Here is a 72,089-nt window from a genome sequence, read left to right as displayed (position 1 = left end):
AACTATAGGTCTGTGTGAGTCTGGATTTTCTTCATATGCTTCTCCCAGAGCAACATGTTGTAACAAATTAAATGCAGAAGCAGACATAAGAATCCAATTGTCATCTATTAAGCCAGACATCGAAATGATTTGTAAATATATTTTTAAAATGCCAGACGGCTCCCTAATTTTTGGTTGTTTTGGATAATATAGTTACTGTTCATAAAATTGTGATTTATAGTAACGTGTAACAGGTTTGTCATTTTCAAATGAATTAATAAATATATATTTGAAATGTCTGCTTTTTCATTTCCAGGAAGGTAAATATCAATAGGTATGATCCATGTAATTAAAATCTCCTTTGAGTACTAAATTTTTTTTAAGAGTGTAAAGGATTCCTGAAACAAAGGGTGTGAGATCAGTAGTGTGGATTATTAAAAAAAAAAAAAACAAAAAACAAACTATCGGTAAGGTTTTGATTTCTTAATCATACTCTCTTTGGAGGATCTCAACAATCTTGGCCAAATGCCACATGTGAGCATGAAAGGACTAAGTTAATATTGCTGTGTTGCATGTCATGGGGGGATTCCTGTGGGGGGTGGGGGTCATTAATGGACTTCCAGAAGAACCACAGGAAGTGACTCTCCCTTTCAAGCAAGTCCCTCTGGTAAGCTCCTCGGGGCATTTATTCTCTGAAGGCCAAAATACTTCTAGCACTGGAGCATAAGGTACTTTGATTTTGTGATACCCCAGGATGTAAAAAATAATCTCAAGGGATGATTATAAAAAAAAAAAACAACTGTGTCCAATAATTATAATTTGCTTTAATTTTCAAAAGCCTTATAAATATTGAACTTAGGATTGCTTTGTCAAGATATGTGTATGCATGTGTATATATATGTGTCTGTGTGAGTATATGTATGTGTATATATGTATGTGTGTAGTGTGTATATGTACTATACATGGTGTCTAATATTTACTAGCTGAGGGATATGGACACTAAAACATTAAAAGGCATCCTATGGCTATGGGGACAATGTTTCTGATATGAACTAATATAACCATTACTGAAGTTCACCTGTTAAACTTTTCCTTCAACTCTAGCCACTTTATTCTTTTGTTTTTCTTCTTCTTTCCAGCGAGGTTCTAGCTCAGTACCCTCATTGTAATTGACTCCCCCAGGCTCTGTCCATTTTTATTAAGCACCAAAATGTCAGCTAGTTAGCCAAAAGATGTTGCTGAACTCTGCACGGTGCACTGCACACACTCATATTTAAAGGTATACGTGAGCAGGGGAGGCATTCTGCAGAGCCAGGAGCAGGTCACGGGGAGATGGGAAGCCTCCCCTCCTGCCATTCCCTCCATGCCAGAATTTCCTCTTAGAACAAAACCCCTTTAGTTTGAGGCTGAAGACATGGGGGGAAATCCAAATACCTCCATTGCTGTACCTTACTGTGAATGGAGAAATCTAGAATCTGTTCAGTGGGGATCTGGAAGAAGAGGCTAGCGGAGAGCCCTCCTGTGGGAAAGGAAGGCTGAAGCGTGTGGGCGCCAGAGACACCAACATCAGTTTCCCCAGGAGGCCATGTAGTGTAGTGACAAGACCATGAGGGTTGGTGCCAGCTAGACCTGAGTTTGAATCCCTGTTCCCCCAACTCAGTGACCAGCCAGGTGACTTGAGACTATCTATTTAATCTCATGGAGCATCAGCCTCCTCATGTGGTAAATGAGGACAGCCGTATCTACCTTGTAGGGCTGAGCAAAGATTCACTGAGAGCAAGTGTGTGACGTGCTTCGGACACAGTAGGTGTCCAGTAAATGTCTATTTTCTGTTTCTGTTTTAGAAGTTTTCACACACATTTTGATATTTGTTACCTTTTGAATGGACAGACAGACCCATTTTTCGGGGAACAACTATACGTATTTTCACTTCTTCCCCATGTCCTAATGAGTTCACCTGTTTTGAAACTTTCCATAGTATCTCACACAGACCAGTATCAAAAGCTTTCTTCAAAAAAATGCAAAGAATAGGGTGTTCATTCTATTCTCTCAGTCTCCATAGTCAGTGTGTCTTCCAGAAATTCCAAGAAGTTAGTGAGGCCCGACCTTCCTCTTTTTCTTTTTTTCTTTTTGTAAAGCATGCCAGCAATCTTTAATCATGCTGTGATTTTCTAAATGCCACCCAGGTTAGCTCCTGAAATAGTTTCAAAGAAAGATTTAACACACAGACACCAAGTAGCTGATTTGCACTTTCCAGAGAGTACTCAGAAACATCTTTTTTTTTTTTTCGTTGTCTATTTGTCAGTTTTCTCCCTTTATTTTCATATTCATTTCTAGAGAGAAGCATTTAATTCTGTTATAAATTTTAGTAAAAATTCAAGCCCAATTACAGTTTTGTGTGTGTATGTGTGCTTACTTTTCGTTGGGGTGATAAACATGAAAAACACTTTATAGCATTTTTTTCTTTTAAAAAGAAAAGTGGATCTGTAAAGTGGACAAAGTTGCTCTATTAGCTGCTTCCCAGGCCACCTTGTTTTTAAGTGATAAAAACTAATTTGATAGATAGAATTTACTGTTCAAAATGAGAAGCTTTGGAAAGGAAGATTAGTATAGAGAAAATAGGCTAAAAGGGATTTGAACCAAGAATAGCAAGTACTCTATATATTAATAGCATGCTGTCGACCTGTCTTATACAGGCCGGAAATGAGACATCCAATCACTCTGATGGAAGATGATGAGAACAGTTCAGAAGTTAGAGTCTGAGACAAATGCAAAGGGACATAACCAAGACGCAAACATCCAACAACTAACAGCCCGAAAGTCTAGAGGGAAGAATCTCATCAGAGATATGAGTAGATCTCAGAGAAGCAAAACTCGCATCAAAGGCTTTCTTTGCAGCAAACATTCCTCTGCCCTACCTGCTTTGACTTGGCAATGACAACCCCCGAGGTGATCGTGAAGAAATGCAAGAGTACAGTCCAAAGGGACAGTCTTGGAATGAGTAAAATGATAAGCCGAACTTGAAAAAAATGCAGTAATGTCAGAGATGTATAGGAAGCAAAAAATGGCAAAAGCATCATTTAAAGGAGCTACTTTTAAATGGCGTCCTTTTCATTGATGACAAACAAATCGGGATCCTTTTACTTGATGAAGGGTTACTGCCAACAGGAAACTCTTTAGTGTCGACACCCAGGGATAGCCTGTCCGTTTTGTGTTACAGACCCCTCCTGTACTGAGCAATGATCAGATGAAAATGTTGGAGCTACTTTTTGGAGTCAACTGAAGCGTATGATGTGTGATAAGCCAAAACCATCAGTGGCATTCAGTGATGAAGGCATAATCAACCGGACTTGGTGCCTGATGTGGTCTGCCTCCTTGCATTTCCTTCTACCTTACATTTCTGTTTTAGAGATTTGCTTTCATTCTTTGCAGATCTCCAGTGCATGCAGTGGAAATCCTCCTTAAGCATTCCTCTCTCTATTTTGTTTTTTTTCTCCCGATATATTGCATGCTTCCTTCACCCTGTGAGAAATAGGTCTGGCAGCTTTGAGGCGGGTTTCTTAAAGTGTAGTGGGAATGCCTTGTGTTATTTGTTGAACTTCTTACAAGGGTTCTCCTTCATCATGCCCAATGTGCTATTTGCAAAGTACACGGCAAATAACCATTCATCACTTTACATCATCGTAGCACTGTGCCGCTTGATTTCTTCTCCTCTAGGTAAGTGAAAATGATGATTTAACTGAGATCACAATCATTGCTGAACAGTACCTGGCCTCCTGCAAAGGCCCATGCAAGGACACAGGCTTTTTGTGAGACGCCACTGAGCAGATATCAGATCGAGCACCCTCCCCCATCACCTTCTCGCTACTGAAAAACTTAATAACTTGGTATTGTTCAGTGAGTCATTCAAGCGAGGAGAGTGGAATTCTACCTGTTCCTCAAGGTAGAGTATGTGGTAAGCTGTTGCAGAGACTGTTAGGCATTTATAGCTCTTTCTACGTATAAAGAGCTGATGGTTAGGTGAATGCAAACCTTGAGTGAGAACTCTGTAACTTCCTGTGTTTGTCTGAAATCAGGCACAGATTAAGCCAGTGTGCAAAACAGAGCTCAACAAATGTATTCCTCTTTTTTAGTGGCAATTTTTCATGCTATTTTTTTCTCCCCACTGGGGAAGGACGTCGGGGAAACAGATCAGAAACACACACGGAGCTGAAAACTTTAAAGTAAACTTTCATAAATGCCACATGGTTTCAAAAATGATCATGTAAAGGTTTTTTTTTTTTTTTTTTTTTTTTTTGTTAAAACATTGGTTGTAATTTCTACTAGGTGTCACAACTCAGTGAACCATTAAAAGTGAACCGGCTCACTGAACCGAACTGAACTGAACAGATGGAATTCCACCCTTGCTATGCTTGAAAGACTCCATGAACAATACAAAGTCTTCTTTTAAGTCCCCTCCTTGCAGTTGCTTACCTCACTAATGCAAACACGTGGGGAGCTCTCAGGCGAGAACATGGCCCCTCAGCTCTTTGTTCGGTTTTTCAAGCAGAAGGGAAGGCAGTTCAGTTGAAATCCTCAGGCCATCCCCCATATTTTCAAAGTCTCAGTGTTATTTTCCATTTGCTCCCAAATGTATGTTAGTAGTAGGATGTTTGGCTCTCTTTTCATTTTGCCCTGGGTTGTAACTTTCTCTAATCTGTCCAGATATAGATGTACCTTGAAATATTGCTTGAAATATTTTTATTTTCTTGTAAATGAGCCTGAACAACACGGACTTCTGTTATTCTTTTTATCCGACTTTGGTTTATTATTTAACTTTTCTTTCTTTCAGGAAATGCAGATGAACGCCAGACCACAACACAGACAATTTTGGGCCTTTCCTGACTCCTGAAATCCTCATGATGTAGAAAAAGTGAACTGATAAACAGAGTTATAGACATGCATTATTTACTTGTGTATTGAGGTGCTAAAGATAGTCTTAGAGGACCAAGGGATCAAAAGGCTGTTTTTAGTTAATTCATTAAGCATTAGTCAATCAATTCATTAATTTAATATATCTTTATGAGGGCTAACTAGGCCCAGGCATTATACTGAACACCGTGTGAGATCTACAATGAAATGAAATTCAGATCTCTGCTTTCAAAGAGACTCTAATTTAGAAGAGATAAGTTAGACATAAACAACTGTGCATTTGAAACTTCATACCATTCAAGTGGTTCATTGATTTCTCTATTCCCTCCCCTCCTTCCTCTTTTGACTCCTGACTGGTGCAATGCTCTGTTGACATGTGATCCACATGTCCATATCTTCCGTTTGGGGGTTTTGTAGACATGTTTATTTTCAAGGCTCATGTTTTATAAAGCTTCTTTGAAAATCAGACTATTCCTTCAAAGCATATACTAACAGGGTCTGGGAGACAATGGACCAGAGAGAAGGCCAGAGGGCAAGGACTGGGAGTTTGTTTAGGCACAAAAGGTACTGGCAGGTGGACCATTGATTAATTCCAGAGAGGTCAGCTGAGGGAGAGATTAGCAAGGAAGAGAGGACGAGAATCCAGGGAGACCGGCATTAAGGATCAGATATTGAGGTTAGGATTCCGGAACACACAAGGTCAGGGGGTGAAAAAGAAGTTTTTGGCAACATGGGGTCATGAGTCCAGGTCAAAACCCCTCAACAACAAGAGATTAGGAGCTGTTCAAAAGGTCTGAATAAGAGGCATAGGATGTAAACAGAAATCATGAATTGGATGTTGAGTGATCCTGCGGTTCTCAGCACTTGGATGTGGCTCTTGAACTCAGGCCGGAGCTGGTTACAGGGGAAGGCGTGTCCATCTGAGTCCACAAGCAGGCAGTTTTTTGATCAGAAGAAGGACAGGGCAAAGAATTAAGCGTTTTGTGAGAGCATTAAAATAAAATATTTGGAAGCTGTCTGTGAACCTGGATTTCTGAGTTTACATATTCCTTAAGGATTAAATCTGCCATTTAATTTTTAGGCAGTAAAACATAGCACTGAAGTTCAGTCTTTAACATTGTAGATAGGAGTTCAAGTCCATGTCACCCTACTTATTAGCTATATGAACTTGCATAAGGTACTTAACCTCTCAAAGACAGGGTTTCTTCAAGTGTAAAATGAAAATGACACCTATCCAAGAGTGCAAAATATTCTCACCATATAAAAATAATAGATGTAAAACTATTAGTTGTAGACATGATTATTACTATAGCCCTATTATTACAAACCTGGATTTTTTTATTCAGGAATTTTATCCTTTTCCCTTTCAGAATACAAGTATTGTATTCTATAAAATGGAAATTCTCATTGATTTTTTTTAACTCAGTGACTCAATCTTCTTTCTTCTTCAAACAAGTCTTTGTTTATTTTTGTTATTAGTCCTGATAAGCAGCAATAACATAAGCTTATGAGGAAATATAGTTCAACAGCCCCCTCCAAAATGGTTTCCAAGCTTCCATCCAGAGTGCCCATCTAGTAGTATGGACTGAAATACCAGAAGGACTGAAAGCCTGAGAAGAGCAAGTATAAATCCTTCTTTATCTTGTTCTCACAAGGCAAATATTTTACATGGTCACTACCCAAAAACCACACAAAAATGAGTTCCTATGTGATTCTTTGGATTTCCTACATAGAAATCTAGTTAATAAGGCTTTCTGTTGTGTGTGTGGTCAGTACTTAAACGAGTACTTAAGTATCCATTGATAACCTAACTGTGGAGTAGTTCAGAATGTGTTTTAATTTAAATCCTATTTTAACTACTCCCCGTGAATTGCTATGGGAAAAAACAAAACAAAACAACAACAACAAAAACCAGCCATAAGTGGAAGACTCCTCAGGCAGAAACTGATGGATGCCATTACAAAGAAAATAATCTTTTCTTCCCTTCTTCACATTGAGCTTCCATAGCACTTTATTTAAAATATTAAAGTAACATCAAATAAAGGGCAGGATCCTTGCTTTCTAGGCTAGATCTGAGCCTGGATTACCATAGGCTCTTGAGAAATGTTTTTGAATGGAATTTTCTCTTTCGTCATGATGCCTGCTTGCATTCCCATTCTTGCTACTCACTCCCTCCCATCGCCTTATTTTCAATAGCATTATTCACATCCATTTCTGAACCTTAACTTATTTGTGTTGCCTAAATGTTGGTGTCGCATGGAGGGTGGGATCAACCTGGATGCTGGGGACAAGGAGGCCATTGTCCTAAAAGCTACCATCAGTCTGTGGCTGGCTTTACAATCAGACAAAACTCACTCATCCATAGATTAAGGGTATCTCAGAATTTTATGTTTTCCCTTGGGGAACAAACTAGTCATTTGAACTTTTTCTCAGTGTTTGATAAAATGTTGACAATATCTTTGCAGTTGTAGATTCTCCCTACCCCATGAGCTTTGGGCCGGAGGACAGAATAGTGAGACGTCTCATGTCTACACTCAAATTCTGTGAAGTCATGGAAAGGCCTGAGAGACGGTGGGCATCTAGAAAGGAAGGAGCCAACTATCTTATGCTCAAGCCATACTCGGCTACTCAGAGTTCCTTCCCCCATACATCTTGTAGATTTCCAGTGCCCTAGCCCCATGCTCCTGCTCTGGAATGCCTATCTCCAATCCCTCATTTGCTTCCTTCAAGTTCATATGTTGTCTCCTTTGCAACACTTCCTCACACACTCATTTGCTCCAGCCCAAAATAGATGTCACTGCACATTTTTCTGTACTTCCACAGCAGTTATTTATGAATCTTTCTCCTCCATTCATCCGTGACCTTCTTCATAAGAGGTTCTATCTAATCTTACTCATCTTTGGAAGGCAGAGTAAGTTAGTGGTTAAGAATGTGGACTCTGAAGTTAGAAGGTTTGGGTCAAACTATTGTTTCCTCCACTTACTAGCTGTGTGATCTTGGAAAAGATGTTCGACTGCTCTGAGCCTCAGTTTTATCATCTGTAAAATGGCTGTTTGTTGCCCCCAGAGGGTTTGCTTTGATAACTAAAAGAAAAATCCACAGAAAGCACTTGGCATGAAGTAAGCCCTCAACAACTAGGAGCTCTGATTGATCACCTTGTTTAGTCTGCTTAGTGCCTATCACTGTCTGGCTCAGAGTGGGGCCTCGGTCCATACCTGTTTTGTTTCATTTAGCTCATGTCATCATTAAACCCTAAGGTAAAAAAACAAATATGGCTTCAAGAGGCAGCTTATACATTTCTTTCACTACAGGGTAGAAAGGAATCAGGATAGAGCCTTTCCTTGAAAGATGGTAGAGTGGACACAGAAGCTGAACCACTAAAACTTGAGTTCAGATTTAACATTGTGAAGACTACTGCCAAGATAAAAGATTGGGGAGTTACAGATCCCTAGTTCCAACGTTTATATCACTTCTCATTTGCTATGTGAATGTAGAAATATCTTTGGAGATATATATATATATATATATATATATATATATTGGAGCTCAGTTGCAATATTCACAAAACAGTATTGTAGTGCTAACTTGCCTTCTCCAGATGTAAAGAAAACAGAGCACAACAACACTCAACCAATTTTATTACAAGCCCCATCCTGCTCTTACTGCAGGGAAACTGAGATACAAGTCTGGGGACTTGATCAAGGTCGCAGTCAGTGGCAGAACCAAATTAAAATTCATGTTCCCAGAGTCCTTTCCGTGCCATTGCTTCACCTACTGACCCATGGTACTCTACCAAGAAGTACTTCTGATTAAGTGAACATTCAGGTTTCAATAACACAAAACCTTGGCAAGGACTTTAGGTAACAACCTCATATCATATACTCCAGCCACTTTTGGCAAGAACCAGCTGTCTCATATATATGTTGACTTAATTGCCTTGTACAAGCTGACATTGACGAAAGGGGTGCACTTACAATGTTGAACCAAGAGTACAAGAGTTTAATAAAGTCTCTATTTGAAAAATAAAAAGGGCAAATAAAAATGGGGACAGATGCCTTCCTTGTAGATGGTATCGTCCATTAGCAGGGACCATGTCTTTTTTGGTTCACTATTGTGCTTTCAGAGCCAAGCACAGTGCCTACGTATTATGCTTTTTCAATTAATGTTGAATGAATGAATGAACGAGTCCGTGGAGGCCTCGGAGTTTCAGGTGTCATTGAATAGCCCCCACACTTAGGTGCAATGTTTCCCTTGCACCACTCATTAAATTTTAGCATGCTAATACATAACACACATACACATTTCTAAAACATTAGAACTAAAACTCTTCCCTTATCTAATGTTTTAGAAATGTGTATGTGTGTATCTATTAGCATGCTAAAATTTAAGTTTCGAGAAAGATTTCACCATACGATAGATATTGCACACCGAAGTAAGGTGCTGGATCAAAATGCACATATTTTAAAGCAAAAGGTTAAGAGCTGGTTTCACAAATTTGGAGCTTGACACTAGGGGAACACCGACCCAAATGGAGGATGTAAAAATGTTGAGAAAGGAAAGGGGAAAGCATTTGAGGACCATTGCACAGGGAAAGCTGCATCGAGAGCTTCCTTTTTCCCTAAGGGAGGAGGGCTGGAGACACCCCTGCCTTCTGTCAAACAGAAGGAGGGAGAACTTCAACAATTGTTCAGAGAGCTTGTGATTCCTCCTCTGGGTTTGAGCCCAGAGTGAAGGAGTCTGACTTCAGCTCAGGAAATCGAAGAGCAGAGGAGATGTGTTGGGGAGCTGGTTTGCCAGCTACTGGGAGATGAGTCACCGCTGCATCCAGAAAGTAACTCCTCTCTCTTGCCAGTTTCAGAGAAGTAAAACCCCAGGTACGGGAGAGGGATCCAATGTAGGAATGGCCTGAAGCTACTTTCTGTCCCAGCAGAGAAGCTGGCCTAGAAGAAGCAATAGGACTCCAGCAGAGAAAAATCTCCATAGAATGGGCTATCTAAGAGCCAGAGGCTGAAGGGGGAGGTGGGGCAGCGGAAGGACAAGCATGAGCTAGAGGTGTAGTTGGAGGGGACCAGCAAGGGCGTTCCAATTTAGCTACCAAAACCTCCATTATGCACTGAAGAAAAAAAGTCAATTCTCTGCTGATCTGCCAACGTTATTTCATATTTCAGAGCTACCCTCATCTGGGTCAGTATTCACCAGCTGGTGAAAAGCACTTCCTACAACGTGGTTCATCCACATGTTTTATCTCTCAAGATCTCTCAAGGCCATTTCTACTCTTACATCTTTCCCACTGGCCCATCAGACTTAAAAGAGTTGGCCTGGAAATGAGGATATGACTATCTTGGTAGAAGAAAGAAAAAAATGAGAAAGGAGAGCTAATGACTGGTACACTGTTGCCTTGGAAATGAAGGGGGATGAAGGGGGATGAAGGGGGATGAAGGGAGTGGAGGTGATGTTTACTGAGCAACTATCCAATGCCACACACCCTGGGGATGTTTTCTTTTTCTTTCTTTCTTTCTTCCTTTTTTAAAAAGATTATTTATTAAAGAGGGAGAGAGAGACAGAACAAGCAGGGGGAGAGGCAGAGGGAGAGGGAGAAGCAGACTCCCTGCTGAGCTGGGAGCAGGACGTGGGGCTCAATCCCAGGACCTGGAGATCATGACCTGAGCCTAAGGCAGATGCTTAACCATCTGAGCAACCCAAGCGCCCCCCCAGGGGTGCTTTCACATGACTGCTCTGACTTTCCTCCATGAACAAGAGCTCCTTTAAAGTCAGTATTCCTACACCCTTTGTGTAGAAGAGGGAAAGAGAGAAGTGACTTGCCGAGCATCATGAATTCGGGCCAGTCAGGTTCCCAAATCCCTGCTCTTTCTGCAATTCTGTACAGCTTCCTTTGAAACTATGTTTTAAATACATTTTGAAGCTTGCTTGTGACTTCTTTCATTCTTTTTAATCTCCAGAACCTAATCCCATATCAAAGCTGATAGTATTTTTAAATAAGGAAATTGTTTTTGATTTCCATTACTACATTTTTATGAGACTACATTGACTTCTGTTATTAGAATTGAATTTCAGGATAGCAAATGTCATACGTTCTTAGCACTGTATACCTTTCCATTATAGTGCACAACAGTTGATTCCAATCAACTTTTTTTTTTAACTCATTCCACATTTCCAATATTTTTATACTTCTATTACCATTCACAAATATTCTCAGAAGTGTGTTCCAATCTGGTAATATTATAACTTTCCCCTAGGGGTTTATTAGCTTCCATGTTACAGTATTCATTTCACCTACTTTCATTTCCTTGGACTAAGTCCAGAATAGCCCCTGGTCCTGTTGATTGCTCCACAAGCTGTGTAAGGGAACATTTTTGTAATGCACTCAGAGACAAACATCCATCTGACTCCATTGCTGTGATCTATCAGTCATTGTCAGGGGATTGAAATTGCATCATGTTGACTACTTTTATTTCTCTAATGCTTTCACATTTTTTTTTTCTGTTCATTGCTTAGCTTTCTGTTATAGAAAAACATACCTCTTCACATTAATATTTATTTTTATGAATTTGATCCTTTTCAGAAAAGTGGTCTTTCTATGTGGCTTGGCTTTTTTTTTTTTTTTTTTTTAAGCCAAGTAGATAAGGAGTCCCAGTTTGAGCCCATGTTGCATTTACCAAGATTTTGACATGCCCCTGGAGGTAGAGGCTCTAGAAGTCAGGCTATTACCCTCTGGGATCAAGTAACCTCTTCGGAAAGACTCCTCCGAAGGAGGTTCAAGGGCAAAAGGTAAACTTCCAGTTGGAGGGGAGATTCTAAGTATGGCACGGTGCTCGTCAAGTGGAGCGTATGGTAGGCTAATTATAGGACTTAAACTTGAGTCCTTAGGGTGAGGCACCTGAAAAAAGCAGACCAAGTAAAAATAAAATGAGCAATTTCTCTAGCTCTGAGGGATAGTAAGAACACAAGGTGTAAGCGGCATTGGTATCAGGGTCCGGGGGTGGATGGCTTCATTCTGCCCTGGAAGTGGCCGTGCTAGAGATAATAGTCCAGGTGGGGTAGGCAGTGGGGGCGCTGATCATGGTACGTATGTCCACGGGGTGTTTTTGGAGCCCTCAAAAGCGGCTCTTGGAAGCACTGCTGTGTACATTAGGCATCAGGGATGACTTTTTGAGGCTGGTGAAATTCCGTTAAGAAAAACCACTGAATACATTAACGCAAGATTGGAAAAGGAATATTAAACTTATTTTAAAAAGAAATATTGCTTTTAATAACTAAAATATCTTTATTATAAAATAAAACTCCTTCTCTTCCAGAGTTCCCCAGTTCTCTTAGTATTTCAATTATCTTGCATTTATTTGTGCATTTCTTTTACATTTTCTTTCGATGACATTCGCCATCACCTTAGACCAGACCCTCATCACATCATGCCTGGACAATTACAATGGCGTCCCAAGGAGATGCCCTGGCTCTTATCTGTCATTTAATATATTGCATTAGACAAACATTACTAAAAAAGCAACCACTTATAGCCTGTTCAAAACATTTACTGGCTCTAAATATCTAGCAAATAAATCCTGTACTCTTTAGCCTAAAGTACAAGGTTATTCATGTATACATACATTCACATAATACCTTCCCCACATGTTTCCTTATCTGCAAATACGACCCCCCTGCAAACACTTCACTCTCCCCGCACTAGTGGCTCCTTAACCTACTTTCACCTGCTGTAATTATGGCAAATGGCACTAGTTCTCCAAGACCTTGTTCAAATCTTACATCTTTCATAAAATTCCTCACTCTCCTGGCATATATGGTATCTCTATGTGAATTATAAAAAGGCCCGTCCTAGCTTATCTGAAGCAGGCTTTATCTGGGGAGAGGGCTGGAGTGGAAGTGGGGTTGCATTTCAGCTGCCCCACTCCCACCCCCTGCCCCCAGCCCCAGGGCTTTTTGTCCAGAACACATACGTTCTTCTGCCAGTGGCAGCCCTGTCCACCGCCACCCTGGGAAGCACTCACACTGCATCCAATTCCTAGTGCAATGATTGCCTCTATAATTCATTAGGCAATTAATCATGTATTGCTCGGTGACATTCCTTCAATTTGATTTCTTAAATTCTTTTATCGATATTTTTCATTTTTAATGTATTACTGTCTTAACTTCTCAGAATGTTCCCTATTGAGGGCAGGGTTAACATATTATACTTCTTTGTGGTTCTCAGAATGCACAACACAGTGTTTTGCATTGTAGGAACTCAAACAAGATGTTTGTTGATTTTATTTGAATTGTTGTTACCCAAATAAACATAACTAATTACAAGTGAAGCATGAATTTGTTGGAATTAATGATCAACAATTGGCTGTCCATTGTTAGCTGGAAAACATAACATTTCCACCAACACACACAAACACACACACATACATACAGACCCATACACACACGTGCACACACACACCACTATTGTAGTGGGATTATACTTTACCTTAATTATTATTATATATCTTTCAGATTTTGGTATATTGCACTATCTACAACTACAAGTGGGAAGAATTTTCTTGCACTTTGATTTACATTGAATGCTATATAGCTCTTCATTAAAGCTAAGCTTCCAAATGTAATTATTTTGCCAACAACTATTTACAAATACAAAGTACTTCAGGGGAAACAATGAAAACATTTCAGTCTCTGCCGGGAACGAGATTTAATTCTGAGTGGGAGAAGACATTCATTGTATTCATAAATACAATGTTAGCAAGAGAGATGGAAATTCCATAGAAACACTGTAGGACATGTGAATTAGGTGTTCAGAGGAGCCAAGAATCTTGAGCGTTTATATTTGAGTGGGAACTTGCAATAGGGCAGATAGATTCCACAGTCATGTTGATGTGAAAAGAGTATTCCAGGTAGAGGCAAATCCTGGACAAGGGTATATTGAAGAACCAATCTTGAGATCACGAAAGTTTTTTCTTTGGTGCAAAGTATTATTGTCTAGCACCTTCACAATGCTACATCTGCCTACCTCCCAATCACTGCCGATCTAATGTGTGAGGTCCTCCTGGAGTGGATTATCACAGCATCACCTTTTTCAGTCCTCAGCAGTGATACATGTACAGTTAGAAGCATTTCGTGCTAGCATATGTTCTATAATTCTCATTATGTTCTAGAAGGACAATCTCTAGATGGAAAGGGATGGCTGTAGCATTCACACTCAAGTTTCCCGTAAGAGCGTCTTTCCTTTTAGGGTTTTCTCACTTGAAACAAATTTTTCATCACCTTGGTCAGACTTGGGAATATTCTGCAATACTTTTGGGGAAAAAAACCCCCAAAACAATCCTTTTGTATTTTCCATTCACCTTAGCACAGTTAAGAGAGATTGGAATTTTCTAAGGGAATGTTATTTCAGAAGCATGTGAGTGACATTTCTACCTCTGGTTATGACAGACTACTTGTGTTAAAATAACTCTCCTCCTGAGTACAAGGAGGAAAGCTGGAAGAAGCTGTAGGATCCCTGGTTAGAGACCATATGCCTCTGAAATGGAGGATTGGAGTTAATGTTAGCATTAGGGCAAGGTACTAAGACAGTGAATACTCAAGAAGCCATGAATTCAGGGAGAAGGAAGCACATCGACATTATCCCAATATCTTGTGCCACATTTCCCCTCAATGCATATATTAATCCATAGGTGGATAGGCTTGAAAGCCGAGAAACGGAACAGAGTTTTTGGCAGTTTTACAATGTGGAGAGGTGAATATTGGAGTTTAGGGCTACGCGGGCAGCCAAAATTTCAGGTGTCAAAGTCCTATAAATTTGCTAATTTATAAGCATCCACTAAGAGGTAGAAAAGGCAAGAAGAAGCCGTCTTCTAAGAGGATGGGGACGCCCAGTTAATTCTGAATGGTCTTGTGGTCCCGGAGAAACAAATTAAAATTCAGGGTCCATCAAGAAAGCAGGACCTAGGAAATATGCCTGTTTTTCAGTTGAGACCCCTGAAGTCTACACTCGATCAGTAGAGATGGACAAATATCAGCTGTCACAAAAATGGAAATTCAGCTTCAATTCAATTCCATCCAAACTTGGGTTAGTGTAGATGACCCTTATTCCTACTGCTTGCCAGAAGCAAAAATAAATAATCTCTCCAGGAGGACAACATCATTCAGAGCTCCAAGCTCTCATGCACAGTGTCTGGTATTCAACAACAACAAATTACCAGGGAGGAAAATACCAGGAGAAAACACCCAATTGCAGAAAGTCAAAATAACAAGCAAAGTAGAGACTGACAGGTGAGTCAGATAATGGAAACACAGGACATGGACTTTAAAATAACTGTGCTTATAACAATGCGCCAGTGTTAACCACAAAGAATAAAAAGCCGGAGTGGCTCTACTCATATGAGACAAAGTGGACTTTAAGCTAAAAGTCCGAGGGCAACTTCATGCTCAGAGGGTTAATTCATCATGAAGAAATAAGAGTTGCAAATCTGTATGCACCAGATAGCAAAGCCTCAAACTATGCAAAGCCCATTTGACAGAATTAAATGGAGAAACTGACATGTCCATAGTCATAGCGATAGATTCAAACACATTTCTTTTAATAACTGAGAGTAAGCATAAAGAAAACTTAGTGAGGATGTAGAGAGTTTGCATAACATAACACAATAATGCTTTTAACCTGATTGAGTTACATAGAACATTGCTCAAAGCCATCCCAGAATATACATTCTTTTAAGTGCATGTAGGACATATCCCAAAATGAAACATATGTTGGGCCATAAAGCAAACTGCAATTCAGTTGAAAGGTTTGAAAACATACAGAATAAATTCCAGAGTTAACAATTCAGTGTTGTACACAAATATTTGGTAAGAGCGTAGATCTTATGTTAAGTGTCCTACCATAAAAACAAAAAACCAAGGGCAGCAGGAAACTTTTGGAGGTGATGGATATGTTTATAACCTTGACTGTGGTGATGGTGTTACAGGTGGATGCATATATCCAAGAAATTAAATTGTTTACATTAAGTATGACCATTTCTTTTGTATATCAAGTATAACTCAATAAAGTTGCTTCAACAATAACATTTCCAATTGTTTGGAAATTAAGAAAGTCTCTTGTATAATTCATAAGGAAGTGCTTAAAGTGGAAATTAAAAATATTTTTAACTTGATAATAAAAATATGATATTTTAAAACTGTGGATTATAGCTAAAGCTACAGATGAGAGAAATTTTTAGTCTCAAATGCATGTTATAGAAAGAAGAAAAGATTACATATTAATGATCTGAGCACTTATTTCAAGAAGTTTAGAAAAAATTGGCAAATAAAGCACAAAAAATAATACAGAGAGGATAAAGGTGACAGACAGAAAACAAATATACAGAGAAAATCAAAGAAGCAAAAAGTTGGGTGCTTGAAAGATTAATAAATTCATACAACCCTAGGAAGACTAATCAAAAGGAAAAAAAAAAAGGAGGATAAACACAGAATATCACATTGACAATGCAGATATTACTCCAGATCCTTCAGACATTAAAAAGATAATAAAAATATATTAAGAACAATTTAAACCTATGAATTTTAAGATTCAGGTAATATGGGCAAATCCTTTTGAGAAATACAACTCAATACACTTTATATAAGAAGAAATAGAAAAGCCAAAAAGTCCTATACCTATTAAAGCTATAAAAAATACAAAAAACATTTTTTCACACACACACACAAATATAAGGACAAGATGGTTTTATCAGTAAATTCTTCCAAACAATTACAGGAAAAATCTTTAGGACATACCTCTGTGACTTAGCAATTCCACTCCATCAGAAATACATACATATACTCACCAAAAGATGTGTGTGTGTGTATGTACATAAGTATATATGTATGAATGTTCATAGCAGTTTTATTCATAACAGTTCATAACCATTCAAAACCGGTAACAACTCAATTGTTTATCATCAATGGAATGGATACATTCTAGTATCTACACAGAATGGAATTCCTCACAGCAATGAAAATTAATAAACTATTGCTATATGCAATGCCATGAATAAATCTCATAAATAATGAATGAAAGAAGTCAGACACAGGGGCGCCTGGGTGGCTCAGTCGTTAAGCGTCTGCCTTCGGCTCAGGTCATGATCCCAGGGTCCTGGGATCGAGCCCCACATCGGGCTCCCTGCTCAGCGGGAAGCCTGCTTCTGCCTCTCCCACTCCCCCTGCTTGTGTTCCCTCTCTCGCTGTCTCTCTCAAATAAATAAATAAAATCTTTAAAAAAAAAAAAAAAAGAAGTCAGACACAAAAGGTTACATACTATATCATTTCATTTACATAAAGTTAAAAATTAGGCACAACTAATCTATGGTATTACAAGTCAGGAGAATGTTACCTTTGGGGAAGAAGATAGAGATAGGGAGGGCCCATAGGGGGCCTCTGGGTGGTGGTGACATTTATTTCTCTATATGGGTGGTGGTTATATAGGTGTGTTCACTGCATAAAAATTAATTGAACTATACACTTACGATCTGTACACTTTTCTTACATAGGTACTGATAAAAATGTTTATTTGGGAAAAAATGTGTAAGAGGGTGAAGGGGAAATTGATGCAGAAATAAACAAAATATTCTTATTAAAATGCATATTAGCATTTCAAAGATAGAGCTTTCTGACCCTAAGTCTCCTGTACAAAATATTAGAGAATTATATAACAAGTTTTCTCAAATACCCTTATAAAATAAGTTGGCACAAACTGCTAGCTGTCTCCCTAATTGTGTTTTTGTGTTTTTTTTTTTATTATTAGTATAGGACTGGATTAGGCAAACTTTCTCCTTTCCCTCCCTCAAACTTATTCCATGTTGCCCTCAGGGCTGAGCTATAGCTGTTGAAACATAGTCTTGAGGGGTCTCTCTTGTCTTGACCAATATTTTCCTCCTGAAAGAGCTGCTAGTGAAGCAGGGGCCACTGCTCTTGGGGACTCCACACATGAGTGGCCAGGGAAAGTCACTTCCCCATTTTTCAGGAGTACAATTTGGGACCTGTTAGTCACTTCAGAGAGCCTAACAATAGATGATTTCTAATATATGCTGTTTTTGCTGACTGGTTATGTTGATAATTTTTTTTTTAAATCAATGCACATGGATGGGACCTCAACAAAGTACATTTGCTGTGAAATCTGTAAACTGTTCATTGAAAATTGTTTTATATTTGGTTTCCTTCTTCTATACAATAGTTATATTATTTCAACATATGTTTAAGCACAATGTTTCATCTTCACTAAGGGAGCTCATTATTTAAGAGGATCTAATATTTCGAAATTAACGAAGCTTCTAACTGATCTCTATAATACACTCACATTAAATTCCATGCCTTTTCCTAAACTGTTGGACAGCAAAATTCAGAGTCGATAGGGCCCATTGCAGTTATCCATAGACTCAAATTCAGTTTTCAAAACTATTCTATAAACTAAAATATTCTCACTTGAAAATTCTACTTCTGGAATTCATGGCACCTTTCGGAGACACTATAGTTTATTGACAGAAGTAATTCTGGAGAGAAAAATAGAAAGGAGGGCATGGAAGGAGCCTTCACGCTCTGAAAGAGACTTTTGAAAAACTCCTTTTTTAAAAAAATTTTTATTTATTTTATTATTTTTAAGGTTTTATTTATTTATTTATTCATTTGAGAGAGCGAGAATGAGACAGAGAGAGAGAGAAAGCACATGAAAGGGGGGAGGGTCAGAGGGAGAAGCAGACTCCCTGCTGAGCAGGGAGCCCGATGCGGGACTCGATCCCAGGACTCCAGGATCATGACCTGAGCGAAGGCTTAACCAACTGAGCCACCTAGGCAATGACATCCTGCTGTTTTCAACAAGTCCTGGCGGGGTGATTGCTGCCCCGGTGCACATGGCCGAGAAGGACTGTCCCCGAGGATGACATAGTGCTCCCACTGTGCACTGCAGATGCAGATGGGAATGCTGCGGGGGAAACAGGACAGAGACGGATAGACGAATAAAGGGAAACGACAATGCACCCTTTCGGTAAATCCTAGACCTCCTGATGTGTGAACTTTAATTGCTGAAGGACTCAAAAGATATTATTTAAGTATATACTCTGAATCCACGGAAGAACTCGGGAATAAGGGAAATCGGATCAGCTGTGAGGGTCAAGCTGGAGAATCCGTGCCCCGAGCATGAGGCGCATGCAGTAATCTGAATGAGACTGGCTCTCAGGTGCAAAGGAGTGTCCTAGATGCTGCTTGACATGTTCTCTGAGAGCGGATTCTAGATGCTTGTACCCCACCCTTCTCTGCACTGCCACGCAGGTACCTCTTACTCGGTGTTCCTTCATGAGACCGTGGATGCATGAACGACTCTTCAATTTATTGGTGGCGGCTACACCTGCCATCCTTAGCCCATCCTCAGGGGAGGACCGCTGTTTTTTCTCCACCATGTTTGCACAGGCCCTACCCCACTTATGCACAGTATAGCATTTACAGATATCATGCTGTACATTTAACAAGGTTTTACTTACGGTTTGGGGATAAAGTAATGGGTGTGAAATATGGAGAAGTCATAATTTGTTCCTAAACGCAGACTCTCGGGGAAAGTTTAGGTCTGGCCCCTTTTTCTCTCCCAGGCTCCTGCCGGGTGGCCAGGGACGGCTCATGCCCACCTACCCTCACTTTGAGACTTCTCCATGCCCCTGAGGCCACAGGAGCCTGTCTCTGGCTTCAGAGAGAGACTGCTGTTTTCTCCCATTCCTTCTAAGGCCCTCTGCATAAAGAAATGTGTCTGTCTTGGAGGGCCTGGGTGGGTCAGTCAGTTAAGCATCCAACTCTTGATTTCGGCTCGGGTCATGATCTCAGGGTCATGAGATTGAGCCCTGAGTCAGACTCTGTACTGAGCATGGAGCCTGCTTGAGATTCTCTCTGCCCCTCCCCCCAGCATTCACATGTGCGGGCGCTCGCTCTCTCCCTCTCTCTCTCAAATAAATAAATAAATCTTAAAAAAAAAAAAAGAAAAGAAATGTGTCTTGATTCCAGTTGCATCTTTGGCTTAAGACATAGAGGGTTTTCAATAAATATTGTGTGAATTAAAAAAAAAAAGGACACTGAGCCATTGTTTACTGTCCTGTGGAGACTGGACAAGTATGATTGTATCATCCAAATTAGCTAGCATTTCCAGATAACCCATTGTTAAGTTAGCAGGATCCCCGAAGATCTTTGAGGACATACTGTCTAATTGACATAATTTATAGATCAGATGACAGCTATAATTTCTTTGTCTTCTTTTGGATTAGGAATTTAATAACACACATTCTCCAAATTCAGCCTTGAAACTTCTGTCTTCTTAAGTAAGTAAGCTGTTGAGTGAATTTTGATCCCAGGGAGTTTGAAATGCAGAATCTCAGGCTCTACCTACAACTTCCGGAATCAGAACCTACATTCTAATAAGTTCTGCAGGAGACTCATATGCATATTAAAGTTCAAGAAGCATTCCCAGGGGTCACAGTTCTTGCCCCTCTTGTTTTAAGGAAGAGAAAGTTCTCTTGCTTTGGGTTTTCCTCTTATGTTTCTCTTCTATTCAGATCTGAGCGAAGAGACTAGAAGGGGATATAGTGAAACATTTGCTTGCGTGTCTCTATCTTCTGGTAAACTTCTACACGCAAGACATGGTAGGAAGATCATCTGGATATTATGTCTGCAGCACCAGCTAATTCCTCTAAAGAGACTGGAGTTTATCGCCATCAATCCAGCCAGTTTATGCCTACCCTCTGCCAGGCACCAGGGAACCACCACGATATCCATCTCCTCTTGAACCTTTTTGGCCTTTAAGAAAATTCCCGCTTTAGAATCACTTTTCTTTTCTTTTTTTTTAAAGATTTTATTTATTTATTTGAGAGAGAGAATGAGATAGAGCGAGCATGAGAGCGGGGGAGGGTCAGAGGGAGAAGCAGACTCCCTGAGCAGGGAGCCTGATGTGGGACTTGATCCCAGGACTCCAGGATCATGACCTGAGCCGAAGGCAGTCGCTTAACCAACTGAGCCACCCAGGCGCCCTAGAATCACTTTTCTAAGATAAATGTAGTTTTCTGTACCCAAACATTACAACTGTAGCCCATTAAAATCTTATTAAGAAAATGGCAAATGGCTTAGTTTTCGACTGTAGAATAACTTTAAAATTCAGGCCACTTTTTACCCTGCATCCAGACCCTGAGTACAATCCATTTCATTAGGATTGCCACGCCAAGCCTCAGGCAACAAAGGTTAGAGGTTACGTGTTCAGGATAGTGTAAGTTCCTGATCCAGCTTTAACCTCAGGAATGTTACCAATGGGCTTCCTTCTCGCAACAGTCTTTGTGCTCACGTGAACCCTATGTAATGTGGTGAGTGTGAGTGTGAGCGTGAGTGCGCATGTATGTATCATCTCACATCAGCTATATTACTTCGGTGGGTAAATTTCCTTTTTTTTTTTTTGAAGATTTTTATTTATTTATTATTTGACAGAGAGAGACAGCGAGAGAGGGAACACAAGCAGGGGGAGTGGGAGAGGGAGAAGCAGGCTCCCCGCTGAGCAGGGAGCCTGATGCGGGGCTCGATCCCAGGACCCTGGGATCATGACCTGAGCCGAAGGCAGATGCTTAACGACTGAGCCACCCAGGGGCCCCGGTAAATTCCCTTTTTAATCCCCTTTCTCCACCAATACTCAGGGCCATTATTTGGTGTTACATTCTTATGTTTTGGACTTTTGCTCTCTGTGGTTATCTCAGATATTCTAGATTCCTTCTGCTGATTGAGCCCTGACTTCCTCAGTTCCCCTTTTTGTATTAGAATAATTAAAAGAGCCTAGAAGGTTATTTTTGAAGTGGCAGCTGCAACTTTGACTGAAATGTCCCCTGTGGGGTAGCAGTGGCCTTCCCCTGCCTAGTGGGCTCCTCTTTCTATTACCTTCCTTAACAGGTTTCCAGATTCCAGGGCAGGCTTGAGACTATTTCTCCTGCTGCTCTCTGCTAGATGGTAAGTTATCTGGCTTCCAGAGTCTCAAGTTTCCAGAAATTCTTATCTTTAGAGGCAACTTCAAAATGCCCCACGTCTAAATGCCAGGTAATAACCTTGCCTACACCAAGAATTTAGTGTGGAAAAGTCACAGTGGAAAGAGAGATATAAAATTGTTCATATAGTTAAGTGGAGGACTCCATATGGTATAATCTGAATGGAAAATATAAAATTTTACTCATGATTTTCTTGAAAATATATACAATTTGAACATGTTCATGTATGTGGGCAAACGATTTTTGTTTAGATTAGTGGTGTAATTATGGAAAAATATTTTTTCTTGGGTAGCTGCTGTATTTTGAACTCAGTAAAATGTTTCTTAAGGGCGTCAGATGTTAGTCATTATAACTAAATGATTATCATCGGTGTTGAGGATGTAAATGACAAAACGTTTGCTGTCTAAGAGTTTGTATTACCTGGTGGCCTGTTCTGTTTGTGGAGCTGCTGGTCTTGTAGCTTCCCCGTGGTATTCCCCTGGCCAGAGCTCAAATGCCTCTTCTTTTTGTGCTAAAGATTTCCCAGAGAACACTCTCACCTTCTGGAACTTTATGACTTCCACTCTAGGCTGACCAGTCTCCCTACTGGCTGGCTCAGTCAGTGTCCTGATCTCAAACCTACCCTGACATCCAACACTCGGACACTTCCAGCTCTATCGTTTCTTCTGCATTTTTGAGAAACTCCAAGTTTAAAAGACAGGGCTTAAAAACACACCTTTCTTTCTAGATACTTCCTGGAAGGTTGCAGGGTAACATTTTCAATACATTGTAACACTATTTTCACAAATGTGTCTATTTTACTCCTGTCAGTTTCCAGTCATGTTTATTTTATGTTTGCTGCTTTAGTGAGCTTTCATCTCTGTATATTTTTAATTTTCACTTCTATTTTTTATTCATCTGCCAGCTCAGTTTTAGTTTATCTCTTTCTCTTAGTTAGTTTGTTTATTTATTTCTAAAGTAAGCTCAGCGTGGAGCCCAACACTGGGATTGAACTCACGCACGACCCTGAGATCAAGACCTGATCTGAGATCAAGGTTGGACGCTTAACTGAGTTACTCAGGCGCCCCTCTTCCTCTTAGTTTATAATCTCTTACTTGAACACTTACAGCTTTTCTTTGACTCTATTTTTTTCTTTTTTATTAAGAGATATAATACTATCTCTAATTTTATTTAGACTGTGGCATTTTAGCTCTTCCTTCTCCTTGATTGATTTGTTGTTTGAGGTTATTTTTTTTGTGTGTGCCTTTTGCTTATATTCTGTTCCTTCTTTCTTTTTTGCAGTTTCTATGCATATGTTCCATTGTGTCTCCTGTCTGATAATTGGCTTATATTTTAATGGAGCCTAATATTTGCTATACAATATTCAAAAGAGGGCAGAGATTTGGGATGGGATAAAAGTAAGGGGGCAGGGGAGCAAGAGGTGAGATTCACCACTTCTGCCTGAATTTTCTCATACACATAATCGTTCAGGGATTCAGTTATATCCTTTTCCTGGTGGCGGGTCTCTCCTCTGATTTTGAGCATTCAGGACATTGGCTCATCATGTTTTAACTCACCTTATCCTGTGGATGGGGGTCCAGGTTGTAGACAATAAAAATGATGGCTAAGATAATTCTTCCTTCAGTATGGTATTCCTGTTGTTCCATGACACATCTATGGGGTGTACCCTGGTTCTCCTAGATCATAGCTCTCTTTTCAAATAGCATTTGGGGATATGATTATACTAAGTCATTAATTACTTAAATGAAATTGTATTTTGACACAGTATGTGGCAGGGACATTTCATATTTTGGGTTTTGGCACTGTGACTATTTCCTTGTTTCAATGAAGATTAATTTCTCTCTTTGAATTACTTAGTGGTTTTTGGTGGGTGCCTTTTTTCTAACATTTTCCCCCATATCCCCAGGCTATATATATATATATTTTAAGATTTTATTCATTTATTTGACAGAGAGAGACACAGCAAGAGAGGGAACACAAGCAGGGGGAGTGGGAGAGGGAGAAGCAGGCTTCCTGCTGAGCAGGGAGCCCCTGATGCCAGGCTCGATCCCAGGACCCTGGGATCATGACCTGAGCCAAAGGCAGACACTCAACGAGCCAGCCACCCAGGCGCCCCCAGGCTATACTTTTTTTAAAACAAGGCTTCACCAACGTTGTAGAGATAAGTCAAACAGAAGATCAACATGGAGAATAGGCTGTGTCTCCTAAACTTAGACCAACCCTAGTGTCTCGTGGCTGGTTGCCCTGTGCTTCACTCCCATCCTGTCTTCTGGACAGCATGTGCCATTGTGTTAGAAAACCTGTTTTTTCTCCTGATCTTTCTCTTGAGTGTGTAGGGGGAAACCCAGTTCTTCTCCACTGTGTGTTTCTTCCTGTGCATCTCCTTTACTCTCACAGAGAATACTTCACTTCTGGTCACCAAATGCGTAGGGTTTTTGTCCCCCACGAAGCAATTTCCACACCAGCTGGGCATCCTACAATTTAACTCAGTTCTGACACTGTCTACCGGAGATAATGTCAGATCCCAGAGGTTAAGAGCTCAGTCCCATAGTTTTGCTCCCATCTGACTTCAGGTGCTAATCTCAAGTCGTAGGTCCCCAGGTCACACACAACTTCCGTCCTTGACTATACGTCAGAGATTGCCTCCTCGGGTTTGGTTAATTTGCTGGAGCAGCTCACAGAACTCAGGGAAACACTTCTTATATTTACCAACTTATAAGAGGGTATGATAAAGAATATAGATGAAGAGCCAGATGAAGACATACATAGGGCAAGGTTTGGGAGGGTCCCAAGAACAGAAGCTTCTTTCCCAGTGAAGTTAGCGTAGGCCACCCTCCCAGTACGAGGTTGTGCTTACTGACCTGAAAGCTCTCTGGGCCTCATACTATATTGGTATGTTATGAAGGCATGATCAATTATTAGCTCAATTCCAGCATCTCTCCCCTCCCTGGAGGATGGAGGGGGCGCTGATCATGGCTTGGTCTTTCTGGTGACCAGCCGTCATCCAGGAGCCCACCAGAGTCACCTCATTAGAATAAAAGATGCTCCTAGTGTTCTTATCACTTAGGAAATTACAAGGGTTTCAGGAGCTCTATTGGGGGCAGAGACCAATATATATTTTTTCTTGTTGTCTCATAGCCATTCACAGAAAGAAGTTTATTCCATTCCCTCCACCACCCCTAAGAGTTGTTCCAAGCCTTTCCAGGCCTTGTAATCTGGGCCCAAGCAACCCTGCTTTACACAGTTATTCTCTAGCCTCCATTCAAGAGCTCTCCTCCTGAGTGCTCATTTCTATGGTGACATATTGGACTCCTCTTAGGATGAATAAAAAAGAGACATCCATTCCTTTCACGTGGCAACCTTGTTCCGACATATTGGTTTGTGGGTTAGCCTCACCATTCAACAAGACAAATGTAACATAGTGTAATGTTGCTAGACTTCCAAATTTCTTGGTTAGTCATTTGTTTCCAAATTTCTATATTACACAAGGAAGAAATGTGGCAAAGAGAAGTAATGCTTTTCCAGCAACGGAAGGACAGAGAGAGGATAGTTAGAAGGGCGACTTTAATGAGGGCACACCAGGCGAGATGTACTCTTCAGCTAAGTAGTTCTTTTGTCTCTTGATCGAACAGCCAGCTGCAACCCCCTATCAGAACCAATGTTATTAAACATCAGAATCATGTAACTTCCTTATTCTGATTTCAATCTGATCCTTTCATGATTTGATGTTCTAGAAGTTTGTCTCTCGGGAAAATATATGCTTATTTTCTTAAACAGCAGTTAAACATCTTAAACAGCAGTTAAACTTCTCCTTATAAAATAAAAATAAAAATTCTGAATTTACAAGTAAGTCTGTTGTAAGCGTTGATAGCATAGTTTAGCATTCCTAAGTTAGATGGTCTCCAGCACAAATATGAGGTGGAATTCTGGAGTAGGCAAGGCTGGTGGCAGCCCCCGGGCTGTGGTCAACACACCAGTAAATGCGCCTGAAGGGGGTCTTAGAGGCAAAGATACACTTCCCTGGAGAGGCTGCTTTCATTTGAACCTCAGTAGTGTGGACACTGCCTAACTAGAGAAAACATTGATCTGACACCCAAACACTGGTAAAATTAGGCTCATTTAATGAATCCGTTGTCACAGGTCAGCCTTAAAACAACCCCAAGAAGCTTTCAAGTCTACAATAATTTTAACCAATATACCATCCTTTGCAGAAGTCAAAGCTTTAAAAAATTGTATCAGAGTTCACCAAGCAGAAATAATTTCTCATCCTGGGAAGGTAAATAAGTGTTTATATTCAAGATTAGTTTCACTTATTTAGATGAGTGTCAAATATAAGATACTTTGGGATATTTTAAATGTAAGCAAAGCTTGAAATAGTTTCCTGGTTTTTGTAAAAATATTTTTTTTATCCTCACTGAAGTAAGAAGGAAAACCATATATTGAGCATCTTCTATGTGCAAGGCAGTATAATCAGTGATTGCTAGATATTATCCCTTTTAATTCCTATAACTGCCTGACTAGTTATGATATTGTCTCACCTTAAAGATGAAGAAAGTGAGGCATTGAGAATTTGTTTCTTAGCTAAAGTCATACAACTAATGTAGAACTCGAATTATAACCTAGGTCTATGTCCTTACTGGAAAAGGAAAAAAACTTAATTATTGCTGTGCCAATGCTTTCCAGCCAGAGACCGTCAGGAACACACCTGTGGTTGGGTTTTAGGTTTACTCATTGCTGGGAGGGAGAATGCATACCATGTGGAAAGATGTAGCATCTCAGAGGGTGTTAGAAAGAACCTGTTAAAAGATTTGGGGTTTGGTTGAGTGATTAGGGGAGGGACCTAAGGAAGTGGGGGTTTACTCTGGATTGGACAGAAAGCAGGAATAATTTTAACTGGGTATGTCAGTTAATATTATCTACAGGAAAAGTAAACTAGGACAAAGCATAATGGTAAAGAAGTAGCACTCATTCACTTTAGCCTATAGAGGGGGGTGTTTGGTTTTTGGTGGGTGGCAGAGTGACCTTGTTTTTGTCTGTGTTTAGATGAAACTATGAAGTGGCCTTTTTTCATCTAAGTGATTATGTCTGATGTTGGTGCGTGTAACAGAAGAATGTACGTGGCCTAGCTGTGCACACCAGGTCAGCTCCAAACAACACTGAGTCCTAGGCTGTGTCAGACCAGTTCCTGAATATCAGGGGCTGCTTTTTTGTTTCTCAACTAGAACCATGCTATGAGAGCAGAGAAGTAACAGTAGCTGACCTTTGAAATTATGAAACTAAGTATTCTCTTTCTATTGGTTAGAATAGTTTGTAGGATTTGGGCGAGTCTAAGTCATGATATGACAGCAAAGAAGGGTCTAAGTCTGGAGTTGAGGCATACATGATGCGATTTCCATAGAGCTGTTCACAGGACATGGTTTCTGAAAAAGAAATGGCAGGAGAGGGGCGTCTGGGTGGCTCAGTTGGTTAGGCGACTGCTTTCGGCTCAGGTCATGATCCTGGAGTCCCTGGATCGAGTCCCGCATCGGGCTCCCTGCTCGGCAGGGAGTCTGCTTCTCCCTCTGACCCTCCCCCCTCTCATGTGCTCTCTCTCTCTCATTCTCTCTGTCTCAAATAAATAAATAAAATCTTAAAAAAAAAAAAAAAAAAGAAATGGCAGGAGAGAGAGAGAAAGAGTGAGAGAAAGAGAAAGAGAGAGAGAGAGACTGTATTCAAGATAGAAGCTGTAATCTGTCAATAGCTCACCCCATCCCATTTGCCAGATTCTATTCATTAGAAATGTGTCACTAAATCCAACCCACACTTCAAGAGGCAGGGAATTAACCTTCACCTCCAGAAAGGAGATGAGTCAAAGAATTTGGGTACATATTTTCTGAACCACCAAAAGTCTATTTGTTTTAGTCATTATTATCCTACAAAGTTTTTTAAGACTATGTTTTATTAAGAAATATATCATGTTTTAAAAAATTATCATTAATTAAAACAAATTACATTTGCACATTTTAACTTAATGAAGTTTATTTACTTAAATGCAGTTAATATGAGAGAGAGAAAGAATACCTATTTAAATAGTGCAGGGAAGGAAAGCACAGTGCATGCTACTTAATTGGATTCAAGTTGACTCAACTAGCTACGAAAGATATTTTGAAGAATACTACAGGAAATTTGAATGTGGACTGGTCATTAGATGATATTAAGAAGTTACAAATTCTGTTAGGTGATCATGCTATTGGGCCATGAAAGAAAATGTCTTCTTTTGAAAGTGGTACTTATTTAAGTTTTTCAGGTGAGATATACTACGTCTATTTATTTTATTATTTCAATCCTCCCCCCAAAAGGTAAAACAAATATGCCTACATTAACATTTTCACAACTTAGTAAATGTATATGAATGTTCAGTACACAATTCTTTGTACTCCTTCTGTGTTTGAATTTTTTTTATAACAAGTTAAAAAAGAAAAAACAAAACAACCTAGTGCAGGTGAATCTACCTCCACTCAGAGCACAGGCAAAGAATGAGGAGAAGGTGAGAGTGTGGGCCTTCCATAGGGTGAGCTTCATGCCACATCAAGAGAAACTCTATCACAGAATGGTGTTCTATATGGGAATACTTGTTCATTAACTATTACGTGTTTGCATAGACAAAATTGTTTATATTACCCTCCATCGGCTATTTTAGTGTTTTGGGAAAAACGACTTTGACATCATCTGACTTCTGCCTGCTGTGCTGTTGTTAGAACTGAGACGGCTGTGTCTGTTTTAATAGGGTGTTTAGGAATGGCACCTGGAGCTGGTATGTTTTTGTCTATACATTCCAGGCAGTGGCAACCCCGGGTTCCCTCTGGTTCTTGGCCCAAATGGTTCCACCTGGTGCTGTGGGTTAGAGTATGTGAATGAGGGCAAGCTCCAAGTTGTGTGATTATTTATCACGATTCATCTTTCCCAAAATGAGACAGTTTCAAATAGTAGCTTGAGCTTTGCAGTGCTCGTAGCTTAAATCTCCCACGTTGAGGATTTCATGTTGCCTCCTTCCAGCTATGAGAGTCGATGTGCCAGATATCAGTGTTTGACACTGACAGTTTGGGCTGGAGAGGGTGAGAATACTCGTGGAAGAGGCAAGCCTGCCAGATGAGTGTGACAGAGGGAGAGGGGGAGCCTGCAGTGAGGAGACCCGGATGGCAGAGATCAAGGGCTGGACGGGAGCAGAGAAGGAAGGGCGATTGCAGTGGAGAATGGAGCCAGAGACCATTGTTGAATTTAGGGTCAGAAAAATCTGTTGTCTCGATGAAGAATTAAATAGAGCAAAGACAGTTGTTGCTCCAACTCCAGGTTTCACTCATAAAACAACGTGGGGTAGGTCTGCAGTTACCGAGTGGAGGGAACCTTGTGTCTAATCGATCCTTTTGAACATTTACCTGCAATGATGGAATTAAAACATGATCTGCCCGGCACTCCTGCCGGAATGCTTCAAGCATACAGTGCGCGGGGGGCCGGTCGGATCGTGTGCACCCTCCCACTAAGGTGACACTCAAATCTGTCATAACCACCCTCTGAATGCCATCATGGAGGGAGTTCGTCCATCTGTTTGTCACAATGGCCCATTTACAGCCTTGTGGCTGTAAGCCCCTTTTAAAAATGATTTCCCCTCAAAAGCCCTTTCTTTGTGTGTGCTTGTGTGAGATTTCCCATCTCAGATCAAAGTTCACCTGGCCAACATTACAGCTTAGTGACAAAGGCTATTTCAGCATCGGCCCCTCACTCCTGCTGCTGACAAAGTTGGTTCTCATTCGTCTTCCAGAACGCCGTAATATTCACCAGCATCTTGCGGGGTGGCCTGGCCCACTCTGCGGCGTGCGCCTCGTATTTTTATCCGTGTCTGTCAGAGACCCGGGGTTCAGACTACTGGCGGTCCGGATGACATCTGGCTTCCCAGCTCCCCCGGAATACTGGCTGCAGTGCTTATCAGTGCATTATTCATCAAAACTGATGATGCAAGGTACAACATGCTGTCTGCAGTTCAGTGTATGAGTAGAAAGGAGTTGGCAGAAACGCCTGGTGTCCTGTGAGCAGCATGTAATCAATAGTCTGGGTGCTTGTTCACTTCGTGCTGATGACTATTCCCTCTGGTACATTTCTGTATATTTTTGGGTTCACTGTACTACCAGCTGTGCAATTTTTTCTTCCTCCTCCATTCCTCATATCAGCCCTGGTAGAGCAGAAGGAACAACCTTTTTGTGCGGTGGGTATCAAATCAAATACTCTAATGACCAAAAAGAGGGCAGCAGACCTGGGCAAAAAGAGACAGATCTAATGATTTTCAAGTGTACTTGGTAGTAAAATCAAATGAGCTGCGTTTAAATTCAGACTTTCTGCTACTTGACTCCAATTAAACAATACCAATCCTCCCTTTTGCTTCATCTCAAACGACAAACAAATCATTGGCTTCCCCCCTCCCATTTTCTCCTTTAAGTGTGTGTATGTAGAGGCTACTGTTTGTAAATCCATTCCTTCCAAGTAGAGGGAACTTAGTTCCCTCTGTTAAGGACAAATGCTCAACACTGTCACCAACTTGAAGATTGTGAGTAAATACCCCAGCCCCTCCATCACTGATGAAGTTATGAGGAATTTTTTAAGATGTTCTGGAATCAATACTGAAATCCATTCAGTTGAAGAAATCAATGTTCACCTCCAAGTTAAGCAGTTATCCATCTTGCACAGTTTTAAAAATCTGATTATTTATTATTAAGAGAAAGGTAACCTTCCTTTTTAAGACATAGGAAAAATAGATATTCAAGTGGAAAAAAGCTAGTTTTAAATGTTCAAATCAGTCTCAAATTTTAGTCAACTTCTTAGCAATTATCTTAGAAGATCTTTAAGATTTTCATTTTCTCTGCAAGTCAGAGTTTTAAAGAGCTCAGTCAGGGTCCCCGTGGTCTCAGCAGTAAAGTCCATTGTCTGGTAGGTGATTTGAAGGCTGGGAGGTCATGGCCAGTGCATACCTTGGGGTTGCTTCCATGCCCGTGGTTTAATCACTGTGTCCATCAGTTTTGTCAGGGTTGATGGTCATTGCAGGCCCAAGCCACGATCACTACAAGACATTAACTGGTCTCCTGAGTCTCCACACATCTTCAACATTAAAAAAATATGATTCTTTACTTTTACAAACTGAATAAGTTTGGGTAGACTGATTCCTAGTTGGCAGTAGTATTTCTTGGATGCAGGGAAGACATCAAGTAGGAATTCCAAATTCTGAGATGTGTTTGGGATGCAGCACATCCAGCCACTCTGCACACAGACGACATTCATCTCCTGACAAGAATGAATCTCTGGGGGACGCCTGGGTGGCTCAGTCGGTTAAGCGTCTGCCTTCGGCTCAGGTCATGATCCCAGGGTCCTGGGATTGAGCCCCACGTCGGGCTCCCTGCTCCATGGGAAGCCTGCTTCTCCCTCTCCTACTCCCCCTGCTTGTGTTCCCTCTCTTGCTGTGTCTCTCTCTGTCAGATAGATAAATAAAATCTTTAAAAAAAAAAAAAAAAAAGACTGAATCTCTGGCTTGTGGATCCTGCCCGGGAACACAGCTTCAAATGGGTACCTGCACAGGCAATACAGTATGATGTGGCCGGTTGTGGACAAGATTGGAATAAAAGAGGCAATCGTCACGGTGGTTGCTAAAGTCACAGAATTCAAGTTTGGATAGCATTGCAGTTTAGTCGTGGGGTATCTCAATGCCCGGGTTCAAATCTTGCCATTTCCTAGCTCTGAAGCCACCAGTAAAGTTGGTTAATTTCTCTGTTATTCAGTTTTGTCCCATGTTAAATGTGAATAATAACATTACCCAGGTCATAGGGTCATTGTGAGGAATGAATTGAGATATATCATGTAAAGGATTAGCAAGCTCCTGGCACCTGGTAAGTGATCAGTGAAAGCCATTATTATTACTGACGGCTAACAAACTAGGACTTTGTAGCATTATTTCCATTCAATTCTCTTCAACTGCACTAACATCTGAGCATCTAACATGAGCAAAGCACTATCTTATGTGTCGAAGAGTAAAAATAAGATGAAAATATGGCTTTGCCCTGAAGATGCACTTAACAACAATAAGGGTACAGAAATGCCAGGACAGAGGCACAAATCACGTCTACACACCATGAGGCCGAGAGAAGGACAGAGTCTCTGATTCTTGCTTGAGGTGGGAAGGAGGGTGGTGAAGGAAAGCCAGGTGATCCTTTGAGCTAGTCCTGGAAATATAAATCAGAATTTAAAACGTAATTGGGAGTGTGAGAGGATATTCCAAAGGAATATCAGAAGCAGGAATGTGGGGAGTTGTGGGGATTATAGCAAATGGTCTGTTGCACGTTAAGCATCTATCTTGTTTCATCAAGAGCCTACATGACATGAAGAAAAAAATACGAGCTTTAGAGTCAGCTCGACCTGTGATTGAATCTTGGATCTTTATTCTCTGGCTGTGTGACATGAAACCTCACCATATGTGAGCCATATTAACCTCATTTAAATGTGCAACAGTGATGCTAATAATCACATATATCCCATAGTATTGTTGTGGGGATTTACGGGAATAACATATGTAAAGCACCTGCTTTATGATAGCTAGCAGTAAATATTTCCTTTGAGGGGTAGAGAGTGGGAGGTTTGTTCACCATTTTTTTAGGATAGCACAGCAGCCAGCTAGAGCTCCCCTGTGCTTTGAGGTTTAGGGAAAATTAACTCAAGCCCCAAATGCACTTTCTGGGGTGTCTGTGCAATCTCTAGGTCACTCCCGGCTCTAAGCCCCCCAAGCTTCCCCTAACTCTCCTTTGTGCCTTTCCTTCTCTTCCAGAAGCTGCCATTGCCCTTCTCAGAACAGCCACGTGAACATTAGTCCAGACAGAATGGATAGTACATGCAAAGACCCCAAGGTAAAAGTCTGCTTGGCTGAATCAAAGAAGATCAAGGAGGTCCTAGGGCCAGAGCAGAGGGGATAAAGAGACCATGACAGGAGGTGTGGTCAGAGAAATAGTCAGAGGACAGATCATGTAAAGCCCATAGGCCATGGTAAGGACTTTAGATTTTATCCTGAATGAGATGACACGTCTTTGAAGAGTTTTGGTAAAGGGATGAGATGATATCTCTTATGCTTAATAGGAACCACTCTGACAGTAAAAAGCAAAATAGACTTAAGAGACAAAAGTTGCAGGGAGACCACTTAGGTGGCTACTGAAATAATCCAGGTGAGACCTGATGGTGGCCTAGGCTAGGCTTGTAATAGGGGGAGTGGTTAGAAATGCTCTAGGGAGAGGAGAGCCAATCCATTCCTGGATACGATGTCAAGGTGGGAAGAAGAGGAGTTAAGGGTGAGTCCAGAGTTTTTGGCCAGAGCAACCAGAGGGTGGGGTATTTGCCAAGTGGGGGAAGACTGAAGGAAGAGCGTATTTGGGGAGAGAAAACCAAGAGTTCTGCTTGGGACATGTTAAGTCTGAGATGGCTTTTCCTATAAATCATTCATCAAAGGGAAATGTCAAGCAAATAGTTTGAATACATGATTTTGGAATTCAGAGAAGAGGTTAGGGCTCAAGATTAAATTTGGAAATGCAGTATCCTCCAACTGTTAGATGAAAACATCGCCACTCATAGCTCAGAACTATGAAATAACATGGATTTTAGTTTCGACCAGAGAAATGAGTTTTGTTCTGAGTCAGTTTGCCTTAAACACCGTCACGTACCCTGCAGTGCCTAGGAGCAAGGCCAGCTCAGAGCGTTGGCCTGTGTGGGGCCATCCAGTGAGGGCCCTGGCGAGCCAACAACAATGGGTGTTGCACCTGGAAACCCAACCGGGGAAGAGGGAGGCAGACATCCAAACTGTTCCAGAACACACCCAGAGTAAACAAGCAAAACTCATCTTCCTTTATTTTGTGTTTTATATCACTGAGCAATTTGATTAAAACAAATCAGCAGGACAAAAAATGAAGTTGCTTTTCTGTGGGGAGACAAAACCAGTGAAAAGAATCAAGGTTGAGTAAATGTCCTACAGATGCTCCGCGGAGAGGATAAGTTTTCCAGAATAAGAAGGGAGTTCTTCAGAATTAGTTGTTCCCTAAAACACAAAGTCGCTTTCATTTTTAGTGCTTTAAACGGGGTCTGGGGCATGGGGCATATCTAAGGATAAACAGTCCACGACCTGAGAGAGTTCCAAAAGCGTTTCTGATACGTTTTTGACTTGATAAGATGTGGACATTTTTCACAAAAGAATTTCCTTATGAAAGTAACTGGGTAAGTCATTTGGAAAGAGTATTCGTGCAAACGTAACTTGGCAGCACTGATGTAATGACCTGGTTGGCTGTCATAAATTTCAGCCGATGCAGCCACGCTGGAAGGGAATCAGTGCCTACAAGTGGAAAGAAACCATGATGGTGCACCACTCCGCCATCCATTCGAGGGAAAACTTGCTACAAGGAGTGCATGGAGCCAACAGCTTCTGGCTGTAGGTGGCTTGAGGATCTGCCCAGTGGACAACTAAGCAAAGCTGCAGTACAGGGGCCTGTGATTCTGGACAGTGGGAGACTGCTCTGTGGGAGCTCATTATGCACCAGCTCCTCACTGGCTGACGGAGCCTTTCCTTCCTAATTCCTTCCTTCCTTAGTACTTTCACAGTGTCAGCCCTATATCAGAGTCTGAAAGCCTCCCCTAACTGCTCTTCTTCCTTTTCTCTTTTATCTTTCACAGGCATGATCCCCAATTGATATCTTGCATTCCTAGCTCTGTCTAGGCATCTGCTTCTGGGAAGGCTCCATGGACACACTGCATTAACCTTCACTTTGTTGTACTGGGAAGCTCACAGAGAAGACATGGAAAAACAAGAAATAAACCTACTTTTATAACTTTGCCTTTACTCATATTTTCCCCATTTATGCCAATATTTGACATACTCTGAGACATTCCTTGCCTCCAATCCCTGGTTTTCAAGTTTCTGCTCTGGTTAGGCCACATGGACTCTTTCTGTGAGAGAATTTAGCATTTCCTGAAAGAACACTAACATTATGGGAAAATAGACATTAAAAAATGTACATTATTTAAAAGATAAACTTTCCCCTGACAGCCAAGCAATTGTAAACTGTTACCAACTATTTTCCACTCTTCTTTGGAGTTCTCTGACACAGAATTGGTTCCTATCAAATATAAATGCTTATTCTCTAACTATAACAGATTTAGGGAGGAAAGGCTGTGCTGGCAAATGTGAAAACAACTGAAACAAAGTTGGGATGGATTGACCTCAAATGAGCATCCCAGGGTTTTTTGAGTAGAGTGCTTGTTTTCAAGGCATCCTTACCATCCTTAACCCCTTAATGCCTTGTATGATTTCCGTATGGGAAAGCCTGTAAGATCAATTATTTTTCTTTCTTATTTTACTGATGAACAGAACCCTGCCGTGGGTTTTGGATCATGAGCCCAAGACTTCAACAGAGACAGGCCAAGTAAGAAGAACACTGCACTGTGGGGCTAAAGCCTGGTTTCTTACTCTGGTTCAGCCATTACTCCATCTGTGACCTGGGCCAAGTCAACTTTTCGTGTTTTTTAGAGGCTCCCTTTCCATATGCATAGAATTGAGGGGCTGAAACCACAACTCACTTATGACCACTTTCAACTCTTAATGCCTAGAACTAATTAATTTAAAAGGAATAAAATCCACCTACATTCATCCTCCTGCACAATTTCTTCTCTAAAAAGCAAAACACTAAAACATCTTTGTTTTTTTAGACATTTGTTTGCCGTATTCAAACCCCTTCCCCTGCTTTGTGGGATGATCTCAACAAATTTAGAGGGATCGAGAAGACCAATTTCCAAATCATCTGGAGTAATTAATTCCAGTGGTTGGAGTTAATTATGATGAGGCGATTCATAAAGTATACAGTAGAAAAAAAGCTGCAATTGATGAGATTTCATCAGCAGTGGATTTTTTTCAAAGGCATTCTTCTGGCAAATGCATTTCAAAGTTAAACATATGTGCGCTTCAATGGTGGGAAAATAGTTTATGAGGTTATCATTAGGTATGGGCATGAATTATGTGCAAATGGCCCGAGGTATATTTTTGCAGATAAGAAACAGGCCTAATTGGTGTACAACATGGGAGAATTAATGACAGTAACAGAGACCTCAACTCCATCATAGTTTTTATGTATAAACTATAGTATATTTACAAAAAAAAATCCATTAGTAAAATGGCATGATATTATGAAATAATATTAATATCAATATGAAAAATTAACAGGAACATATTGAGTATAAAAATGATAATTTGGGAAGCACTCTCAGATTTGTATTATAAAAATAAAGAATTTGCAATAACGCAATAACAGACTATATTTCTGTTTTATGATTCTGATAATAAAGCACTTAGGTTCCACTTTCATGGTTTATGCTGTTATCAGAACCCCCTGATATAATTAAATGGTCTTATTTTAGATAATTACTCATATTTTCTTATTGCATAGCGAAAATCCCACTGGTAAAAAAACCCTCTAGATCTTAAATCTAAGAGCTATGTTGCTAAAATGAAACATGAGAGCCCTGCAACCAAGTTCATCCACAATAAAGGAGCCAGGATTTTTGTAAGCTGATTGATAATAATATCTCTCCCTTGCATTTTTACATTTTTTTAATAGTTTACAAATTGATTTTACTTTTGTGATCTCTCTCATTCTGTTTTCTTAACACCCTGTGAGGTAGGTGCTATTATTCCCATTTCGTAGATGGAGAAGTTCATGTTAAGGAGTTATGGGCATATTAAATATCAGAGCAGAGATTCAAACAGTTATCGTCCTACTCTAAAATGCCATTCTACTCACAACCTTGGAAATTACAAGAAAAACCATCCAATTAAGAAACATCACGTATATGGTGTGCATTGCAATATTATGTTGAAAAGCCAATTATTAAATTATTATTATATCCATTCCTGACCCTTGGAGCTGGATGCCTGAGCTTTTTTATTTTTATTTTTACTAGTGAAGTATAATCAACATACAATGTTATATTAGTTTCAGGTGTACAACCCAGTGATTCGACAATTGCATATATTTTGCCACGCTCACCATGGTAAGTGTAGTCCACACCAGTCCCCCTACAACATGGATACGGTTACGGTTACTATTGAGTCTATTCCCTATGTGGTACTTGTCATCCCTGTGCCTTATTAATGGAAGTTTGTAGATCTTAATCCCCTTTCCCTCTTTCGCCCATTCCCTCCCTGCTCTGGCAACCAGGAGTTTGTTCTCAGTATTTATGAGTCTGTTTCTGTTTTGTTTGTTTGTTCATGAGGTTTAAACCAGGTTTTGTTGTTAACTGGCTTTGAATCCTTAGCCAAATAGCTTGCCCTCTCTGAAAGGAGGGGGCTGAAGTCTTTTTCTAGATCTAATGCACTTGACTCAAATTTTGTTAAACTAAAATTAATGCATTGCTGATTGATTGACCATGTCATTGTCATTTATGTAACCATATTGTAATGGTTATAGGAGGCAATCAATGGCTCAGAAAGTTTGCTTTTTAAGAACAAGCTAAGATAAGCTTGCATAAGATATTTCCTTTGAAAACTATTATATCTAAAGAGGGTTTTCCCTATCTTATATGAATAAGGCAAAACAGCCTATTTTTTTGCAGTAAGAAAAAAAAAAAGAGAGAAAACGGAGATTAGCCTAAGAATGTCTTAATAACTTTCTTATTCTTTATTTAAGAACCACAGAAATGTTTTATTGTGAGGAGGAAAACAATCTCACCAGTCTTTTGATATTAATATAAGCACGTTTGCTCACATGTGCTAAATTTATAGAATTGCCTAAAAATGGTACATATGTATGTACTTGCCACTGAGAATGTGAATGGAGCTAAAAAATCAAAATAATTGTTAAAGTGCTGGTCACCCCTCATGAATGTATGAATTTGAAATAAATTTCAAACTCTATCATAAATATAAACATTTGAATTTTGCTTTTGATTTTTGTGGCATTTCAGATAAGTTGTCAGTTAAGACATTGCTACTGTAATGATGTATTTCTGCTTAAGTTCCATACGTTTTTTTCTTATATAGTTATACAAGCCCTCCCCAACTTTGCCCTAAAAAAATCCGTGTCTTAGGGATAGCTGTTGTTTATTATGGATCAGGAGTTTATGTGTATTATTTACTTTTGTCTTCTTAAAAACTTGCAACTGAGGTATTGTTACCTCATTTTTGCATATAAGGAAAACAAGCTCAGTAGTAAATCCAAGTATACCTGCTTCTCAAGACAGGTGGGTTTCTTTATCTACAAAGTTTGTAGCCTATTGCTGTAACCTAACCTAGTTCTAGATGTAGAAACATCTATGTGCTAGGAAATGTGAGTACTAGGGTGGTAGAAATTTCTACGTAGTGGTTTTTCTGGAGAATAGGAAAATTCTGGGAGTGTTCATGAGTGATCCTCAGAAAGAATAATTTTCCCCCTAAGAAGACAATTTATTTTATGGTTGGGGACAGACATCCGTTTTCTAAACTGATGTGCCTTTCTGTTCGTTCATGTATTCTGTATCTCTGTCCATTGGCAGACACTTCTGTCCTTCCCTTCACCCCACAGAGCATGATCAATTTTTCATGGGAAGAAGCATGACCTAGGACACTTGCCTATTTTATATATAGAACTATAAAGATAACGATACCTTCCAGCAAATGAGGAAAGCTGTGAGCTGTGAATGCCTGTGTCTCCAACTAATTCACAGAATTCCCTCCAAGGGAGGGACTTATTTTGCATTTGAACTCCAAAACACCTTTCAAGATTGTTAAACTTAACACCAGCCTGAAAATCCCAGTCATGCTGGAGATCAATTAACGGCTTCTAGTGCTCTACTAGCTCCCCTTTAAGATGTTTGCATTTTAGAGTAAGTAATTTGGCCATTACCACATTTGCACCAAATAAAAACACATTATTTTTTGGTATGCTAGGAAGTTCATTTTTAATACTCACATCCACTAGAAGCTTGCTCCTTTACTTTCTAACCTGACCTAATAGTCAGGTATCATATTTTTTCCTCTTTATCAGTTTCAAATCTCAGCTTGTCTTCCTTTCTACACTTGTTTTATTTGATTTCATTCTTTCCATTACACAATCGCTTTCCTCATTCCCACATTGGGATTTAAATGCTCTGATACTCCTCTCTTACATATTTCGAGACAACTTTCTCATATTGCATCAAAATTCATTCCTTGACTACTTGATTACCTGATTATTTGCCATTAACTTTAATATTTTGAAATAATAATCTCTTATGACAACAACTGGTGTTCTTTGTAGAAGATTTATACAATTAGATAAGGGAAAAACAGAAAATAAGAAACACTGCAATATCATCAACCAGAAATAACCACTGTTGTGGTGTGTAGTTTTTCTTTATTTCCATGGATATTCTTATTTACAAATATTACAATAATGAATCATGCTGTATAAACTATTTTGTAACCTTTCCCCACAATATAACATGAATATATTTCTATCATCCTAGATATTATTTTTTAATCTCATTCGTAATGGTTTTATAATTTCCCATTATATGGATATACATAGTCTATTCAACCATTTCCCTCTTGTGGGGCTTGGGGATATTTCCATGTTTTGGGCTATTTTAAACAAGCCTATGATAAACAACCTTTGTAAATAAATCTTTGCCATATCTATGATCATTTTCTTAGGGTGACTTCTTAAAGGAAGGATTATTGGGTCATAGCTTGTACACAGTTTTAAGATTATAAGAATGGGTATATTTTTCCAAAGTTTCGTCCAGCATAGTCATACCAATTTATACTCATTAAGAGTGTTGATGGTTCCTGTATTACTATTGCTTCATCATCCCATAAATTTGCTAAGTAAAAACTCATTGGTTCATTGATTGAATCAACATTTATATCACTAGCTGAAAAAACAGAACTAAAAATTTTTCCTTGTCTATCTTTAGCTGTATGTGTGTGTGTCTGTGTGTGTGTGCATGTGTGTGTGCATGTATTTTATTGCCTGTTCATGTTTTTTGCTCATTTGTTTATTGGAATACATGTTCTTTTTAAAAAAGTAATTTGTAAGAACCCATTATATATTGAAGATAGTAAAAATTTAATGTCTTATATGTTATAAATACTTTTCCAGCCTTTTCTAAAAAAGTCTTTCAATTATTTTGTTTTAAACAGTTCAAAAAATGTGTGGAGTTCATATTGTCTTTTGAAGTGTCTTTGATGTCACAGTTGTCAACACATTTCAACCTTAATATCATATACATTTTCAGCTATTGCACAGTTTCTAGTATTTTTTGATTTTTTTTTTTAAATTTAGATTTGCATTACTTAAAAGAGTGCAGGAACTAACAATAGATTAGGAAGGTAACAGAGGAAGAGACAAAGGAATCCCCCTTACCACCCTCCATCTCATAAGAGGATCAAGGCTGGTAGGTAGGGTTTGATGGTGGAGAGACATGACTTTAGAGAAGGTCAAGGTTAGAGACTCCCCTTGTGGAGTCAGATGGAGAGAAATGTCATCAACACTCAGAGAGGAAGTGCCAAGCTAGGGTGGGGAGAGCACTGCTTTGCCTGTTTCCCTGACTGAGGTTCAGTGCATGTATGTTGTCCATCAGCAACATTCCTTTTAGGATCCTCTCACATGCTCCAGATTTTGCTGAGTTGCATCCAAACTGAGTGTGAAGACTACACTTTTCAAAGGCATTCTTTTCCTCTTGGAAAAGAGGAAGGTGCCTCATACCTAGAGGTGCAGAGTGGTATGGAAAGAAAAACAAGATGTCTCTGTGCCAGGGTAAAATCCACCCTGGACCATTTATTTGCAGTGTGTGTCCTCCTTAAACATCTTCTCAGGCAAGAACCTGATTGTGTCTTCAATGCCTGAAATGTGGTAGGCACTCTGTTTTCAATGAAACATATAAAAAATGGTTGCATGAAGGAATTGTGTTGCTTTAATACCTGTAGCCATGTGTTATTAATTAATCTTTGATGTCTCTTAGATAATCATGATGGAAATCAGTGGCTATTAAAATAGTATGCTATTGGGCGCCTGGGTGGCTCAGTCGTTAAGCGTCTGCCTTCGGCTCAGGTCATGATCCCAGGGTCCTGGGATCGAGCCCCGCATTGGGCTCCCTGCTCGGCGGGAAGCCTGCTTCTCCCTCTCCCACTCCCCCTGCTTGTGTTCCTGTTCTCGCTGTCTCTCTCTGTCATATAAATAAATAAAATCTTAAAAAAAATAGTATGCTATTTACTTATTTTTAAAAAAATAAGTATAACATTATAATTGAGACAGTGATATAATTTCAGTGCATCAGCTCAACCTCATAATGAGCAAAGATGAGCATATTACCTTAAACCAAATGGAAGAGGCCAGAAGAAAATAATAGTAATAAAAATATCAAATAATTATTGGATATTTACTATACCAAATATTATTTTATATGCTTTATGATTAATATGTCATTTTTCTTTACTACTATTATTTTGGTTCACTATTAGAACTACCAGTTTGCAGATGGGGAAATTGGAGTAAAAAAAGTTCAGAGAGGCATTATAAAATAAAAGGGAGTGAATCAGAATTTGTGCTTTATAAAGTAATAGGAGGCCATCCGGACATAGAAATCAAAGTAAGTGGTATAATTCTATTCAATTACACTTTGTACTCAAGTATTTATTATCTGCTATGTGGCTAGAACTGTGCTTTGTAGTGAGCATGAGCCATGATTAGGCCATGATACAGAGGGACTTATGCCATGATTTCAAAGAGAACCACTGTCCTATACCATCATTTGATAATCAAAAGTTAATGCAGGACAAGTGTTTATTCCCATAATCAACAAGAAATTGTATATAGGAGTTTACAATCTATTTGTGGCAAGCATGTAAAACACACACACACACACACACACACAGAGTTTCTTCTTGCAAAGAGTGCCAGTTACTGTTTAGTAAAAATTCAAACAAACAAACTCAAATCAATGGAATGGTACAGGAAAATCAGTAATGTGATAAGCAAAAGGTACTGTACCAACATTAAATGTTCTCGGCCATCAGGCAAAAATGAGGTCAATGTTGGCTTTAATTCGGGGAAATGTTTAAGGGAAGGCTGGGTCTTTAGGGCCCTTGTGGGATTTTAGATATTTGAATAGCAGACAGAAGTTGAATGAAGCCCTCATCATGTTTACTCTTAGGAAGTTGGAGGGAGATTATTGTTCTAAACTGTCATGACTGATTTTAAATGAACAAGTACCCTCTTTCTTTATTTCTGCAAAGATGTCTAAAGTTTGATACTACACTTTAGCTAGAGATTGAATTTTGCTGCATATAATGGGAAAAAACCAGTAAAGAGTGGTTTAAATAAGTTATGGAGTTTATTTTCCCTCAGATAATGAGAATTCCAGAGGTGGCAGTCCAGTGCTGGTGAGGGGGCCCCCACATATCATCAGGGGCCAAAAATACCATCCTCATGGGGTGGCTTTATTTCAATACTTGAAAAAAGGCAGCTGGTTCACAAATGCTTGAGACAGGAAGAAAGGGAAGGATAAAGGGAAAAATCGCAAAGGGAACAATTCAGCTAAGACTGTCCTATTTAAAAAGGCTTACCCAGAATCCCTACCCAGAAAATTCTGTTCAAATATTACTGGCCAAGAGTGTGTAAGGGAACACCTCTCACTACAGGAAAGGCTGGGAATGTGAGTTTTTAGGTGGGCACATGAGCACCCTCCACACAATGAGGGCTGTCTTAGTAAAGGAAGAAGGGGAGACTAGATATTGGATGGGCAAATAACGATCTCTGCTATTAATGGGGAGAAATTTGAGAATCACAATTCAAATAAAATATGAAGATTCTAAATAATAATACGTTGAATAGAATTTTAATTATTTATTTCGTTACTTCATAGGGTTATCATGAGTGTTAAATGAGGGAATGCTCAAGAAATCCTAGCCACGATTGTTATTTATTATGAATACATTTAATTTAAATGAGGTAATGTCTACAAAGTGCTGGACAGAGCAAATGCTCCAGAGATATTAGCCATGATTCTTTGCTCTTATGAAAATGTTTCATTCTGTAATTCTTTACTTCTGCTTCATAAATGATATGAGTACAATGTTATGCAGAGGTTTTTATTTCTTACCTACCTAGTTATCACAGGTTTAATCTTCAGGAAGATGGCACTGCTTTCTAATCACATAGCATAAAACATCATCTATGAAGAATGTTTTGGAAAGTTGTAGCAGGTGATAGTATTTATCTGCCTTACTGGCATGCTCTGTTTTAGAAAAGGTTGATTCATGAAAGTTTGTTGGAGTCCAATTTGCTATAATGAACATCCAAAGTATGTGAGATTATTTGAGAATACTTGGCTAATATTAACTGTCTTACATCGTGAAAGACATCAAAAAAGTAACGAATAAAGAAGAAAGCATACTTTGAAAAAACCAGTGGGATTTAGAATGGTAGAATCATTGAATTTTAGAGCTGGAAGGATTTTAAAGGGGAAACTGAGATTTGGAGTGTATAGAATGAATAAGTGAATAATAGCATTTATTACACCTTGTCTCATGAAGTCATATCAAGTAGTACATAAAAATCCTTTGCAAGAGATAGTGCTATGCTTTATTTTTCTAATGTAATTGGCATTTTAACAGTTTAGCTGCAATCTTGACTATAACAATGAAAAGTATAGATAGTCTTTGTTAGGTAAATTGATAAAAAATAATGATATGATATCAATATAGGATATAAGATTGATTTTGTATTTGTTTCATTTCTGACTTTATGAGATTTTACTCCTTGCTTTTCTTTCAATTAAACCAATAGCAGAGTGTTTACTTTCTTCTATTTCTTGGACCTACCTAGAGGTAAGAATCTGAGAGAAAAGTAAGACGAAGGAATAATTTCATTGTGACTTCATTTGAGAATCAATGGCACTTTGCAAATGGCTATGTGACATTAGCAGGTAATTTAACCCCTCCAAACTTTGGTTTTGCTAACCTTACATGGGGATAAGTGTAGGACCTACCATGTTGTGTTGTTGAAGCTTCCATGAGATAACATGTTTGAAGCATTACAGAATTTACACATGTGCATTCACTATTTAGTAGTATTATGAGTATCATTACTGGCATCTGCCTGACACATACAAGAGATTTTGTTGAGTTGAAAAGCAATAGATTTGCCATGAAAAGTCCTCATGTTCTGTGAAAGTAGCCATTTTATTACTGTCTAATCTTTTAAAAAAAAATCCTCTTGACTTCAAGCACAATTGATCCCTTGAATCTATTTTTATGTGGGGATTCTCAATATGAGTGTTAGTAGAACACACTCTAATGGCATTCGTAAGAGCACAACTTACAAAGGACTACCTTAGCCTGCAGATCACAGATAAAAACAGCTGGAGCTAACATCTGTGCCTTACAAATCTTTCAAAGTCATAACAAAACCAGCCTGATTTCATACCACAGTATGAATTTCAACTCGTATATAGGAAAGATGCCTGGGAAACTCAACAATGCCAAGCACATAAGACGAAGGCCTGGTCGTTTAACTCCACGTTGGGAAGCGCTGATGAAAAGAGCCTAAAAAGAAATAAAGTGTGCACTTGACAATTCCCTAAGTAAGCATGAATTTCACCATTCCGGGTTGATATAATTTGGCAGATTTCTGCCCTTTTAATGATTCTCACCACTTTCAAATTGTTAAACGGGAGTATGTTTGAAATTGATTACTCTGATTTATAGTCCTAAAAGTAACAAGATGAATCAGAAGACCTAAAACAGGGTTCTCTTTCAAAAATGCATTTCGTCTTTAGTTCCTTTGGCCACCCTGTAATTGTTAATGAGTTCTTCTGCCAGTTAAAAGTCCCATGTCTCATGACAGGTTTTCCTATATGATTTTCACTAAATGCTTTGGAATCCTGGGGCTTGAAAGAAATTATGTAAATATAAGTTTTTATTACTGTTTTGTTTTTATTACTTTTCTCCTCTGGTTTTTATTGCCTCATATAATACAGGTAAATATGGTGATCACACATTGAGACGGGGGTTTCTGTTCTAATGTCTTTGCTCTCATGCTTTGTATTCGATCCATGTTAATTTAATTATCATGATTTCTTAGGCAAAGAGAGGAATGTAGACTCCATGCTGTCTGCAACTACTTCAGTCATTCCTTTACTGCCCGTGACACCATGTGAGACCTGCAGATGCTAAACAATCTCTCCCTGCACCAGCTCAAACAAAAAATGTTAACCATATGCAACTCCAACCTGTTTATCCTTAAGCAATGCAAAGCCATGCAGTGCTACAGACGGGCAGTGGGGGAGAGCGCAGAGCTGACACTTCATACAGGGTTGCTTTGTGAAAAGGCAGAGCCCAGAATCACAAGGATTTAGGGCACGGGTAGTTGAGCTGGGCTCACTTCTTCCACCTTTTCTTAACGATAAAAGTAAGGGCTCCTCTGAAATTCTATTCGTATGAGTAGAATTGATGAATTGCTACTTAAATATTAGCCCCTGAATTTCAGATTTGGAGTTGGAGGTACTTTTGCGGACGGTGGATTCTGAATGCCTAAATACTCTGAGACATGATCTATTAGCTCCTGGTAAGGACTGAGACTTTTTCATCAGGAAAAAAAATGGCAAATTTTAATTCATTTTAGCTCATATTTAATTTGAATGTAATTTTCTGTAGAACATTATTTTGGGGTGTAGATCTGAGATTTCTCAGTACTTCCTGGAAAAACCCCAGGAGATTATTAATTACAAGAAATTTAAAGGGCATGGGAAACAGAAATTAGAAAATAGGAAAAAATAGGAAAAAGATTCAAAATGTAAATATTAGAATATAAAGTTATAATCTTAGTCTCTTTTTTCTTCAAAATAGGCTTATTTACTCACCTAATATTTCTCCCCCTTTGAACTGTAAAACAATATGATCATACTAAAGAGTATTTTTGGAAAAAGAAAACAACATTCCATGAATCCAACATGTTATTTCCATTTCAAGACTACTCAAGTCTTGCATATTCTCTTTAAGACTTTGTTCCTCTATGAACCCCTTATCCTTAATATATCCATTACTTGAGGGACCCAAACAGATCTGGTAAGACAACCTTAGGGATGGCTTTCTAAATATCTGGAACAAATAATCCTACAAATGCTAAAGACAGTGAATTAGATATCATAAGTCTGCATTTTAGCGAAATGAATTTGTACATTTTCTAGTTAAATCCAGGGTGTATTTGTGATCTATTTTCAGTCATCCTAAATGCTGTTATTTTTATAGATTATGGTGTATGAGTGCCAAAAAAATCTAAACTGAATAAATTTATACACCTCTGTCCAAAAAAAACCTCTGTCAGTCAGCACTATTTATTCATCTTTATGGCCCAAACCCTAAAAATGACAGACAGATGGAAGCAAAAATATAAAGAGAAGACATAGTTCTTATTTAGAAAAGAGAATCCATACCACAATATATACTCCTAGAATGTGGTGGTTAAAAACTCAGTTAGGGAGTCAGACTGTCTGGTTTAGAAAACCAGCCATCTCCATTCACTAATACTATAACCTTGGACAAGTTACATAACTTCTCTGAGAATCAGGTTTATAATTTGTAGAATTAGGATAATATTAGGATCTAATTCATTGGGTCAGTATAAGGACTAAATGAGCCAATGGATGTAAAAATGTCTAGCACAGAGCCAGACAGGCATGATATTATTGTTGTTATACTTAGTGTTTCACATTAAGTTACCACATTCACAATAGTGGGCAAAATATTTGATCACAGCTAAAATCCAAACTGGCAGCCAGCAACATATAGAGAGGTTTATAGGCTATGGCCAAATGAGGGTTATCCCGGCAATGCAAGGTTGGTTTACCACCTGAAAACCGATCAGTGTAATACATCTTAGTGGTAGAATACAGAACAAAACCTACATGATTATCTCAATAGATGCAGGAAAAGCATTTGACAAAATCCAACACCCTTTCATGATACAAACACTGAACTACCTAACAGTGTAAAGAACCTTCCTTAACCTGATAAAAAGGAACCTAGGAAAACCTAGGAAAAACCCACTGCTATTGTTACACTTCCGGTGACTGATAGTATGCTTTCCCTTAAAATCCAGAACAAGACCACAATATCTACTCTTACCACTTCAACATTGTACCTGGACTTACTAGATAGGGCAATTAGGCAAAAACAAGAATTAAAAGGCACAGAGATTTTTTGTTTTTTGTTTTAAAGAAAGAAGTAAAACTATTTTTGTTCATAGATGACATAATCTCATAGAGAAAGTCCCAAGGAATCCACATCAAAAATATTAGAATAAATGAGTTCAGCAAAGTTGCAGGACAAAAGATCACTCTGCAAAAATCAATTGTATAACTATCTGAAAGCGAAGTTAAGAAAATAATTCCACTTATACTGTATCATAAATAATAAAATACTTAGGAAAAATTTTAAAAAAGAAGTGCAAGACTTGTACCCTGAAAACTGAAAAATATTATTAAGATAAATAAAAGCAGACCTAAATAAATGACAAGACATTCCATATTCATGGATTAGAAGACAATATTGTTAAAATGGCAATACTCCCCAAACTGATCTACATACTCAACAAAATCAAAATCCAAGCTGCCTTTTTTGGCAGCATTTGACAAGTGGATCTTAAAATTCATGTGACAACACAAGGGATTCAAAATAGAAAAAAAAGCAATCTTGAAAATCAAAAACAAAGTTAGAGGACTCACACTTCCTCATTTCAAAAGTTAATACAAAGCTGCAGTAACCAAGACAGTGTGGTACTGGCATAAGGATAGACATATAGGGTGCCTGGGTGGCTCAGTCATTAAGCATCTGCCTTCGGCTCAAGTCATGATCCCAGGGTCCTGGGGTAGAGTCCCACATTGGGCTCCCTGTTTGGTGGGAAGCCTGCTTCTCCCTCTCCCACTCCCCCTGCTTATGTTCCTGCTCTTGCTAGCTCTCTCTCTGTCAAATAAATAAATAAATAAAATCTTCAAAAAACCCCCAAAAAAACAAAAAACGATAGACATATAGATTAATGGAACAGAATCCAAGAAATGCCTGGATTTATAAAAAGGTCCGTGTAGACATTTCTTCAAAAAAGATATACAAATGGCCAATAAGCACATGAAGAGATGCTCAACATAATTATTCATTAGGGAAATGCAAATAAAAATCATAAGATGCCACTTCACACCCACTAGGATAGCTTAAAAACAAGATAATAAAAAGTGTTGGTGAGGATATGGAGAAACTGGAGCCCCAATACACTGATGGTATTGTAAAATGGTGCAGCCATTTCAAAAAACTGTTTGGCATTTTCTCAATAGTTTAAAATTCTGCCTTGCTATTTCACTCTTTGTAGTATACCCCAGAGAAATGAAAACTTATATCTACAAAAATACCTGTACATGAATGTTCATAAAAGCATTTATAATAGCCCACAATAGAAGGAATCCAAATGTTCTTCAACTGATGAATAAAGAAAAAGAGATGTATTTGTTTAATATAGCCATACAGTGGAATATTGCTGGTAACAGAAAGGAATGAGATATTGATCCACACTACAACATGGATAAACCTTGAAAACATACTAAGTGAGAGAAGTCAGACACAAAAGACCAAATATTGTGTGATTCCGTTTATATGAAATGTCCGGAATAGGCAAATCCACAGAGACAGGAAGTAGATTAGTGGTTGCCAGCAGCCATGGGAAGGGAGAAAGGAGAGTGACTGCTATGGGGTATGAGGTTTCTTTTTGAGATGATAAAAATGCCCTAAAATTAGGACTCTGAATATACTAAAAACCCCTAAATTGAATACTTTAATAGGGTCAATTTCATTTTATGTGAATTTTATCTCAATAAAGCTGTTATAAAATTTAAAGAAATGATCATAAGCTTTCCATTTTTTTTGCCTTTGTCCTTCTATTTTATTTTTTCCAAGAGTTTTTGTTCAGCCTGCAGAGTCCTGGGGAAATCTCCAGTGACTACTCCTTAAGAGTAGTGTAACATCCTCCAGTGAATTCATTCCCAAGAGCCAACAGTTTCATTTGGCTTCTGAAATTTATCAAGGCAACCTGTCAGTGTTATTGCTTATTCTGCTTAATCACAGATCTAAGGGCATGCTGAGATTTACCATATTAGTGTTTTTGTTTTTTAAAACAATCTGTGGTCAGAGAAAAAAAATCCAGGAGGAAATCTTTCTTTTGATGGTAAGTTCTTAGCATGGACACTCAGTACGTTGAACTTCAGGAAACATAGGCTAGGCTGACCAAAGCAGGAAATAGGATTCATGGGGGCCCCTATATTATATAATTATATAAATAAAATAAACATTCCTATCAGAATGTTTATTTAACTTACTTTAACATGCCTTTTTAGAACTAAGGAGATTAATACTAATGAGGCTAAAACATTAACTAAAAGCACTACCCCACAAGAAAAAAGCTCTATTATTTTATAGAACGAAGAGGAGAGTTCTTCATATAGACCAGGTAAACTATTTCCCTGATACTACGAATTAGCTCTAATTCAGTAATTGATGGATCAATAACTTATACTGTAATCATTGTTACAGAATACTTTCATTATACTCACTACATGCAAATAAATGTTTATAAGTAACTGCTCCATTATTCATTATTTAATCCAAAAACCAAATCAAAACAGGATATTCTCAGATTTATAATTTGTCAGCAAGAAAGTCTTAGAAAAAAATTTTAGAATGGTTAAAAATAAAAATTACAGGTATAAATCAGAGAAGGTTGTGTGATCCTACCATTTCCTCTCCCTCTAGGTCACTTCTAAAAAGAATAAAAGGATAAAATAGACTTGTTAGAGCAAAGATAAAAGGACAGAAGATAGTAGCAGATGAGGGAGGGATTTTAATATATTTTGGAAAATGACATTTGATGGGGTCATGAGTATGGAGAAAGCTAAAATCTAAAGGTCTTGCAATGGTGAATAGTAACAAAAAGTGAGCTGGTTTGCACCTGTGAACCTCTAATTACTTGGCATTTGGAGTTCTCAGTCTAATGCAGGGCAGGGTTGAAGATAGTACTGAAAATCAGGGATGGTCAGAAATACATTAATACACACACATGAAATACATTAACAATGTCAGATGCCAGGAGTCCCTTCTTACCCAGTAGAGTCAACTTCCTTCATCTTCCCTTTGGCCAGGTGGAAGACTTTGAGCTACTCCTTGAATAAATTGGCAGGAAGCTTCAGGATTCAAAAACTTTGCTTGCCAATCAACAACTTTGTCTAATGACACAGAACGTTCAAACCCACTTTACTAACATGAATCTTAAGTGTAAACAGAAAGTGAGATAAGTGTAACCCTATTTTTGGTGAAAGTCTAAAAGATAAATTTGACAAATAAAACAAAAAAGTAAACTTGAAACAAGCAATAGAGATAATGCTGGGAACAGAAGAAAATACTAAAAATCAACCAACCAACCAATTAAACTCCACCACCACCACCACCCTCACCATCACCACCAAAAAAATTAAAAACAAAACTATCCAATAAATATCCTCAGACATAAAAAGGAGGAGAAGAAGTATCTATAAGACGAGAGGTAACATATTCAGAAGACGAGTTAAAGATAAAATTATCTTCAAAGGTAGGATAAAAAGATCAAGAATGGGGACTGCCTGGGTGGCTCAGTTGGTTAGGCGTCTGACTTTTTATTTCAGCTCAGGTCATGATTTCAGGGTCATAGGATGGAGCCCCATGTTGGGCTCCATGCTCCTCACACAGTCTGCTTGTCCCTCTCGCTCGGCTTCTCCCCCCTGCTTGTGTGTGCTCTCTCTTTCAAATAAATAAATAAATAAATAAATAAATAAATAAAATCTTTAAAAAAAAGAAATCAAGAATGGGAAAATATGAGAAAAACATCTCTCTATATAAAGGATCAATCCAAAAGATCTAACACCCTATGTATAGGACTTCTAAAAAAGATGGCAGACAAAAGAGAATGAAGTAATTGATTAATGAAAAGACAATTTCTCCCTCCTGAAGAGCATGAGATTCGAGATTCAAAGCACTCAGCACAATGAACTGAAATGAAATGACAAAGCACTGGGAATGGCAGACCCCTGCGGGTAGAAAGACTTCAAATTCTTTGCATAGCATCATTTTCAATCAAGAATTCTCTACTTAATCATATCATCAATCCAGAGCTTGAACATGGAATAAAGCTGTTTCTTGTGCATCTCCTGTGTACCTTGTTTAAAAATTAATTAATTAATTAGTTTTAAAGAAACACATATTACTAGAGGATATGCTGTGGCAGAATCAAGAAACGAAGAAAAGGAAGATGAGGGTCTAGGGACACACATAAAAAAAATGTACATTTAATGAAGGCTGGGAAGGGAAATCCCAGGATGCTTTCTTTGTCATAGGCCTAAAGAGAGATCAGTCTTGGCATGAAGAAGAAAAACTGAAGTTTCTAGGAAGAAAATTCCCAGAAAAAAAAGCAGGACAGGTGAAAAAGGGATTGCTAGAGTTTCAGTTATGTTTGAGCATTTGAAAAAAATACATAACTAGTTTTAAGGAGAAGTGAGGGGGGGCAAGTCTTCATTAAACCTCATTTAGTATTATTATTGGATTAAAATTTATAATAATCCCTAAGGATTTGGGGACAATGCAAAAATAAAAGCTCATATAAAGTCTAAAAACAGTCATGAAGAAAAATTTAATTTGCAAGGCTACATAGAATTGTGGTGAAGAAAAGATAACAGATCAGACCCATTTCTTTTCAAGCTGACCATGACCTTTTAATCTGATACATATGTGAGCAGTCTTATTTTCCTGGCCGTACTTAACAGACCCTGGCCACATAAGAAACAGAGGAAAAAGATCCATAATAACCAAAGGATGGCCATAGGGTTTTTTGTTGTTGTTATTGTTGTTGTTTTCAAGCCCTAGTTCTATGACAGTATTTTAAGCCAAGATCATCTCAAAAACTTTCAAGGGCTTCCCTCCCCAGGCTGTCCCTGTTACCTCAGGATCTTATATTCAGCTATAATCCCTCTCCCTTGCTTACTCTGCTCCAGTGACCTCCTTCCTGAGTCTCAAAAGCACCATGCCTGCTACTGCCTCAGGGCCTTTGCACTTGCCATATTTGTCTGTTTTATTTAGTGTTATGTTCCTACTATAGTGTCTGCTACATAATAGGCACTCTGTACATATTTGTTGAATGAATGATGGTGAGTCCCCTCCCCCTTTTTATCAAGAAGAGACAGTAAAGTATCCACCCAAAGTTTGTTTGGCACCTACTCAATTTAATATTAAGAAATTTCTGTTAACTCGTCTGAAGAAATTGAAGGGAAAGATATAGAATGTTGCATGAATCTATCCTTATAAAAGCTACACAAAATGGCTTTAATTAAAAATAAAGTTGACAAGTGATTAGTCTACATTATGTTTTTTGTTTTTGTTTTTGTTTTTTAGTTTACATCACATTTCTTTTTTCAGTTTTGAGAATGACATTACAAACTGGGTAGGACACTTTAGTTCAGTTTTGGCAAATGCTTCTAACAGTAATCATTATACAAATGTGACTCTTCTTTATTGCTGATAATTTTAGATGTATTCTGATATATGTAAACCAATATTTTAAGACACACACAAAATACTGAATGTAACCATAGCACTAACCTTTCTTTTTTTTTTTTTTTTTTTTTTTTTTTAAAGATTTTATTTATTTATTTGAGACAGAGAGAATGAGAGACAGAGAGCATGAGAGGGAGGAGGGTCAGAGGGAGAAGCAGACTCCCTGCCGAGCAGGGAGCCCGATGCGGGACTCGATCCAGGGACTCCAGGATCATGACCTGAGCCGAAGGCAGTCGCTTAACCAACTGAGCCACCCAGGCGCCCCAGCACTAACCTTTCTAATTAAAAAAAAAAATGTCTCCATTAACATTCTTTCAGTGTTTCATTTTTTCTGGTTATGGTTTTAATCTCTGATGTGTAATTTCTTTTACCAGTTAATATATATGATGGTTAAATAAATATTAGACAAAAATAGTGACACCCCTTTTCGCATTAACAACTATTGAATCGAGGATGTTAATATGGTTTTTCTATACTCAATGGGCTACACAGCCTTAAATTCAATAGTTCAATAATGCAACATAACAAAAATAAGAACACTTATGTTCCATATCTGGAAGTCCAAAGATTGAGACAATCTTGATCCAACCTTGGGGTTGGATCAGTGATATCATTAGAACCAAGATTTCTTCCATCTTTCTGCTCTACCATTCTCAGCATAAAATGCTTTTCTCATTAAGATAATAGATTCAAACCTGCAAAGTATCCTAATACCACTTCCTTTCAACTAGTGTAAGAAATTTCTTCTGTCCCATGTAGTTTCCTCCTAATTAGAGTTGTACCTGGACAAGCAGCCCTTCCAAGTACTAGTAAGTGAGCCTCCCCAGAGTGGAATTCACCAGGAGGCAGCTTACAGAGAGGTGGAGAGCATGTGTGGTAGATTTAGGCTGCAGGTGTTCAAATATTGGACCTGGATCTACCTACTCATTAACCATGTTATCTTGAGTAATTAACTTGTCTGTGTCAAAGTTTCCTTATTTGTATAAAGAAAGGTAAGAGGACCTTGTTCAGATACATGGGAAGTGTTTAAAACTGTGTGTCATATGGTAAGTGCTCAATGAATGGGAGCTCTCATTATTATCTCCCAGTTATGATAGATCTCCCAAGTTCAACATCAAATCAAGAATTGGCTGTTATCTAGACAATACAGACAAGAGTTCAGGCCCAAATCATTACTTCTTTGATTATCTGGAGCTTTTAGGAATTAGGTATTTCATTTGTTTAATTTATCTGAGTAAAACAATATACCTTGTCACTGAGTTAGTGAGGAGGTTAAAGTTATGGTATAAGGACTAATAGGTATCTGGTAGACAAATGGATGGGGGTTATGTCTATAACTGGTACCTAATGAAACCATCAGGCAGTAAACACCGTTCAACCCTACTACCAAGCTAGGCATGTGTAGATCCTTTGGACAGAGTGTCTGAGGAGGGAGTTTTATTTCATTTGGTATTTCACAGTATACCTGATTAGATTTCTTGCGTGTACACAAATATGCATGTATGTTTGAATATCCACAGACAAGTAGAAACAAGGAGAGAGATAATGAGAGGTAGATTGTAAGACAAAGAGTATTGTTATTATAGACTCTAAAAGTTAAAGATCTGGCAAGAACTACAGCAGGCTAAAATATTTGTGCAGAACCTATGGAACGATGGATTTTTTAGAGGCAGTCCGATCAAAACAGCATTCTCTTGTTCATTATTTTTTTCTTTTTAAAGTCTTCTACTTGCTGTTCTTGTCCCTTGGATACAGAAGTGGAGCTGATTTTACAAATGAGTGTTGCTTCTATGTTTTTTAAGAGCAGCAGGAAAATAAGTCAAATCCTCTGCAGTTGACACGAGGGCCTTCCTGAGAACAAACCCACCTGTCTACCTCTCCGGTGAAGCAAATTTTCAAGCACTTTCCCCTCATTATAAAAGTGAAAGATGGTGTTATAATTACACAGAATTATTGGGCTATCTGCTCCCCTTTTCTATAAGAAAAGAAAGTAAGGTATTCATCTTGCAAGTACCATTTGGTTTTAATAATAATAAAAAAAAGTTTCTCTCTTTTTAAACGTTTTGGCTAAATCCTGAGATGTACTACCTTAAAACCATTCATTTACTGCTGCTGGGAAATCCCCCGAAACCTAGGGCAGTGTGAAAATGGGAAGAAGGTAGTATTTTTTTAAAGCAGGTGGCTGTTTTGGCCACCTTTGTTCTGTGATCATGGAGAGAATACCCCTTCTCCCCACAGGATTCTAAGAAAACAGGTTAGGGCCAGTTCTCATGGGCCGGCAGCTACTCAGGCCCTCTTCGTTCTTACAAAATTGGTATTGGCGACCTAGCAGGCTGTAAAAGCATGTTTGCTTTCATTCTGGGAAAGGAGAGGGGACGGTCACGCATGCTCTGTGTATGTGTGTGTGTGCAGGGAGTCATGCAACCTCTGTGGGGTATGTGTGTGTGTGTGTGTGTGTACAGAGATTGGATATGGAATTTGCCATGGCCTTTGTTTATCAGCAAATAAACTGTGCCCATTTGGACATTCTATCAGAATTCTGAATTTCTGGTTAAAAATCTCTCTGCTTGAACATGTCTGTCCGAAATCACTGCTGTTGCTGTTGCCAGGGGTCATTAAATGTACAGGGAAGGAGGCCAGGCAGAGACGCTCTGCCTTGTCTTAAATGAGCAAGGGTTAGTGCAGAACACTGGCGGATGAGCAAGTTATATACAATCCCAGAGACTCCGGTCCCCCCTCCTGGGGACTGCGAATTCTCTGCCACTGTGAAGCGGCTTAGAAATGAGCCGACAAAGAAGTCCATTGACTTTAACGTGAATATGCTTGAATCACACAGAAGACAAGAATAAATCACCTTACAAATGTGTCTGGTGTCATTTTCTCCTCCTCCTTCTAGTTTCCCCACCCCCACCCCTTTTGTTCTTGGTGGATGTTTTTGTTATCAGCTGCATCTTTCAGAAGTCGCCTTTTCAGGATTTTTCTAAGGGTGACTAGGGTGTGAGCTAGGTGCTGCTGCAGTATGAATCTTTTAAAAGCCGCCTAAGAAATATTTAAGACCCTGGTCTAGGAGGAACGGCTCTCCCAGGCATAATTTTTGGTGCTGGTTGCAGCAGGGAGCGTATGCTGGGAGGAAAGTATTATTTTTCTAAATGGAAGGTGTCAGATGGTCACGCAATGTGACTGCATGTTCGAGATCACTGCCTCCCATCTGCAATTTGTGACGTGTGAAAGATTCTGCCCAAATGTGCTCACCAACTGGAAATCCTCGGCACTTTTTCTCCTTATCAGGAGAGACCAAGATAACCAATGGTTTACAGATCATGGATCCTATCAAATTAATATCACTGTAGGATAAAATCTGTTTTAAATACAACTCCTAAACTCCAGCAAAGTTAACTAGTACAAACAAGTTCATTCATCTGATTAAGAACCTCTGCTTAGGAAACAACAACAAAATGAAATCTGCTTATCACTATACCTCACTTCAAAAATAGGCTGGCTATAAAAGAGGATATATTTTTCCATACTAATTAATGCCAACCCTCCCCAGGACTGAAGTAAAGCAGTCTCGAATCAGGGCCCTTTTTTCCCTTGTCTTATATGCCCCTCAGTCTCTTTCTAATTAAACCCAGCAAAACTCAGAAAGGACAGACTGTTTAGCCTTTGCCTAAATAGGGGTTCCACGTTTTGAACTGAGCTCGAACCTTCGAGTTCTGTTTATTCTTGGCTAGGCATAATTCCCAGCTTCTCAGATAAAAGGGTCGTAAAAAGGCTCATAAGGTGCTTCGGACATCAAACAGCTCATACAAAACAATATCTTGATGAGTTAAGTGCAAATGAATCAGAAACATAATGGGCTAAAATTCCCTTGCTGTGCACAGGGGTTGCCGGCTCAAGGAGAAAAGTGCTTGGCTCTGCAAACCACACCTTGGGTTTCATTACCCCCCAGACCTTGGGAAGGGAGTTTCTACATTTGGCCTAAGAGGTGAGTCTCATTTGCTTGGCCGAATTCTTCCATGATGGAGTACAAAAAAGGGGAGGTCTTGCTCAGCTTTTCGACTTCTCGTTTATATCAAATGGGGACACGGGGAAAGGGCTGGAAGGAATGACACCCTCAGGTGAGTGCGGAAGCCGTATTCATCCCCAAATCATTTTATATTGTGTATTTTGCGTCACAAAGCTCTTCACAATCAGTGACAAAACACAGAGGGATTACAAATTCAAGCAATGGATCACTATCACCGTTTTGTGAGGGAGCACGCTGCTGCACAGACGGCAGAGGGAGGGACGAGGGCTGAGATGCTCTGCGCGGCGGCGTCGGGCTGGAGTACCCTAGTGCTGTGGGCGGTCTTCTCTCCAGACAGGAACCTTCCACCACACGCCAGGGTCAAAGGACACCCTGATCTGAGGTCTCCCCTCACAAGCCACTGCCGCAGACGGGAGGCCCGCCAGGCTCTCTTCAGAGGTGACCCAGGTGGGCCAAGTGGGAAAAAACCCCCAACAACAGGGATGTGAGAGAGAATATGGCAAAACCTCTCTGATTTTGTTGAGGGGGGAACACGTGTGGCTCCTAGGAGGCTGTTTCCAAAGGATGTATGAGAAAATAATTAACAGATACAGGCCTTTTACTCAATAATGGCCCTTTGCATTGATTCTCCGGATTCCTTTATCGGTAAAGCCCTTCTCCCTCCTCTCAGCTAATCCCAATCCTGTCCATCCTTTAAAAATCAGAGCAGATCCAGCCTTCTTCTTCATCAAAGTTTCCTCATTGTTACTTATCACCCAAATGAGTGATATGCTGTGTTCTTTTTCCCCTGAACTCACTTGCCAAGTTTTGTCTTTGCCACCATTTTGGCAATTACCCATCTTCTGCCTTGACTTGAAAGCCAACAATTGTTTAGTGGGCTTGAACAGTTCATAAATTTTTGTCTTCATTTTCTATTTAAATTGGAGGGGTTTTTTATTAATTAATTTATTTTGAGAGAGAGAGAGTGTGTGTGTGCAAGCATGAGTGGGGGAGGGGCAGAGGGAGAGAATCTTCAAGTAGACTCCCCACTGAGCGCAGAGCCTGACTCAGGCCTCCGCATGCGGCTCCACATGGGGCTCAATCTCACGACCAATGAGATCATGACCTGAGCTGAAACCAAGAGCCCACCGCTCAGCCAACTGAGCCACCCAGGCACCCTGGAGTTTTCTTGAGACAAGGGCTTGGCCTTATGCATCTTGTATTTCCTTACTGGAGAAGGGGAAGGGCCCAGGTTTGTGCCAAGCCCTGCATATACCTATAGGTAGAAGCCAGGAAATGTACTCTGAGACACTGTCTCCTGTCTGTGGCACAGGGTAAGTGGTGGAGGAGAGATTTGAATTCTGACTGATGACAAAGCCCTTCCTTAGATGACAAACATGCCAGATAAGAATTAAGGAACTGGAGATCTGTACCTCTGAAACAAATAATGCAATATATGCTAAGAAAAAAAAAAGAAGAAGAAGAAGGTAGCAGGAGGGGAAGAATTGAAGCGGGGGAAATCGGAGGGGTAGACGAACCATGAGAGACGATGGACTCTGAAAAACAAACAGGGTTCTAGAGGGGAGGGGGGTGGGAGGATGGGTTAGCCTGGTGGTGGGTATTGAGGAGGGCACATTCTGCATGGAGCACTGGGTGTTATGCACAAACAATGAATCATGGAACACTTCATCTAGAACTAATGATGTAATGTATGGGGATTAACATAAGAATAAAAAAAAAGTCAATGAATATCAAAAAAAAAATAAATACCAGAAATTTTGCCAAAAAAAAAAAAAAAGAATTAAGGAATTGGTTCCTGATTTAACCACGAAAAAAAAATCAGAGAGAATTCTCATGAGTACATTCGTTCTTTTGTTTCAGAGTGAGAGCGTTCTTTTAACATCTCTGCACTCCAGAAGCCTTGTCTTAGCTTCCTTCGGGGGAAGAGATGGTGTAGGTGGCAGCTATCGACTTTCTGGGAGGAGTCACTGGCTGTGCTAGTTCAGTTGGCTATCAGCTCAGGGATGTGGCCGCCGGTATTTCTAGTTGCTGTCAAAATAGTAATCTGTCAGTTCTTGAGCTGAACCTCACTCACCAGCAGTTGTACCACAGGATATGTTCTTAAGGTTTTCGGTGGTTCTCAAAACTGACTGCACGTTAAAATCACCAGGGAGGCATTTTAGAAAAAACAGCAATGCCTGGATCTGAATCCCAGGGAGCCCACCTAACACAATTGGTCTGCACTGGATGCAGGCATCTGCTTTTTTTTTTTTTTTTTTTTTTTTTTTTGTGAGCTCCCTAGTTTCTTTTTTTTTCTTTTAAAGATTTTATTTATTTGACAGAGACACAGTGAGAGAGGGAACACAAGCAGGGGGAGTGGGAGGGGGAGAACAGGCTTCCCACGGAGCCAGGAGCCCGATGTGGGGCTCGATCCCAGGACCCTGGCATCATGACCTGAGCCGAAGGCAGTCGCTTAACTGACTGAGCCACCCAGGCACCCAAGCTCCCTAGTTTCTTATATGAATTCAGGGTTGAGGACCACTGAGACACCACGCTGGAGACCTAGCAGGGGAATTAAGAGAACTGTCAGAGGAGAATTTAGTGCTGATGAACCCTTGTGACAGCGCCCAGCTTTGCTTACATAGAGCAGGCCCTGCTACACACACTTTCCTACTGCTCCCAGCAGTCCTGTGGGTCTGGAGAGAACACACCTATGGAGGAAAGCCTCGAAGTCTGTTTTCCCCTTTCATGCTGTGATGCTTTGGGGGACCTGCTATTGATGGAAATGTGATTTGTAACTGGGTATAAAATAAGGACAGCAGAGTAATACACTAGATGTAAGTCTAAGGCGAGATCTGAATCTGATTGCAGATTTTTTCAGAGTCCACTGAAACTATGGGAGCGATTCTGGCTTCCTCCTGGCTGCCTCAGAGACGTTGTCCTTGCAGGCACCTTCCATCACCTACACCTAAGATCCTTCAGCTTACATTGCTAACCTCTCAGAAACTCCACACAGAGGATGATGAACTGATATTTCAGACATGCAGAAGCCAACTCTATCTGTCACGTTAACACCCTCCTGCATACGGATGTCTTGTCTATGCCTAATCTGTCAGAGCCCCGCAGGAGGGAGAAGGTGGCCCAGCATGGCTCCCGGAGGGGCTCACCTTCCTGCTGATGGGAGCTTGAGAACATTTCACTTGACCTCTCTCCTCTGTTTTTGGTTGTTTTGATGGGGGCTCCAGAGAGGAAGGTGTTGAGGCAAGGGTAAGAGGCAAAAGGAGGAAAGGCTTCTTAACCACCTAGTCTGCTTTCACCCTGTCTGTTACACATTATTCTGGACACTTATTGTTTTGCTCCCTTCTTTCTATCTCCTTAGCCATGTCAGGTACTCTCTCAACAGGGGTGCTGGTGGGAGCATTTATTGGGGGTAATATAGAATCGGTGCTTCCTCAAAGATCAGAGAAAGACTGAGTAGTTACTAAGTCCAAAGCACTGGGCAGAGACAAGGCCAGAAAACAGAGATAAAGAATGGGGACTAGTAGGAGGAAATAGGTTTGCCATGTTTTTTCTGTCTCTCTGGAATGTTTGAAGATTTGCCAGAACTTAAAATAATTGGTACTCCTCTGTCTCTAGGCCTTATCTCTTCTCATTTTACATACACTTCCTGACAGATTTCATCTTCTTTAAATTGTTCAATTATCTTGTTTTTTTTCTCTCATGATTTCCAAATATACATCTTTTAGTTTATAGTTCTTTTCCTGAGGTGCAGACCTGCATATTCACTTGTCAGCTGACAAAAACTGACCTCGTTATTCTCCCTACTTCCCTCAAATCTGTTTCTTACATATCCTATCTCAGAAAATGGCACTGTCCCTTCCAATTGATCAAGTTAAGAAGTGTGGGGTTTTGTTGGGCTTTCCTCTCTATTACCCCATGCCCACAACCAGACAATCACCAAATCCTAATTCTACTCTTTGAATATCTCTCAAATCTACCTCCTTCTCCCAAGTCTCTTTTGCCTGGACATTTCAAAGGCCTTATGGCAGGCCAAATAATGCCCACTCATAAAGATATCTGCATTCTAACCTCCAGAATCTATGTATATGTTACCTTATGTGGCAAAAGGGGCTTTGCAGATGTACTTAAGGATTCTGAGCTAGAGAGGTTATCTTGGGTTATGTCGGTAGACGCAATATAATCACGAGTCTTTGTAAGAGGGAAGCAGAAGGACCAGAGAGAGATGCAGACGTGCTGATAGAGGCAGAGGCAGGAGGGATGTGAGGTCATGAACCAAGGTACACAGCAAGCCTCTAGAAGCTGGAAAAGGCAAAAAAATGGATTCTCTCCCTGGAACCTCCAGAAGGAATACAGCCCTGCTGACCCATTTTAGATTTCTGAGTTTCAGAATTGTAAGAGAATACATTTGCGTTGTTTTAAGTCACTGAATTTTTGGTAATTTGTTCCAGCAGTGATAGAAAACCAGTACAGACCTCAAGGGTTTTCCTTCCCTCCAGTTATGCTGCCTTCTAGCTATTCCCCGCAAGGTCGCCAGAGGAAGGATTCTCGAACACAAATCAGATCACAGCCATTCTGAACACCAGGACTCCCTGTGCTGGAATGTCTGAGTTATTTTTAGCTCCTCTTCACCCCTGCTCTGGGGCAAGCCACCTTCCAAAATGCAGCAGCATAGGACGTTTCCTTTGTGTGAATGTGTTAATATACCATAAACATATTCTTAAAGCGTGACCTCTCCACTCCCTTTTAGGGCCAACCTATACCAATAACAAAATGGTTCCAGTACTAAAGCAGTTGTCAGCAGAGAAGGGAGCAGAGGACCTTCTGTAGCAGGATAACTCTCAGGGAGATGCTATGGGCTTTCTAGCATGTTTGAGGCCAGAAAAAAGGATTGCTTTCTTTTCTTTCCCTCTTTCATCTGTGAAGTGGAAGAGAGGGATGAAGGAACCTAAGAGCACCAGGGAACCTGAGAATGGTGTCCACGTAGGGGTAGGACCAGGAGGTACATAACTGGGAGGATAGTTCCTGCATAATTGGGAAGCTGATGGGGAAGATAAAGAGACACCGAAGCTAAGGTGAACTGTATGTAGATCTTAAAATGAATTTTTTCTTGAACATTTCTCTGATAACCTGCATGCCCATTGATAACAGTAAAGTATTGTGGAGATGGATTGTTTAGGTCCCATCTCGTCTCCCTTTAATGATGTTAAGAGAGCATTAAGAAGAATCTTCCTTCATTGCACCCCCCAATAAAAAATTCAACCTTGTAAGATCAGCATAACAAGAGCCTTTTTATCTGGCTCCGGCTTGTTATTCTCAAGTATTCTCTTCATTCTCAGAAACCTATCAAATGTGCAAAGTTTCAGATTTGATATCATGTTTTCTAATGACCAAGTTTGGTTTGTATACTCTTTAGCAGTATATGCCCATCTCTATAGAGGGATTCATTACACTGTATTTTAATCATCTTTTATTTTTAGGCATTCTCACTAGACTTTAAACACTCCCGAGGAAAGGCACAGTGGCTTTCTCATCGAAGTATCAAGCATAGCTCTATTACATGAGGGATGTTTACTAAATATTTGCAGAATGAATGCATGAATGAATGGATGGAGGTAGGTCAGGCTATGAAATGCAGGGAGCTATGATGGCAGGTTAGAAACAGGGCTCTAATTTGCTAACTAGAGTGAGAAGAAAGCAGGCCAGAACTAACCAAATTCCTAGAGAAAGGCCTTCTATACTTTGCACAAAGGTTGAGATTTTGCTTTCAAAGGTTGAAGATTTGGTTACTCTTCATTGTAATACTTTGAACTGCATCTGCATGCCTCCGATTCACCTGTGTCCTATTTTCCTTTTAACCAATAAGTAACTCAAGAACAAGAATTTATGCTTTATGCTGTCTTTGAAAGTCTACAGCAGTATTACTGTGATTTGCTCACTGGGTAGGTACAATGATGGTTCATGACGGATTTGTTCAAGGCCCGGTAGAGACCCATAAACCAACTCCTGTGCTCTGGAAGATCATCAGCTGCTAGTCTCTTCTCAATCTTGATGTTTCTCTGAGACTGCTACATGTGAAACTGCTCTGTACCTTGGAATTGTCTGGCAGGTCATGCATCTTATGGTCTATATTTACAGAATTCCTGCAATCCTTTCCTCATTGTTAGAAACACATACAGCATTTATGGTCTTTGTGATTGCTCTTCCTTTTAAAATGAAATAGTCTCTCTATACACACACACACACACACACACACGTCTGGTACCCTACACATTGAGATTTTCAAGGAGTATTATTAATGTCAGGGCTACCATATTTAGCAACTGTAGTGCTTCACACTGTTGAGTGACTAAATATACTGAAGATTCGTGGTTTGATTATGTTTAATAGATACAGATTGAGAGCTCTGACAAATTATATGAAGACTAATAATAGTGAGCTCTTGTTTCCTGGGCATTGTTTACAAGAAAAATTAGAAAGGATAAAGGATTTGGATTTTATTCTTTATTAGATGTAACACTGTCAAGAGAGAAAGGGTATCATGGTTGGAAGAACTCTATCCTGGAAGCACTGAGTTCTAGAACAGTTCCTACCACCATCCAGTGCAACTTTGGGATAACTATTGCTTCATTTCTCTTGTTCTGTTTCCTTACTAATAAAATTAGATTACTGGCCCCTTCCCAGTTCTAACAATTTATCATGAAGATAATTGTAAATCAATATATGTAATGCTTATTCTGTATTAAAAAAAGGGGCAGGGGCGCCTGGGTGGCTCAGATGGTTAAGCGTCTGCCTTCGGCTCAGGTCATGATCCCAGGGTCCTGGGATCGAGCCCCACATCGGGCTCCTGACTCAGCAGGGAGTCTGCTTCTTCCTCTCCCTCTGCCTCTCCCAGTGCTCATGCTCTCTCTCTCTCTCCCTGTATCTCTGTGTCTCAAATGAATAAATAAAATCTTTAAAAAAAAGGGGGGGGGGCAGAAAACTGCATTAGGTCACTATGCTGAATGATGCCCTCTGAACCTAGAGAGTAAAATATAAGAACCCTAAAGCAATACTGGGGCAATTACACTCTCATGATAAAAATTGAGTCTGTAATCCAAATAAGTTCCTGTAAATAGGACAGGGGCATCTACTCAGAGAACAAGGGAAAGCCAATTTCTCAGAACTATTTCTTGTAAGATTAGAATACTCTGAACTCAATTTGCTACTGAGAACAGACTTTTAAGTCAAAACAATGGATTCCCATGTGAATCAATGCACAACTTCTGACCTAACATAAATATTCCAAGGGCTACAATATGCTAGTTTCTCCCTAAGCAACCCTCCCCTGACCCCCACCTGACTCTCTCTCTTTCTCTCTCTCTTTTTTTAGGTCTTGACTCTCCTAAACATTATTTAGTAGATGCAAATTGGAAATCTTACAACAATCTTGAACCTAAGTCTGCCACAACTCTCTTGCTCTTAATCCTTTGGCATTTGGCATTGCTGTTGATCCTAAAAGAAGACATTGCTACGTCTGTAAGTCAAGGTAGAGATTGAAGGAGCCCTCCAACATGCAGGGCAGATGGTGAGATGTCATGGTAAAGTTGATGCAACATCCACATGGATTAGGTTTGATGCCACTGAAGCTCTATAAGAGCTATCAGGGAGATAAGGGTGCTTGAAAACTGCTCAGTGAGAGAAAATGTCAACACACATTGAAAAGAGCATTTCAAGGTCTTGGGTGGAAATTATTTTATCAGTGGGAGTGTTTTCAACTCCACAACTCCCAATCAGTGGCAATCTCAAAATCCCTCCAACTTTTTATGAGGTGAGGAAAGCCATCAAGCAGATGAAAAACAACAAGGCATCTGGAGCTGATGGAATCCCTGCTGAAATCTTCAAATCGGCTGAGGAAAATGCACACTATGACTCCTCGCTCTCATCTTGAAGCTTGAGAATGATGAAGAAATTCCAGATGACATCAGTGATGCTGCAGTTGTGACCATTTTTCAGGCAAGGACACAATGATAATTGAAAAAAGAACAACCTCACTCTTCTCTCTCAGGAAAGTTTTTGCTGAAGGTGTCCATAACACTTTTTGAAAGGTAACAGATTCACAAAACATGTTTATTATTTAACTTCAGTAGTTTGGTAGGGTGTCCTCTTTCTTTCTTTCTTTTTTTTTTTTTACTTTGTTTTGAATTGCACTGATACCAAACACTGCAAGCTATTGCAGATGCCCACCGTGTCATTATTGTGCTGTCATTTTCATGTGTGTCTGATCACCCCTAGACATCATTTAAGGCAATGATTGTCTTATTCATCTTTCTGTCTCCATGGAATCTGTACATAGTAGGTGCTTGATAGATGTTGAATAGATGAATGAAATACTTGGATGCTACTAAGAGTAAGATTAGTTGCATACATATAAATTTAACTGATAAGTGAGAACAATGTTGTCATATTGCCCCAGGCCCCAGAATGGGCCCAGAATGGCCACACAGAAGGAGATGGAGTCAGACTGCACACAGGCATCGGTGGCCACTTTCCTTTATTATCCGCCCGCGTGAGGGCAGGTGGTGGAGAAGCATGGACAGACTGGAGCTTGAGGTTTGCAAAGGATAGGAAACCGAGGGTAAGGAAACCTTTGCTCTGGCAGCTGCTGACCTAGTTTCCAATCAGAATTGAGCAGTGAGCGTCCTCAGGGTCATAATGAATGGTACTAACGTTCCCTTCCTACAGGGGAGTGAGCTGACATGCAGAGGTTAACTGACCGGTCATTCCCAAATTCAGAGCCCAGCTTCTGGCCTCCTACACTAAGGCCAGAAGGCCAGACGGACCTGGTCCACAGAAGCTCTGTGGGGACTGGGGTGGGGACAGCGTGGGTCCTCTCTCTGCTCCACAGACACGGAGATAATGCAGTGCACTATGTTAATTAACACTTAAAGCTGATACAGACAAAAATAAACAAATGCGCACCCATTCTGGTTCCACTTCTAAGACCTCATCCCGAGACCGTTAACACAGTTTGTTTTACAGCTTCCCCAGTCACGTGAGAGCCAGCATAATGAAACCACTCTAATCTCTATTTTTCTAAAGTCTGTGTAGATACAGATGGCTCTGTTTTGGTCTCTGGGTTTTATTCTTATTTTGCCACAATTTTAACCTTTTATGTATCTCTTTCTGTGAGATATTCTCACTGTTTCCTCACTGCCTAGAGGCTCGGAGAGGCCTTTCGTTTTCATTTTCCAACAGTTGTATCACATTGTTCTTCAGAATATTTGGGATTTTTTAAATTACGGAAGATGTATTGCCATTGTTGCCAAGGATTCTGATACACAGGGATGCCTGTTCTCTGATTCAGGAGAAAGTTTCTATCAGCCCCACTTTTTAACAGGAGAGGTTGAAGGATAGATGTTTGATTTTCAAAGTATCCATAACAGTTGTGCCTGGAAGGCTGTGAACAGCAGAGGAAGGACACAGGAGGATATCACCTCCAGCATGTGTTGTACGCTTGTGGGAAGAAAGAGAGACTATGAGGTAAAGAAGAGAGTCATAAAATTAAGAGGGCTGGATCTGACACAGGTTCTGAAACAGGAAAAAATCAGGACATCGTCAAGCCTCACAATTCAGAAAAAAATGGCCATATATAAACAGCCTGCAAAGCACAATATTCAGTGCCATCAACTCGGCACATCCTGGGCACCAGCCTCCAGCTTCCAGTTGTAACAAGAGAACAGACAAATATAAAAATGACCAAAGCATCCCCCACATGTTTGCATAAATAGGTAAGCAGCTAGAGGAGGGATTTAAAAGAGGACTCTGCATTGTTCCTGGACTCACTCAAGCATAGTAAGGGTGGAATTCCATCTGTTCAGTTCAGTTTGGTTCAGTGAACTGGGTCACTTTTAATGGTTCACTAAATTCTGACTATCTAAAAATTACAGTTAATGTGTTTTAAAAATCTTGAGCTGCATACAAGAACACCTTATTACTTGTTCTTCCTTGCCCTTGGGTTGATCACCTCAGAGAATGGGTAAACTGGAGTGCCTTCCATGAGATGGGGAATTGGGTCACTGTATCCCACGCCAGGCGCCACCGATAGCTCTCCATTAAAACCAAGAAACGAAACTCATTTTATATCCCTTACTCCATCCTCTCCCTGACTGGAGTCTGGAGGCTGGGGTGACTCTTTCTCATTCATGTGTGAGCGATCTGGGAACATCCTCTCTGAGGTAGAGGAAGGAGACAAGCGTAGAACTAGAAAGCAGAAAAACTATTATAGAAAAATAATTACATGAGAGAAAAAAAATCATAATTCATGTTTCAGGGGTAAGTGTGAAAGTCTCAAAGCTCAGGATGCTCTAGGGAGGTATTTCAGGCTTTTGGCTCTTCAAGGAGGTAGTTTTCGTCCAATTCATATGATCTGAACATTTCCCAAACTTTTAAGGAGCTCAGAGTAAACCTAAGAGAGAAAGAGAATTGTGTCCCCCGGATCTGTGATAACTGCGTTGGTTGTTCTCTGCATAACAAAACAAGCTTCTTATCACGAAAGCAGGATAGTTTTTGTCTTGGGCATTATGAAGGGGGACAGGACTTGAGCTATGTAGGAAATACCTTTATAGACAAGATGAAAATGTCAAGAATTAGAATAAGAAAAAGGGAGTGGATTTTGTTTTATCATTGGATTGGGGTAGCCTTATTTTATTCTCCATGTCATCTTTACATATTAAAAATGTAGCTTGCACTTCCTGGCTACTGGTCTACGTGGCTTCTAGTTGCAAGGTCCTGTTTGATATGTCAGTGTGACAAATCATCGGTGATGGACAAGAGCAGCAAGAGTTGAAAGCAACACCTGAAGTTTTCAAATAGCAAATGACACAAACCCAGACCGAGGACAGCTGCAAGTTTAAACATGACACTCTTTCCAAATACAGTTTTAAAAAAGATAAATATATTTGAAATAAATATACTATAATTGGGACCATGGCTACTGAACAATTATGAAGATGATCAATGAAATCTATAATGCTGATGATATTTTTGCTTTCTACTCAGACATAACTAGTGTAGATTTATTTATTCCCAATGAAATCAATTTTTGGAGGTCTATATAGATGTGGGTCTAGAGGAATCCATCTGCATTTAATTCTTTTTTTGTTTGTTTCAATTTTTTATTTAAATCCTAGTTAGTTAACATACGGTGTAATATTAGTTTCAGGAGTAGAATTTAGTGATTCATCACTTACATTAAACACCCAGTGCTCATCACAAGTGCCCTCCTTAATGCCCATCACCCATTTAACCTATTCCCCCGACCACCTCCCTCCATTCACCCTCAGTTTATTCTCTATAGTTAAGAGTCTCTTATAGTTTGCCTCCCTCTCTTTTCTTTCCTCTATGTTCATCTGTTTTGTTTCTTAAATTCCACATATGAGTGAAATCATATGGTATTTGTCTTTCTGTGATGGACTTATCTCACTTAGCATAATACACTCTAGCGCATTTGATTCTTAACGGCACAGGTGTCTTTCTGAAACATGACAAGTTGTATTCTTTTTCCATCCAATAAATGCTGAAACACATAGAGAGCTACAGACAGGGCACTTCTTTAGCCTTACATTTGCACAAGGTGGAGGAGATACATCGTGATTTGTGGCTGTAGGCTCAGTCTTCCAGGGAAGGGACTGTCCCCACCTCTAGCCTTCCTTTGCACAGTTTTCACAGCTCCCAGCTTGGGAGGGCATGTCTACGTGCCTCTGGAGATGACCTCTGAGCAAGGGCTGTGGCTTCTTCTCCAGACTATATCCTTCCATAATCCTCACTGGGGCTACCAGTAGTAGAGAACATGGCTGAAGGGCCTCTCTCCTGTGACCTAATAACTTTTAGCTAGTCTTTCTGGCTTTGTCTCTGACTGGTCTAGTTTATTCCTTGCACTTCCATCATGGTGATTTTTCTCAAACATTAATGTGATGGAATCTCCTTGCTTACAAGTCTCTGTAGCTCCCTATTGTCCATAGGATAAAGTGCAATTTCCTTAGCAGACATGCATCTCTTCATTATAATATATTCCAATAACATTTGGGTATCTTTCTAGATTCATTACCGTTTCTTGAGTTCTTGCTCATCTTTGAAGGCCCAACTTAAGTCTCCTTTTTGGGGACTTCTCTGATTATTCTACTTAGCTCTTCCATTCTCTTCCATACCATACCATGGATACCTCCACTGGAGCAGCTGTCTCAGGGTATTGTAATGATGTGTCCATCTTTCTTCCTATTTTCCCATTTAGACTGTGTTGCAATCAAAAACAAGAATGTACCCATGCCTAACACAGTGCTGAATGTTCGTTGGAAAAAAAAGTGTTTGAGTAGGAATTTTTTTTTTATGTGATTTGTTCTGTTTTCTGTTCCAGCTATCCACTTTAATATAGTTCCAAAGTACCATTTCCATTTCTGTTATTTGTATTTCTGTTACTTTCATAATATTTATGAATATAAGTTTATCTGAACATGTAGTTGTTCACTGATTTTCTCTATCAGTAGAATATGAACTCCATAAAGCCAACGATGCCATCTTTTTTGTTTATACTATATCTCCCCTTCCTGGCTTTGTGTCTGCCTAGTAAATATTTGTTGACTAAAACAATGAATGAATTCATGAATTCTCCAGCAGAGGATACTGGGATTACAAATAGCTTACTTCCAATTCTTTTTTTTTTATTATTATGTTATGTTAATCACCGTACATTACATCATTAGTTTTTGATGCAGTGTTCCATGATTCATTGTTTGCGTATAACACCCAGTGCTCCATGCAGAACGTGCCCTCTTTAATACCCATCACCAGGCTAACCTATCCTCCCACCCCTCTCCCCTCTAGAACCCTCAGTTTGTTTTTCAGAGTCCATCGTCTCTCATGGTTCACTTCCAATTCTTTAGGTAATGACCAAACTTATTGTTTTCCCCTTATTTACTTTCTCCTTGGTTTTGATGATTCTTTCCTATAGTTTCCCTTCTGTTTAAAACAAAAAATCTTGCAGCAAGAAAAGAATAAAAATGAGTGAGGAATTTACAAAGAACTCCCTTTACATGATGACTATGGAATCCTTTTGTGAATGGCTGAGTTCCCTCAGTTCATGCGCCGGTGATTACCCCTTCTCCTTTCTCTTGCTTCTTTTTCCTACTTGCAGGTCTGCCCAAAGCTGCTGGCTAAGCCACCTCAAATACAAAGGGGAACTAATATTGTAAGGACATTTAGAATTCAGCGCCTGCTCCACTGTGATGTTTTAGGAAATCAAGGCAAGGCTTCAAACCTGATAGTAAATGGAAATCTCAATATATTTGGATTTAAACTCATCATGGTCAGGGCCTATTATATGAGTTATTGTCTAATAACGCTGTGAAAATATAAACTCTAAAGCAAATGAGGGCTTGAATTTTTGCCTTCCTCTTTAGCCCTAAAGAGCCTTCATGAAACTAGGTTTAAGTCGAGAAAGAGGAGTTAGGATCCAATACTGAGGGGTGTGTGTGTATGTGTGTGGCTGCAGGGACGCCTCTAAGTTAGATGAGTGGCTTAATCTATCTCACAGACACTTCGCTGTGTGAGTTGAGGGGCTCCTGTGAATGAGCAGGCCATCTGAAGGAAGAGTCTAGCAATCATGGCTGTCCCCAGTGATTTCGTCCCCTCTAGTTTCACCAGTTCTCTCTTGGCTCTCCAGAATGGGGTCTGCCACCAACACACCATCTGTCTTGATTTAGAAGCTGAAACAACTCAAAACCAGGAAATATAAATGCATAGATATATCTCATTTAGTGTTGACACGAGTCACTTCATCTTTATGAGCTCAGTTTCCTCACTGACATTAACTGGATGGTGACAGTGACTACCGTATGCGTTGTTTAGAGGGTTAAGTAATGTGTAAAGTGCTCAGCCTCGGTCCCTTGCACATTACAAGAAAAGTGCGGTGGCTGCTATCACTATTACCATTAGTCCTGTTAATCGGTTAGAACAAACTTGGGTTATCATTTTCTCTTCGTCGCATGTTGCATCTTTAAAAATAAACACACGATAGACTCCAGAATTCAAAACCACTCCCTAGTGGTTAAGAGCACAGATTCTGAAACCAGGCTAACTGCGTTTGAATTCTGGCTCCTTCACTTACTGGGTGGGTAACTTTAGGCCAATTTATATTTAGCCTCTTTGTGCTTTAGTCTCCTCATCTGTAAAATGAAGGCAAAGACCGCACCTATTTCCCTGGTATGTGATGAGGAGTAACTTATTTGGAAAGCTTAGAACAGTGTATATAGTAAACATGTAATACCTGGTAGCTATCATTAATATTATTAATTTTTGTTAACACTGAAGTCACTTGTAGGGTAAGGAGGGGGGATTGCATTGTACAAACACATTATATAACTTCCTCATAAAGCTCCCAAACGAGAGAGCACAAGACAGCCAACTGCCCCTGGTTCTCTTCCAGATCTTCAGAAGACTCTTCTTCCCATTCCCAGGCTGAATTTTCTTCCCTATAAGCCCTTCTTTTTCCAGGCCACACCCTTGTGAATGTGTAAACTAGCCTAATCCTCCTGCCTTCTCTTTGCTACTTAGGGCAGAACAACTCAAACAAATAATAAATAAACAAATAGTTCCTTCTAAGAGACGGCCATGGCTGTAATTCCTTTATATATCAATATTCTCTCCAGATCGCATGATTACATTAATGATTTATCCAAATACATATCACCAAGGCTGTAGACTGGCTCCTTTGCTCCTATTTCCTGGGCACAAGTCCTTTGGCTCAGTCATGTCTGGGCTGGAAACTGGATCCAGCAATCCATGTTGCTCACCTCAGACTAACTCTAGTCCTGTGGCTGGTAGAACTCTTGTTATTTACAGGATTTATGTCTTAATTTTCCCCTGCCTATGGATTCCAAGATTAGCCCTTCTAGCTCTGGACTTTATTTCAGTTCTGCAGCTGGAGTCCTGTCTTTATTCTTTACCTTTTGAGAGAGAACGCTATCTCCTTGTCTGAACTCAAAGGACACTCTTTTGTGCTTTATGCTATCAGCACTGAGGGAAACGGAAGCCAGCTAAATTGTATTGAAAACCAGTGTGCCAGATACTTAGTATGTGTTTGAATTTCACAGCAACCACGTAAAATAGATTTTATTATATTTATCAGATGCAGAAACCAGGTTTCAGAGAGATGAGTGACTTGCCCAAGGACACACAGTAAGTAAATAGTAGAGATAGAATTTAAACTTGAGTCTGTTTAACTTCCATAGCCTGTGTTTATTTCTTCCATTATATCACATTGTTTCATTATTTTTAGAAAATGGTGTTTAAAATTTCAATGTATTGTATTTTAATTTTACATATAGTTTTTATACTATTCTCCTGGAGGTGAGATTAAGAATGAGGTGGAAAAGAGTGATGCTACCATGTATTGCGTATTTTCTCTGTCTCCCCCCAA

Source organism: Mirounga leonina, unplaced genomic scaffold (genome assembly GCF_011800145.1).
Source record: "Mirounga leonina isolate KUSES-001 unplaced genomic scaffold, KU_Mleo_1.0 Mir_93, whole genome shotgun sequence".
Classification (NCBI taxonomy): Eukaryota; Metazoa; Chordata; class Mammalia; order Carnivora; family Phocidae; genus Mirounga; species Mirounga leonina.
Note: the sequence above shows the minus strand (reverse complement) of the source record.